The following is a 64,496-nucleotide window of genomic DNA, read 5'->3' on the forward strand; positions in this document are numbered from 1 at the left end:
ATAAACAAAGAGTTTTTGTCTATTGAAATTGACAGATTTACCGGGTTTGAGATACACGAGTTTTGAATCTCTTTTTTCTCTCTTTTTTCCTTCTCCTTTATTCATTCTAATTACTTAACTATAAAGTACCTTTGGCTACTTCGGGTGGAGGCGTAAATTTATTTATGTCACCGGATGGAAGTTATTTTATTACTATTTAAATATATTTATTTTATTATAATAAATATACATAAACATATTTAATAATAAATTTTATTTATTTATTAATATTTATTTTTATTTAGTTTTTTAACAAATTTTCATACTTTTCTTTAATATCTTTCAACCTTTTCAACTATATTAAGTGCAATCCTCTTCATTTTCTGTCTAATTCTACTTGTTTTACGCAGAGAGGCTCTAGTTGTATCCACTCCTATAATGATCCCTCCATCGTATTTTTGGGATTCTCCGTGATCTAATATGGTATCACTAATTTAGGTACGAATATAAACATTTACTTCTTTATTTCAAATAATTACGCTATTATTAAACACAACAAAAGTTTACATAAGTTTCTTATAATATATTACAAAATTAAATATCTAGGCGTACACTGCCATGGACATAATTTTGCTAGCTTTTATCTAAAAGTTAATGAATTAATAAAACAGAAAAACAATATTAATGAACTATCTAGATAATAAAAAAAACAACTAACGATCTACGTTAAATTAAGAAATGTAAAAAAGTAAAAAAAAGTTGATAATTTACTAAAATGTTAAACAACGTACCCAAAATAAAGGTACGGTGGTGACCGACTATCTCTTATATTGGTATACCTCATGGACTTTGAACACTAAACACAGAATGGTATAATTATATAAAAAAAAATTATTAATCACGCAAATGATTCAAGACATAAACAAATCGTTTCCAAGCTTTTGCTATTTGTCGCTGCCACATTATCGACTTGTAACAGTTACGTACCATACCGTTTATTGACAAATTAGCTTCTAAATTTGAATATTGATAAAGATGTTGCTTTTATAATTATTAGCAACAAATTAAATTTACATTATTAGCCACATACTACTTTAAAAATTTAAATATCATGCAGTTTCAAAGAATCTTAAGATTGTTGAAATAAGTTTATGATAGTTAAATTTATAGATATAAAACATTTCTATTATTACATACGACTATGGTTTTTAACATCCTAACCATGTACTAAAATAAGAATCAAATAAACAAATAAAACCGAATAATTTCTGGAATATGTGCATTGTATCATTGTAATTATAAGTTGAAGCCATTTATATACACATAAACAATAAACGCATCTTTATGCATTAATTGTATTGAAGCACGTGAGCATTTCGTGTGTACTTTTTTGCGTGTATGTATATATATATATATATATATATCATCTCCCCGACGCTAAGGCTTAAGAAATTCCGCGAGACAATTATTTATTCAAGTAATAAGTCACTTAGAAACATTCACATTGATAACTTTTAGATATCGGTTGCGATTGTTGCCTGTGTGTATGATATCGCTAATCCATGTCCGGGTCTTTCTTGCAAAATACCAGAAAGTCGTATATAAAATGTGTAAATAATAAGTCTATATCTTCACCGTGGTAGTCACATGCTCGGAGGTAAAACGATGATAGTTGGTCTAAGAGAAACTAAACCCGACTATAAAACTGTTAACACCAATCTTCGGACGACGGTTACAGTACCAGATAACTTCGTAGCTTTAAGCATGAAGCGGTTACAGGAGCCCAGAGGCACTTAATGGCGTTATTATCCACTACTTAACAATTTCCCAAGAAAACCCCTATGGAAGCACAACAGAAGAACGCCAGAAGAGCCCATTTGGATACAAACTAGAATCAGGTCAACTTAAAGGTATCGTTTTGTAATAGGAGACATTTACGAAGAAGAAAAATATAAATAAAATTAAAACAGATTATTTATAAATGATTAGTATTATCGTTGTTATTTTTTGATGATCTTATGAAGCACCGTGAAAAAAGTTGTCATTGGTTCGAGAAGAATTGTTTAAAATTAATGTGTATTGATGATCGTTGATAAAAGTGGTCATGTTTATTTGTAATAATACTTATTATCACGTTTTCCGTCTTTTATTTATCTCCGTAATATTGTACGAGCTAAAATAAAATATTGCTCCACAAAGCCGTATTGTTTGAATTTGTCTCGAGGCATTATGCTCGGAACTCTGTAATCATCCCGCCTGCTATCTAAACCGATGACGGATCACTTATTGTCCGCGGGCTACCGGTCTTACGTGTCCTTTATTTTTCTAAATGCAACAACTGAATCATGAACACAAACGAAAATAAGCCTTGTCACATTATAGTACAGATTAAATTGAAATACCATTGCTACAGCTACATTTAATGCCAGTATGAATAATCTAATTCAGCTTCCAGTTTTACGCGTGAATAAGTTATTAAAACATATTACTTAACATGTTAGACTTACGGACTATGTTTGTTTGAATTGAAAATAGTTTAATTCACTTTGTTTTGGATTATCGAAGAATTGAATCGAGATTTAACCGAGAATTTAATGGGTTTGTATCCAGCTCAACATCAACATAAGGCATTGTTCATACAAATGGCAACATTAATCGAGTTGGTCACGTATATGTAATATTCTTAACCCGCGTGACGCAGTGAAATGTAACTTAATAAAAACTTTATAAACTAGATTCTCAGCCGTAAAATATTTAGATTTTCTTTTCATAGCTCAAATATAGGTTTATGAAGATTTATGTTTTTTATATATTAAGTTTGTAGGTAGCTTTTTCTACCTCGGAACAACATCCTATAAACTTGTTAATTGTTGTCATAGGTCCGGCCCAAATTTGCACAGAATGTGGTCATAAAATCCAAAAGTCCTAAAGTGCTACGCCAGGTTTATTTTAGATTTATTTAAATTATATTTAGATTACCAAGTCAATGGAAGCGTCTAGCTTTGTTCTCTGATAAAATTTGGGTGTATTTTTTAATTTCAACAACCAAACGAAATGTCCTTGTTAGGTATCAATGTTCTTTCAGTAGGATTTGTAGTATAATAAATCAAAATAGTAAAGGCTAAAATACGCACCCAAGGTATTTCAGAACAACAAATAAAAAAATAATTAAAAATAATACAAAGTTATTAACAACCAAATGCACTCCCTCCTCCCAAAAAAATGTTCCTTAAAGTTCCATCCTTTAATAGAAGATTAAATGACACATTCCATGTTAAATTTTCTCGGACAAATTATTGCGCAATTAATTTTCCTTCGTGCTTATATATATTATATACTTAATATTTCAATTTATAAAAGATGTTGGTATATTTTCAAGTAATTAGATAAAAAAAGCGGAAAGTACGTGAATTGTTTTTTCTACTCAAATCAAAGAAATAGTGGTAAAGCTTTGGTTCACGAAGTGCGATCTTTCTTTCGATCGATCTTTTTGAAATTATTATATTGAAATAATATGAATTTATTAATGAATCCTAATAGTATAAGGCTGTTTGATGTAATAATAAATAAATAAAATTAAATCAGGCAATCACAACATACGCTAGGTTAACAGAAAATTATTTGAAAATAAAAATCTGATCAACTATATAAAAGTTTCAAGCGAAACATTGTCAAAACATCACGAATACCATATTCAAATCGATTTAATATCTCCAGGCCCAATCGTTCGATCCCCAAATGCTTTTGATTTGCTGGAAAATTATTATAATGTGACGTGCGAGACAATGGGGGGCGGGCGCGAGGCGGGAAGGCACGTCCACAAGCGCCGTCGCACGCTGCGAGCAATGACAACGTCGCTGCAACCTGAAGCTGTGTCGAATAGAACACCCGCGTCTCTGCACGACTTCCTTCATCACCTCGTCTGCTATTTTATCTGTTTTACTTCATCTGTCTCTTGCAAAAAAGATCTTGTTTACAAAATCAGCAAAACGTAAACAGCCCAGAGAATTTCTTTATTTACAAAATATAATACAACTCACAAAGTGTTTAATAACAGATGTGTCATACCATTTACATGGGTCATAATCGACAATCTTTCAGATTTTTTTACATAAGTATGTAGTTAACAACTCTTATGGTAACACTTAAAAATTATTAATATTATCAAAATCCTACCTCTTACCTATAAATAATGTAATTTGATATCATATGTCATCTTGTTCTTTAATCATAACACTTATTTTTTCCTGTACTAATAGTGTTTATACTTATATATATACATATATATATATATGTATAGGTGTGTATTGGTATGTTTGTATATACATACCAACCTAAATTGCCTTCTTTTTCATGTCCCTCCATCCAAAGGTTATCTGGTGGAGATCGCCTCGAGCGATGAGATCGCCTTTTGTACCATATGAATTATTTTTTTTTTCTTTTATTTATTGTCTATGTCGTACATAAAAGTGTTAATAAATAAATAATTAAAATTATTTTTGAATAGATTATACCACACATTAAGTAAATGCAACTAAGACATATATTTACCCCTTTAAAGTTGTTACACCTAGTACTCTGAAAATTTGCAGTCTTTATAATAACTTATTAAAACTAAATTAACTTATACTAACTAATTACAGAGCGATTTGTTCAAATGTTAGAAATAAGTTACACCATACGTTACATTTCCGTTCAAAGTGGAACTTAACTGCGATGTTTGTTTTTTATTTACTTATCTCAATATCCGGTTACAAGACATTTGTGTGTTAAGTGCATATTTCACTAAACCTTTGAATAAACATCCTTTATATACGTGTTTTACCATATTTGGCGAGTGCAAATCAGTGATTTTGTTTATTTATTTCTATCATTTACTTAACGTTGTACATATACGTGGTACAAATTTACGTAATTAAATACTGAAACATATGTTAAAATAAATGTAGTCATCGTCATTTCAATCACAGGATGTCCACTGGTGGGAATAGGCCTACTCTATAGATTTCAGAGAAAAAAAAATGTAAAAGAATTCTTCAACTTATTTAGAATCTAAACACTATTTTTCAGATAAATCAATCCGTTTCAGCGGCACTAAAAGCACAAATCTATATATCACAGCTTTCAACATATCATGCTGTAAGCCGCTACTGACTGCTGCCTTATTTTGTCACAGTTTTCTTTTAAGATTTTTTAATCAAATTTTACTTTTGTTTTAAAATAATTCCATATATTAGAGGTGGCCAAGCTCCTTGGTAGATCGAGCCATTGTTCGAAATTAAAATTTTTCGCGAGCCGCAATTTAATACACATTTAAAACACTCAAACAAACATTTTTATATAAAAATTATATTTATTGAAATTATATAACAAAAGTACAAAATATGTGTATTGAAGTTATACATAATGGTATACGTATATGGCAGCACTCCTAATAACAGTTGAGATGCCGGTTAGTTAATTACGATCAGTGTTTGGTTTCGCTAATATTATTGTGGAGTATAATATAATTATTGTTCACAACAGTAATTTCTTTTGATTTTCCAAGATTTGACATAGGTTATATAACTTCAAATACTGAAATAATTCGACAATCAATCAGAGCCAAAAATAATAATTCAAAGAGCCGCATGTAGCTCGCGAGCGGCATTGGCCACCTTTACCATATAGCTTCTTGAACCGTTAATTTAGACTGAATATAGCAAACGATTCAGCTGAAATTCGGCTGTCTCAAGCGTTGAATCAGAATGCTAATTTCACCGTGGAAAAGCTAGTAGCTTTAAGAAGTGTCCTTAGAGCTATCTTGCATAGTTGCTGTAAAGAGACATTAATTATACACCTGTGGTCTTTAGTCAAACTCGATAATTTTTACAGGAAGACTTTAAAATGTCTAATGTATCAACCCTAGCTGGAGGCCCTAGAGGGAGCCATTTAGTTTACTAAGAGGTTTAATCTCAGTACCCTCAAATTACCGGAAACTGTTGAGCCGATATAGGAAATAGTAAACCTACCTTAAGAAAAAAATGATCTTTGCACAAAAATTAACAGCTTTATATGCGATTAGTGGATGGAGTTACCAAAGAAGACGTTCTTCTTTGGTAACTCCTTCTTTTCTTTTGAGGTGGGGTAAATGTGGTGACAGAATTGGAATCGAAATGTTGTAAACATTTAGGTGTATATATTTAGAGAGACAATTTACAATTTACAAACGACTGCGATCACATTACTAATGACGTCCGAATTCAAATCGGGGTTCGATTTTGAATTCGAACGTGAGCAATATGAAATTTGAATGCTACAGGTTTGCGGAAAGTGATTTTTTTACAAGATTTAATTGTTATTTTGGAACCTAATTACACCAACGCCGCGTAATCATTATTTCCTATTTATATTTTGAGAGCTGGCAATGCAGGGTTTGTGTGTAAAACAGTTCAATTAGATCTAAACAAATGCAAAAAAACAGAAAATCAGAAATAAACTTTATTTTAACCGTGTGCTATAAAAACCATTAGAATGAAAAGAACAAAAGATTAGAAATACGGTTTGAGTTAAAAAAAATCTTCACAGTCGTAGACTGAAAATGAAATAGCATTCGACATTTAACGTGCAAGACTACATATTTAAAGGTCTGCTCTTATGGGACCGTTTGTGACCTTATGTTGCCTGTCGCCGCAGCCGCCACGGCCCTGGCGAAAGATTGCGCTTCAATTTAATAGTGATGCGCAATAGATTATCCATCGTTTTTATCGATAAACCTTGATTTTCTAAATTATATTAATCTTTATCTAAAACACACATAATTTTTTAAGATAATTTCAGACGTAATAAGTAGGTCGTAGAAAAAATAAAATGCCGTATACCGTATTATATATTAAGAGTCCATACTCTTTCTTCAAAAGTCAAAAGAAATGCGATAATCCAGCATTAAACAGGCAGCGTAAAACCAAATTGACATTATAAGTTTGTCTAGTCTAAATCACGATTACACAGTAGTAAATAATTATGACATCCAGAAACCCATAGATACTCGTAAATTTTAATTTTTATTAATGCTTATCCTATGACAACCATTTTAGACCTCTTTACCTGATTAAGAAAATGTCAAAATGCTTATGCCAGCATGCTTAGACTATACCTGAAAATCCAGAAATAGAAAATCATTATAATAATTGGATTTTATAATTTATTTCATACATATAAATAGTATATATAAATATTTCAACACATGTATTACAATACATTTATTTATCATTATAGTTAGTAGTAAGCATTAGTGTATTTAGGTCTCTTTTAATCTTCGTTGTCATTTTTCTTTACATATTGACTTTTGTTTTCGTTTTTTTCTTATTATATGTAGTTATTTCACTTGCCTTTATTAATTTATCTCTGCACAGCCCAAAAGATTAACGGGTAGAAAATTCCATCGGCATTATATACGATTTGTTTTTAAACGAATTGGTGTATATATAAATAAATAAATAAAATCTTGTCACGGTGTAAAGCATTGTAAATGAAAATACAGCTCATATTTGAATTGTTCTAGCTGTACTGGATAATAATCGTTCATAAATTGATCAGAAGAAAATAAATTTCTTTCTGACTATGATATGAACTCTTCGTAGAGAATTTTTTCCCTAGGAATCCTCATAACCATATACTTTAAGTTGAATTTCGTCTTTACTAGGGAGCTGAATTTAATTCTAATTTCTATCAAAGTGGGCTCTCTTGGCAATATTCTCGCGACGTATCATTTGTAACATAAAAAAGGTTCATCTTCGAATAAATAAATAAAAATGGGCGACTACTTTGACTTCAGTATATAAAATTTGTTCTAAGGTACTGGCTTTTCTTTAAAATTTATTCGATTCGAATTTCATTCTTTAGAAACCCTAATCAATATTGTAAATTAAAATAGAATGTTCTAGAATGTTACCGATGTCTCTATGGTTACACCGACCACCGCATCACTAAGCCGTCGCCGCCCACGCGGGTCGCGAAGCCCGCCGCCCCACCTTCGTTACAGCATCACGGGATCGTTCAATATCTTTCGAAAGTCTCCTCTCATGTTCGCAACCTTTCAACTGCATACGTCAACAAATAAATAACTTCGAAATAAAAATTATCAACAGAAAAATAAACATATCCAAATTGCCTTTTACAGCCGATATCTCATCATTACACCCACAACTAATATAGAAAATTTATTATTTATACTACATGTTGGCTTCATTCAAGATCCAATTAAATGTATTCATTGACTGGTTGACTACGGGACCAGCCAGTCACAATATTGTAATATAATATCAGATCATTAAGGCGTTTATACACGGAAATGTGTGGGTGCGAAACCACCGTATCTAAACTATAATTTGAAATCTGTCCGACGGTCCGTTATGTACGTCTCGTAATAGCCGTGACCACATATAATTGTTCTCGAGAGCGGTGATTTGTTGCACTAAAAGTTTTTAATTGTTAACACGTGCGTTAAATTTTGTATACTGTTTTGTAATTTAGATAGTGGATTGTTTTGTTAAGAGTATCCGCCATTTTGGTATTTAATATGTTACCCAAGAAACGTTAAGTGTAACAGTATCCGGACGTTGCACGTTCTCATTTTATAAACGAAACAAAAAACGATTTAATTATCGTATAATATTTTATCACTCGCCCACTCAATTCTTTTATATTACGACCACGTTTGTATTAGTAACCTAAATCATTAATAATGCCATCAAAATCAGAAATCAAGCGATGATGTAAAGGCCCGGAAACATATAAATAAATCAAGAACAAAACGATGCGACTAATCGTAAAACATAATTAAGGTCGATAAATTCCATTTCCATTCAGTTTTCAACTTCTGCTAAAGCCTTTTACAAGTTGCGTAACGACTGGAATACGACATGCTCACGACTTGCATCTAAACCGCCCAAGTGAAGCGCTCACATTTATTCAATGGAGGTACCTTACCATATCCATCGATATTTACTTTATATGTTTGTGAGTAGGGTTGTCGCAATGTTGACGAAAGATTTAGATAGTTTTGAAAACACCGATAATAAAAAAGATCATAGGAACTAGCGCCACTAAAAACCAGGTTTAAAACTAATCGGGTCATTTCGTCAAGCTCGAAGGCCTCCTGTGTATTATGAAGCCGTTAGTGCCGAGGCTTCCCGTTGAGTTCTTGGCCTTCACTGTCTATCTACTAAAAGAGGTTTTAGAGTAAGCGCCCTCTTCGCCTTGCCTGTGAAACCCGCGGAATATACAAAAACCACTTGGGCATCAATGAAGAATAGGTCAAAAAAAATAATTTTAATAAAGAATAGATAGATACATACATAAGAGCAGAGCTCTTCGCAGGTTGGTTCTATAGCGTCATAGCGTCGCTATCTTTTAGATCCACTTACCTCACTTTGATTAATTCTTAATCAAGTGACCGAACGGTAGACGACTGAGACTTGCAATTATAGGTCGCGAGCTCAATGTATATAGTATATCCCCCATAGATATCTGAGGGAGATCTGGCTTGCAGTAAGGGTCTATCTGATGAAAGAAGAGAGAAATAATGGCGAAAGGTTTCCTGAGGTGAGGCCTTAGTATGGACTATCACTTGATACGCGTTCACAAAGCTAAATTTTTGGTTTTTTACAAATGTTCATGTGGCATATGGCCTAAAAGTAACACATAACAAAACAGCTAATTCTTGAAATTTCAAGTACATAATTTTTTTTCCCCACTTGCTACTAATGTATTTCGATAAAAAAAAAATTAAAATAGGTCTTAATTGCTTGTAACATGATATCTTTGAAAATAATATACAAATTTAATAAATGACTCTTTTAAAAAAGGCAATTCTAAAAGTTACTGAAATTTTTCCAGTTTTAAGTGCATTTTTTAGAAATCTTTAAAATTTCCAGTGGGACATTAGATGGCCCTAAGAAAAGCTCTAGCGATACGAGTATCGACAGCCCTTCAAAAAACAAGGCGAATTCCTTTATCCGTGGTGAATGGGGTCCACTAAAGAGCGCTGAACGCCGCATCGTGTCCTACACCGTGTACACCAACACCGGCCGTGCATCAAACGTGTGGAGCGGTGTGTCCCGCAGTTATTTATGCGAGACGTGTCGCGGCCCGTGGCGTCGTCCGAGATGCTTGCTCCAATTTATTTCGATACCACGGCGACGTGCGGTGCTTTTGTTTTCACTATTGTTTATAATACTCGCAGACCCTTGTCAATTATACATATACAGGGTGGTTAGTTACAAGTGTGAAAGCTTTTATGAAAGCTTTAAAGGGGCAAATAAAACTCAAATTTCAGCAAAAAACTTAAAAACTTTTGCGACTATTTCCAACCAACCTTTATCTCTATAAGATATGCTACATTAATTTCACACTTTATCACTATAAAATTATTATCAATCTGATAATAAAAAAAATAATATAACAATCTGTTTTTTTCTATGGAAATTCGACTAGTCAATAACTCCTGGCAGTACGAAAGTTATATAAATAAATTAACGGCAAACGATACATTCACCCTTTTAAAGCTGTTACACCATTTACCAATCACTTTATAAAGAACTTACTCTTACTCGCTTTATAAAGAAAAACATAAGGATATGCAACTGTCCATTTTTTATCATTTTAATACATGATTAAAATTTGCATTTAAAATTTGTTATAAAAGAGACGACCAAAGCTAAACGTAATTTATAATAGTCTTTAATTTCTAAAATATATATGTAAGACATGAAAAAAGGACTTTAAAAATAGTATTCTTGTATTTACCCGTGAGTATATTTTCTTTTTGTTTAAAAGAAAATGAAAATAAAGTGTCAGTTCTTGTATTAATATTTCAGTTAAATAAAACAGAAAGAATATTTAATATCATTGTGTAACCTTTTAGAACATCATATTATATTTAATTTGAAATTTATTGTATTTATCTTTTCATCTGATAGATGCCCACTGCAGGGTACATATAGACCCCCCTCAAAGTTCTATAGGGTGGATATTCCATATTCGCCAAGGTTGGCAAACGAGTTGGCGATTACAGTGTGGTATTATGGTATACAGGGAACGCTGCTGCCTATCTCCTGAAAACTTCTTTGTGAGCAGTGGTAATCTTATATAGTTAATGCACAAAGTGTGAATAAAACAAGATTATATCCCGGGAATCGAACCCAGAATCCTGTACCGCTGACTACACTACTAAACGTATTTATATTTTGTGGTAATTCATTAGCATTCAAGTAGTTATACCATAATTTTGTTAAGAAACCAATGATGTTATTATGTTGCCGATATTATTTATAAATCATTTAATAATAATAAGAACAATCAAGTGTGTCTATTCTACAATATCACATTTTATACATATTACATTTGAGGTTAGGACTCAATAACTATATACAAATTTTTCTATACTATTTATATCAGAAACCGAAGAAACTATCAGAGCATTTGCTTGACAGCAAAAAGCGCATTATCATAAATAGCTGTACTAAATACGCCTCGCAATTTTCTGAAATATAATAATGTTTATGCGCCACTAGTTTGCAGCAGAAAGCGATTCCCCTGTCGATTCCATCCAAAGGATCTGTAAAAAAAACATTATCAATAAATATTATTGTCTCAACTTAAGGTTCACACATTTGTATGTACAAGTCACAATCTTACTTAATCTAAGTGAACTCCCAGCGACATATATGTGAACAGACATCATTCTTCAAAAACTATAAAATTTATTGTACAGATTTATTTCACCTTCTATATTCCATGTACTAAGATATTTCTTACCGATTCAAAGCGAAATAAACTATTTAAAAAACATATCTATCTTAGTTACTTCTTAACTTCTCTTGTTGTATCTTGCCGTAGTGGTACCAATACAGGAAGTTTCTCACCCTCTCCTTCTGTGGTCTCCGTACGATCCGGCTAAGGAAAAAATCACAATTGATACAGTAAATATATTTGCCTGCTATGGGAATGATTTCTATCGAGAACACAGGTTCCGAGTATATTTGAAACACAAAATTGTGCTCGTCAACCGATATCCTCGACAGCTCCAGTATTCTTAACGGGGGTAATAGCCATAGTAACAGCTTAACAGTAGGTGCTAAGAATTTTGATAAATGTGGACAGCTTCCAGCTGTTCTGTTGAAAATAGAGGAGGCCAAGATCTAGTGGACGTCCCATGGCAGAAATGACAAAATTTAATTCAACTCCAATTACATGCCTGCTTGAAAAATAAGATATTAAGTATATTCTCTGAACACTGTTCTGTATTAGTAAGGAAATGAAACATGCTAGAAGCAATTCAAAAATAAATTCTTATCGAAAAACAATTTTTGTTATATTTTTTTGTTTTATGCGTCTAAAAAGTTTTAATATGATTATTCAATTTTCTTCATATATGTATTTAATTATCTCTCTTGTTATGACATCATGTTTGAGCACAAATTATTTAATCTATTATTTATGTCAATTGATGTCGTAAAAATCGAATACATACAAAGCAATACACGGACGGTTCATTTCATAAAACCTATGTGGTTCTCCGAAAGTCAATTTCATGCGTTTAGGCGGCCCCGCGACCGCAACTCGTGACAAACGATCGACCGCATCACTCAACACTGCATCACTTCGACTTTATTAACTGCTTTGTTATGCGCTTAAGTGGTACGCAATCTTGTGGGCTGTGGGTTCTCACTCTATATTGCTTTGATTAATTTTCTTTTTCATACTTAGTCAACGTTATTCATAAGATAGACGATGCTACGGAAAAACTTCATGTCCTTGTAAATTGAACGGCACAAGGTTCTGGAACTTACCGCTTAGCTTTGCGATCGACAGATCCAGTGAGACCCTCACAGCGGTAGGGTCCAAGTGTCTCAAGATAAATCCAGCTAACCTGATCTAATTTGATTACCAGTGACAATAATTTCTAAATCTAATCTTCTTTGCATTATGTTTAAGTTAAGTTGGTTAGATAAGTTAGAAATAAGCTATGCCAAGAGCAATATCGAAACGTGAAAACTATGTCATGCTCCATGAAAGAGAGATGGCTGAGGAGAAGAATTAAAAACTCGATACTTGTCTCAGAATCATTACTTAAGCCAAGAGATCTCAAGTTGATAAAAATTTAGATCAAATTAAGCTCTTCTCTGAAAATATACCTTAACGTAATTACGAGGATTACAAAGGTGTCCTGATCTCAGAAGATTCTATAACGAACTTAAGAGATTTTGATCACTTTTAATACTGTAGTTAAAAGATTTAGTTAGTATCCTCAGAAATATATTTACAATAGTCGTTATTTCACTACTTTTTCTGTGAGATAGAAAGAGTAGATAAAAAAGATCTAAAAATTTATTAAATAGCAACTCTGCGTAATAACAGTGGAATTTATTACAAGCGGGTTTTGTCTTTCCAAGTTCAAATCCATGATAAATCCATTCCAGACAAGTAAAATTGATAACCAACGATTTATTTCAATTCGACAGTATAATTCATCCGAGAAGTATAATTGAGTTTTATTGTAGTAGCGTATTTACATTTTCAATAAAAAAAACTCGTGTTCATTGAGCTTAGGGTCTAATAACCATGAATGAGGCTTCGACGCGACCTGTCCACGCACTATAATGATTCCTTTGCACGCAACCCACAAATCTTGCTATGTTTTACATCTGTGTTCTCTTGTAGTATTTGATTTGAAAGAATTAAAGCGGCTCTATTACAATGTTCACATTGAAAAACCTAATTCAGAAACTATTAAAAAAAGTAGTAAATCTCTTCGTGTGAAATATTTAAGAGTACTTTCTAATAAATGAAAGATGGTCTCTCATTTTGGGCCTTATTAGCAACCTCGATCGTCACTCAAGCCATATTTCAGCGAATAGGTACATTTAAGCAACAGTAGGTAGGCCAAACAATGCGCAAACAAATAGCTTCTGGTCATCAAGGTTCGTGAGTGGAGACCACGAACTGGCAAGGCTGGGCTTAGGGCGTAAACGATAGAGGCCGTATGCAGACCGCTTGTGACCAGACCTATTGAAAATCTACGAGAAGGTTTTATATCCAGCAGTTGATGTTCTACGACTGAAATTATGATAATGAAGTCACGTAACTATAACACATAACCTGAGGAATTTGCACTAAAAGTATGCTTCTTCGCCTATTAGTTTTACACTAGCAATGTATTTAAAGTCTTTAGTACAAGTACGAAATATTTTAATTTTTATCACCCATATGTACACATACAGAAATATTCTTAAAGATGTTTTATTATCAAGTACCAGTGCTATATGACGTATATTATTGCGGTCTGAGTTTTTAAAACATTTAAACCAACACACAGTAAATATTTAATTCAATTACACGAAATCGATAGTGTTAATTCTGTCAATCCAACTGGGCCATTCAAGTTCCATTTGATAGAAATCCATTTTTATTTAAATCTTACCGTGAAACTATTATGTGTAATTATCATAAAAGTTTGGTTAAAGGATCCGTTTATATAAAATCGATGGAACCAAATAATCGATTATAAAGTTATCGTACAAAAACTAAAACATCAAAGGAAGCATTCGTCTTAGTAAATATTTCCTTTACGAAATAAGCGGCTGTTGATTCTTTACGGTAAGATCTACGGTTTAAAAGCTAATGGATGTTGGTATCAATGTCTATTTAAAAATATAACCATACTGTTATTCTCTTGCAATAAATAAACTTAAATGTTAATTCATAGTGACAATGTACTTAAAATTATGTTTTTCATTCTTAGTATTAGGTTAGAAAAAGCTGTCTAATTTGAAACTTTTAGGTATTTCGCATGATTTTTCATGCAGAATCTGCCAAAAATGATCAATGTTATCAAATATATACAACTATTCGAGAAACATAGATCAGACTAATTTTATCATAATCATCAAAATTTCATTTGTAGGATGTTCTCTGCTCGACATTGGTCTCCTCCTTAGATTTACAATATATGCGTTAAGTCTAGGACGTGCTACGCTTGCCTGTCCGTAATTTTTACTCCAGAACCTTAAAGGCACGCTACACAGCCTGCCTGCTGTCATTTTAACTTGCCGATCCGGTGGGGTATGTATTAATTTCAATCACCTGCGTGTTCATTTCTGATTCGTAAAAAAATCCCCAACAAGGCTCTGTGCTCGACTGTGAGCTTGCCAATGAAGTCCGAAGTGAGTGATCTCGTTTCACTACCGTAAATCATGACTAGTAACGCACAAATTATTAGTCGTAGACTTTTGTCTGAAGGCTCTGAGACATTAGAAGAAATAATGTTTGAAAAGAAATATAACATTTTTTTTAGTGCAAAGAATTATGAAAGTGGCAGTTTAATTTTTCGACTGTTTGTTATTTTTTTTTGTGATACTAAACTTTAATTGTCAATATATCATCATCACCATCATTTCGGCCGTAGCAGAAGCCGTAATGGAAAAATAATTTCTTTTCAAATACGTATATTTAAAAATGCAATAGTAATGCGTATAACATTTATGAATAACTGTCCCTAAATCAAAAACGAGGCCCTTTTCGATCCTTATTGGATGTGTGAACAAGCATCATTATACAATACACGAACACCTACGCCCGCCCATGCTATTGACCACTTAAAACAGACGCGTGTTCGAGTTATTACCTAGCTGATTAGAACAACTTTATGTCCCAATTATACGGCGCCGTGTTACAAGTACATACAAGTGTACTTTCACTACTTTGTAAACATTGACATACAATTAAATTTACGAGCATAAGTCTTATGTAACTATGTTAATCAATGTATAGATCGACGGTGCAATGGTTTAATGGTTAATTTTACATTATAATAATAAATGTGTCGTTTGCCGAAACATTGGTTACACTCGCTTATAAAGTGCTACCAAAATATATTGATACAGGGGGCGGTCAGATTTCTAGCTTTTACGTCTTCAATGCTCGCTGATCCGGTATCCGCAAGCTAATAAATTTGAAGAAACAAACCTACATGAGACGTGGCGTCTTGTCTATACAAGACGCCAGATACATATCTGTATATGTACTTTGTTGATGGAGGGAAGCGTGAACAGATTTTTGTGAACAGATTGTGTCGTAGGGGTGGGGAGAATATCAACCGCTCCGTTCCATCACTTCATAAACACACGATAATACAAAAATAAAATATATCTATCTCTGATAAATACATTGTATTTAATGGACGTTTTCATTTCATAATCATTTGTTAGATAAAAATAGGTTTTTGGAACCATCGACCGTTAATAATTTGTAGTAATGTTTAATTCATATAAATAGCTAAAGGAAATTAAATCAACATAAAATCTGGATGTGAACAACACAATGTGTGACTGACTTCCGCGTATTGTAATACTGAATCGGCGCCCTGAGCGAATTAGCACCACACAAGCAAATCGTGGCTAGATTTGTTTGTTTTATTGTTGCTTCGTCTTGGGAAGTCCGGTATGTGTTACGTTCCAACTCGATATTTACAATTACTATATCATACAAACTGGATAGAACTTTAAATGTAACTTTACATTTAACTGAACTGGGCTTGGTGAACGTGGTCTTAAAGACCACGAAAACTACGTTGATGTACATATCACGCTAAGATAATTAAATTCGCCAAATTTTTTTCAACAGAAATTACTTAAGTAATGATTTAACTTTTATATACTGGTTGATTAGTTATAGGTATAAAAGTTTTAAAAGGATGAACGTATAACTCATTTGCCATCAAAAGACTTTTAAGCTTTTACATCTATTTCCAGTCACAATATGTAAAATGATCACTCAGAAAGTATCTGTAATACGATAGGCCAATCACACACTTGACAACACAAAATCCGCAGGGAAAGGTAGTAAACAATAACTAAGTTTTTTTTTTTAAACGAATTTCGAAAACGCTTTTTACTTACTAGCAAGCTTTTCTTTTCTGTAGACATTTATTTTTGGATAGGGTGTATCATATATTTAGTAACAGCAAGACATTCAACTGTGTTAAAACTTTTACACCTATAGCCAATCACACTGTGTTTATTGTATACAATAAGAAATGAAAAAAAAACTCTTTTTTTCCGGAGTTCTAAAGAATATCGTTATATTTCCAAATTTATGGTCAGTTTTGCAGTTAAATTGATAGCCGTGTTTTATTACTCCAAAATCCCATCAGGTTTATACAGTGAATAAACAACCTATAATTTAAAATTTTTTACCGCGCACGGTAAAACAACTCAGATCTTTACGGTTCATTATAACCAGATATATTGAACCAACCATGTAAACATTTACATAAAATTACGAAGATGTAACACCTCCAAACTACTTTTTGTTTGCTCCAAACAGGACCGAATCACGATCTAACAGCATCAAATTGTAGCACCTTATTAAAGTTTTTGTATAAAAAAACATTTTCCGTAAAAAAAACACTCGTTTGCGATAAAAACATTAAAAAGACACAATGCCAGGAACCGCAATAGCAGACGTTAAGGTTCCGGGTTCTATTTTCTTGTTATAACTATTCATGTTTTATTCATATTATGTTAATATCCGAGAGACGTGTCCAAATAATTAAAAGGCAAAATAACAAAAACATTGAATCAGCTGATAAAGGTGAACATTTTGTGAAAAAGACAGGGTTTTGTGGGAATTGGTGGCATAGATGTTGGAAAGTGAGGCTTCAAATAGACTTAATATAATATTCATAAGTTTCCCCATATGATATCTATCAGGTTATGTATTCATTTTGTTACGTCACTGTTATCTATTATATTATATTATATTATATTATATTATATTATATTATATTATATTATATTATATTATATTATATTATATTATATTATATTATATTATATTATATTATATATATTAATATTATACCGAAAAGTCCGATGGGTCCGTATGGTAAATAGTAGCTGCACAACCTCTTTAGGTAGAGGCTGATGTCCTTACGTGATCATCATCAATTTTTTAGCGGTAGAATGGTTAGAAACAGCCTGCATACAGCGTCTTTTGTCGGCCTTAATACGATCGTCTGTCCGCTTTGTACGTGGACATTATATGTTTGTATTTTCCACCCCAGGACCTTAAGACCAATGCAATCTATTCTGCACCAGGTCTTCCCACAATCACTTTAGTTCTTCGGTTATCGATGTCCTAATGTAGTCTTTAAATTCTGACATAATATTTCGTAACATTTTCAAATCATTTCAATGTACAAGCGATGATACATTGCAGAAACAGCCGTGACTAATGAATGACTGGCAACATTCATGCTTTTACTCATTGAAATATTAGAGCAACGGCGTGGGAACATCGTTCAGATGTGAGTTACAGCATAAAAATTTAGCTTTCTCGCCGGAGGAGGCTTCCGTTGGGGGAATCGGGCTGTAGATACGATCGGAGATGAACGATAGGCTCCGCGAAACGAGCGCTTGACTCACGGCACATCCGAAGCTGGGTACCTCTATGTCGTAATTGTTACAACGTTTAATGTACGTCATCGTAAAACAACTTAACGACTCCTTTAAGCCGCTATGGACAAAGGGTTCCTTCAGAGAAACCGTTACGCAAACACGAATCTGATTAAGGTACTCCGACACCGGTGCGAAAGTGCTATTGTCATTCTAAACGATCATAAGTGTTAAATTAGACAATAGCTTACAACGCATATATAAAAAAATCTTTTGTAACAAAGACATATATCAAATTATGTATGTATATGATGATCATTAAAATGCTGACAAATTAAAATTGTCAATGTGTTTCATTTACCTATTTTATACTTCAAACACGTTTTAATACTATTCTCTAATTTCTGAAAATTTCATTTATTCTCATAAAGGGTAATAAATAGAAAACTTTCGAATAAACAGACGACTTATTTAAGTTGTGAATCTAGTCAAGTAATTGTTATTGCCTTTACACTGGTGTTACATAAAAAATAACGAATTCAAAAGTTGCAGAAATATCCTATGACATTTAAATCACGGATCATGTTTTATTGTTATGATTGCGAAATAACTTTCGTAAATAAGTTATTCCTCGATATAAAATTACGATGACGTTTCGTTTTATTGTTTGTTCATTAAATTATTTTTATTTAAAGTTAATATATAATAATTAATGAAGGTTATATCTACGGTAAGTGTACCTAACTAACTTAAATCAACTAAAGGAAAAAGCTTACACACATTGTTTAAGATTGAAATAAGATATCGATTAGTTTTGTATTGTAGTTAAATGCATTATCAAAGATTGTCGATGAACAGCAATCTTCTTGATGAAGTAGATTGGCAACCAGAAATCAAATGAAAACTATATTTTTTCCAACAGCTATTTAATACAATTATTAGTAATAATTATGTCACTATCCAAAGTTAATAACATTTTCATAGATCACGAGCAGTTCGCAGAGATGAGTAACACTCCAGCGTCCGAGAGCCACCGTGTTACGCCTGGACCGGTTTCGGTGGGCAAAAACGACCGTCGATACACTTGTTCGGAATTTATTAACGCGTTTTAATTTATTGTTATCCACACTTAAGATATTTATCGTGTTCCATTCTTAGCATTTCGCTTTTGTTTCACTTATTTTATCTTCCGCCGTTCTGTTTAATCCGAAACCATGTTTTAACACTATCAGCCTACATAATTTCGACAAATGTTTATTTTAAAATTAGTTTATTAATTATCTTCTGTAAATATAACTTTTTAGAAATGTTATTATTAAATATTAGTAGTTGATTTTATGGTTAAATAATTATGTGATAATCTTTTAATAAAAACTTGTTAATAAGTTAGTTAAAATAAAATAAATAATGTCTAAGAATCAATCAGTTTTTTGCTAGCTTCTTCTCAGTAAAATCAGCATTGTGACAAAAACTTATAGAAAAAGTTGATACCAATAATACTTTGTATAACTATATATTTAAATGTTCATTATGTCATTGATCTCAAAAGAATAAACATTTGTTTAAAAAAATATTTTAAATAGGTGGGGAAATAAAACCAATAACTATTTATTCAATATTTATTATACTTCGTCTAGAATGTAAACGGATACATACGTACATAATCGTAACAATGAAAATTTTTATTAAATTCTATACATCTAAAACATTATTATAAAAATATGGCTAAATGACAGATTACTGTCCATTTATTGGCACTTGGAATGTTGTATTTCTTACGATCGCTAAATTTTAAAACGAATATACTTACTAAAGCATATATTATGAAGCAATTTACGTATATAGGAGTCTTATATAACATTTCATATATAAATATTTATATATCGTGTATAAAGACGTGGAAGTTTGACTTTGCCCATATTATTTCGCTATTGTGTCGAAATACGGTAAAGTCCTTAAAGAATTTTACAAAAATTTATGATACATTTTCACATGATTTATTAAGCCAGTTAATCAAAAAGAATACTATAATATTAACTGAAAATATTAATAACTTATATGTTATTTTTGATTGATACAAATTTGAAGACACGTATAAAATAACTATAAGCAGTGGTGGAAAGTTAATGTGAGAAATAATTCTTTTATCCATCGTTTTACATTTTAAAACTTCGTAATATACAGTAAAAATACTTTTACTTCAAAATGGACATCACATCGAAAAAGAAAAAAATTCGATCCAAAACCTACGTATAAAAGTAAATCTAAAAAGAAATTTCAAGTAATGTAATCATTAAATATCGAAATTTTACAAAAAATATACTTCATGAACGTTGATGTAATTGCATAAATTTCACAATTTTAAAGAAAAGTCTACATAACAGTTTAATAAAAATTGCAATTGAAGTATGAAAGAAACAGTTTAGTTATAAACGTAACATAGCATTTAACATTATTTGAAAATCAAACCGAAATTTAAAATGTTCATTTCTCTACATTTATTGTCAAAATCAAAAATCAAGATATAAAATATTGTTTGTACGTTGCACGTATCAAGCTTATATAATAATAACAATATTTTAAATATCATATAAATATTATGTTACATTAGAATATAGCTAAGCGGTTAAAATGTTTAAATGCTACCATCGCTTATCCTAATAAATACTATTTACAAAATCACCAGAATGCGTTGTTTTCAATAAAAAAATTATGTTTTTATTTGCTGCTATTTTATATTTATCTGTATACTGAATACATATCTTGTGAATTGGTGTTTTGGAATGATTTTATTTCAAGCAATAGCAATTTGAATATGGAATGTAAATTGCATTTCTCCCATTCTGGCGGTGTTAATGAAGAGGCACGAATACTGTAATGTAAAAATGTTGAATCCTTCCGTAGTGTTGGGCGTCATAATGTTTTCGGATGACGTCATCACTACTTAAAACAGGGGGTCTCCTTGATGTGTATCTCTCTGTAAGAAACAGATTTAATAATTAACATTTTAAATTAAGAACACATCGTTATTATATTTAATAATGCTTGCTGGTGTTTGTGCACGATCGATATTTAAATTGCAATTTTTTTATTCACATATGCGGCCCTCTTTAATAATGATTATGTATTAAAAGTAATTGAACTGAATTAAAAGAATAGCTTCCTCTCATTCAATGCAATTGATATACGATCGATGTTTTCTTGTAGACAATGTGTTAAAGTTATTCTTACTGTTTGATGTTAGAGAGACCGCTGTGGTTGGATCGTGCTTACTCCATCATCTTCACCGCCACAAGCATTGACTACATCTAAAAAAATTGAGAAAAATTTGTTAATTGATTTACATACAAATACAAATAATATTTTTGGAACTATTATCACTTTTACTAATTTTAATTAATAGAACACATTTCACATTTAATTAGCTGAGCCTGTATAATTTTGTAATAATTCTTCTTAGCAAAGCTTTACTTGGCAAACTATACCATATGTAACCATAAATATCCAAACGAGTCAAAACATAGAACGGAATCTATTGTACGTAAAAGTTAATTGATTGTAGGTGTAAATTCTATAAAGGGTTGGTACATTCACCCCTTTGAAGCTTTTACATCTACTATCATTCACCTTTTATAAAGTGATCACTATAAGATACGTAAAGTTAATTTTTTCTTCTACGGCAACGCGACAGACAATAACTTCCGGCAGTACATCTGCAGGGACAGTTAGTGAAAAATAATTAATCTAATATGTAGTAATCCGAATTTAGATATCGCTTGCTATATTTTTAAGTTATTTATATTTTCTGAATTTTAGATTAAGTGTATCTTACATTAATTGACGACCCTTTTAAAGCTCTGACGCTTATAACCAATCATCCTGTATATATAGATAGACTATAACTGTAACTAGCTATAATATGGGAGTTCAGACAATTCTACAAGTATTATTATGAACATTTTCTTTTATCACAAATCAACTGTTGGATACGAACCTTTAAAAGTTTTTGTGTTACAAACTTTCTAAAGACAAAAGTGTCAAAACCCGCTTAAACTTAATCCCAAGCAAAAATAAACAAAGGAAATACAAAAACATGACTAAAACAACATTAACAAAACATATGGTACTATCGTGGACGATTCCGTAAATGAACACAATGCTATTAATTTTCTTAGAGATTACAGTTAAAACGTCCGTTAGAATCCCACCAACGAGATTAAATCCCACAAAGCAGCCTCTAAACAGTTTGCTTGCAGAACTTCCACAGTGTTTCCCTTTCAAAGATTAAATTATTTAAAAGGATTAAAAAGGCTTCGCTACGACAAATACCTCTATTATATAACTACCACTGTCGTACACCAACAACAAAACTGATGTTTTTAAACATAAAACAACTTTAGATGTATTATTATTAAAAAATAAACTTTGAATCTATTCAGTCCAAAATATGTAACTACAAAACTATTTACCATCTAATGACCTGTCTTTGTAATGTAATTTATCTCATTGGTAGTTAATATAAGTTTCATGAGAGTGAATTCTTTAAACTCAAATTCTACTTAAATCTGGCATAAAACAACCAACAAAAAAAGTGATAACCATATGTTTCCGAATCTTTATATATTTTTTAAATCATCGATTCTCAGTGTGTCAATTTAAATATTAATTCATTGTTCTAATTTTAAAATTAAAATTTATTCAATTTTCAAAATTATTTATGCATAATCGTGATGAAGATATTAATTGACACATGATTCTAACCTTTTTTTATTGGCACAGATAACATATGATGATTGGTAGTGTTAATACGTTAATGATTCCGTATTAAAACATTAATTACGAAGATCTACGATATACAGAGAATATAATACAACAGGGAAAGGTGGCTTTTAAATGGCAAAGATGTACAAGAAATGGCATTTAGAAATAACTATGCTGAATAATAATGTTGCTTACAATACAAACGATTACGGTGCACTCGCATACGTTATTGGTACATTTTATTTGTATTTAATATTAAGTACATTTTTAATAATTTATTGATAATGCTATAGAGCTTATAAAAATATATTCATCTTCTAATTTTATTTTATTTTTCGGTTAAAAAAACAATTATATACTTTTATTTAATTTAATATCTATCTCTATTAAAATCTATCTAATTTGTTATTTATTATTATGAATACATATTACAGAGTACAGGTAATAAAACAAAATGAAATTATAGCCATGTAGAAACAAAGTAATGTTGTTTTTGTCGTTTTTACAATCGAACAATAAATAGATTTCGATAGCAATTCGATCTCATTCGTGCGCAAGACGATTTTGCCACGGCAATGCAGTTTAAAGGCCGTAGGTGACAGCGGCGGCATTTATCCACTTCCGTGCGATACAAGACTGGGTTAGTTCGTGAGCACACACCCCGTATGTGCGACTGTGGGAACAGAGCTCTTTGTTTTTCTATACAGGATGTTCCGTTTATATTACAAAAAGTAACCAGTTTAACAACACGCACTGAAAATGCCTTTTACTTTATATTATTCTCTTCTGTACCTTACATACTTTTAAACATTACCGTTAAGAAAGTTTTATAATTTTCTTTTATATGTTATAATTCGTTAAAAAGAAGAAATCAAACAAAAAATAATCTAATTTATACTGTTTTATACTGTTTTAACAAAGAAATATGTTGAATATTTACAATAAAGAAAATTTAAATCCTTTAAAAGTACCAGAGATTTGCATGCATAGCCGGCGCTAAAATATAACGTCCTGTACATTGAACAAGATTTCTCAAGCCTAATTAAAGGCGTTCGCCACCTCGGTCGCGATGCGCGAACAATTGTGTAGAGTGTTCTAATGTGCAATTATATCTTCTTGCTTTAGTTTCTTTACAAAACACCTCGCAATTCCACGGACCGGTTAGCTAAATAGTTTTACTGTTAATCGATTATTGTCTGATTCGATTAAATTTAAAATAAAAAAGCCAAGTTGTAGATGTATTTCTATCATTTAAATTTTTGTATTTTTTAAAACATAGTATTTAATAAATGTGTTAACGGGCTTTATAAGAAAGCTCAAGTTAACCTAGATAGCAGTGAAGCGGGCACAACTTGGAGTTGAGAAATCAAAGAAGAAATGAGAAGATCTGCAGAAGAATCACTGGTCCATGACCAAGAATTGCACATCATCAAGTGTCAGTGGAACGAGGAACATTGGTGACCACAAGCTAGTAGACGCAGCCTGGGTGGGTTTCTTACTAGGTGGACCGATATAGTCAAAGTCGCGGGATAAAGCAAGATCGATCATCGTGGCAATCTTTGGTGAAGGCATATGCCTTGTGTGCGTCTATCAACTAACATGGTGATAAATAAATGTGACATTGGAAAGTAAGAAATAACTGTAGAAAATAATGTAATATTGATACAAGTTGAGAGCACTCGAAGAAACAATGGATAAAATCGATATCTCACCGACTCTATTCTCGCACGAGTCGTGAATCGAAAGGATCGACCTATCGGCGACACGGGCGATGTGCAAGCGATAAGGGCAAACCGCGGCCTGCGCCGTTGACCCACTGCGCTAACTTAATGGGACATCGCACTCTCGATTCTATTTTGATTCATTAACTCTGTTCCCGCTTTTGTTGTACGGATTTAGACAGTGGGAATACCGTAATCGATCGAGATAAGCTCGCTTTAAATGTTACCGAGAAAGGGTAATATCGATTTAATTCCCATTTTTCCCGCTGTTTCTCACACAAAGTGACTCTAAATGTTATTCTCAAAATCATATCAACACTAAACAAGAAATAAACTTCGTAATCATAAGCAAAATTATTGAAAAATTGTTATAAAGTATATCACATGTTTAATAACAATAAATATGTGTCAATAAATGGATTAACTAACACATACTCACAGCTGCACATAAACTTTCATATGCGATATTTCATAACTGTATAATTACATCACATTGCAAATGAAGATCTATCGCATATCGTGTGTAGGACTATCTCTAATAATTAGATATCTCTGTAACACTAGTATCTATGATATAAAACTATATTATATCCATAATATTTATAGTAATTACATCAAAAATGCCTAAAGTTGTGCTAAGCGCAAAAATCAAAATCGACAAGACCAATTCGCTCAATTTTATTTTCATTATCTGTCTAAAAATGGGAAAACTATCCGTGAGAAAAATGAAAATGTTGCAAGTGAAATGATATAACACTTTTCTTTTTCTGTCTAGTAAATTAAACTACCAACTCGATCTGTTAAATACTTCATGTAAATCAAAATCAAAATTGGTGACCATAATGCAAGACCAAAAATACATTATTATTGAGTTACACCTTATTACATATCACTGCAATACACCCAACAGAAAAACTTTTCTCTTTTTTCCACATAATCGTTGTTTATTATGTAGACATTCAATAAATAAGTATAGTAATCATTCTCAAGAATGTTTTTTTTTCTATTGGATTTCAACAGATCAATTTATTAATTTAAAAAAAGTATTAATTGATTACATTATTCTTAAAATGATTCGATAAACTTTGCGTAAAAATCACTTCCAAGAGCACTCTATAAAGTTGTCTTTTTTATATTCGATTGTTTACTTAGAGACAATCTCAATGGACAACATGCGCCATCAATCTACACTTAAACGAAAAGAAGATAAATTTTCGAATGTTTCATAAAATAAGGGGTAGTGCAGATCGGCGTGTGAACGCCGCGTCACCGATTGGAGGCAGCGTGAGCGCCCTCGGCATACAGTACCGCTACCGATCATTTTGCAAAATACACATGTGGCCTTTCCGCGTAAACGTACATCGCTCAAGTGGATAAGATTTCCATTATACTGCCGTCTTTCAACAACTATCGGTATATTCAAGGTATAATCATATTTATAAAGTATAAACACGGCAAAGTCCTAAACTTTAAAGATCAAACGTAATTTTAATGATTAACTACCCGATAAAGATACCGATGAATTCAAATTGAAAGTCATAAAGATAATTTTTGTATTAGCATCACGAACTAAAATCAAATCCCAAAAAGAATCACACGGCTATAAGATATCGTCTCGTTAAAATGATGGACCTTTATATCGCAAACTTGACATGATCGTTTGATGATCACTTTACTCTTATCAATGTTTTTTTGATTTTGTATATATTTCTTTGATTGTTTTATGATTAACAAATTTGCATACTTCAATTTGTATCAATAAATTAAAAAAAAATGTAAGAGACAATTAAAAAAAAAACAGAAACTTCCACCATTTTTTTGTTAAAAAAAATTATAGCAAATGATTTTAGTTGAAATTTATAATTAGTAATATTCTTTTGTTTTTTACAACCAATTCTATTTTAATTCACTTAGACTTATTTATTGTTAAGAGAATATTTTTTGTTTTTGTTTATTGGGTAAATATTTCTGTATATTTCATAAAAAAAAAAACTATAAGGATAGAGTCGCCTCTGTTTTCCTTCCTACAAATTGCAGCAATAATACAGGGAGAGTTTAAGTGTAGAGCACATTGTTTTTCCGCATACGGTAGGGTTGCCAACTTTCGCAAATTTAGGATGTGATATTAAAATTCTAAGATAATTTTTTTTTTGTTTCTTGTTTTAACATAAAGTTTAATGTATCACATGTTCATTTATTTTTTTTTTAAAGAAAATAAAATTACATATTCAATTAATATTGAAATAGCTAAGGCGAATACATCATTTCTAAGGTGCGGACTATCTCGCATGAAATTATTTACAGTATAAAAAGCGTTTTTAACATTTATTTTAATGTAGCAACAGAAGTTTCCTGAACATTATCTGGGATTTTATTGTATAAGCGTATACATTGTCTATAAAAAGATGTACTTACTCAAAGAAGAATTAGGTACACAAAATTAGTTTTTACTTTTGTTACATTGTACATATCTTCCTGATAAAATCGGTAATGTCTTTATGGATATACAATAGGTATAGAAAATACGTATTTTTAATTCGTATTGAAAAGTCAATATTTTCTTTCTTTAAAGAAATATTTTTTTCAATATTTTTTGCATAGAGATTTAATTTTTTTTATATCTTTTAGAAACTTGTGTTTCGAACAGTGGTATTATGTAATTAATGAAGTGTGAATTACTTAAGATTATATCCCGGAAATTGAACCCGTGACCTACGATCGCAAGTCTCTGTCCACTACCGCTGGGCTACCGTTGTTCGTGAGGAGCGGCATAACCAATTATAACTTACTTATTCAGTCGATTGATATTTTACTTGACTACGTTGATTGATATAACAACGAACTTGTGTATCAAAATTATCATAATATTAATTCAAAAAGTTCATCAAAACATTACTAGTAAAAAACTTACCAGAGCTTAAGCTTTCTTTCGCGATTACTGAATTCGGGACCTAAGTCAACGTGAATAATACTAATAAATCAATTATTCTATTAATATATAAGTTGTAGTATAAGTGCGATGTATAGAAGAGATCTAATTATAATAGATCTTGTGCAATGAGGTCAGTCAGCACGACCGTGCCGATTCCTGCCTTTGTTATAGAATTCTTTGGGCCTTGAGGCTCTGGAATTTGTGACCATGAACCGACATGCTTAGCGTAAGACTTCCACAATAAGGTAGCTAGATGAACTTATTAAAGTCGTCGGAAATAGTGTGAGTTTTTTGTGTGAATTTTTTTATCTTAGTACTTGTATAAATATTTTTTTATAAAGCCCCCGTTGTTAGAAGTCTTTCGTTCTGTCCTATCGTATTTATGAGAAAGGGTATTAGTTTTGTTAAATTTTTGACATAATCTTTTATTTCTTCGCTCATCTTTCCTTCGTCGTATGATCTTCCTTTCTTCGTTTTACGTTCTGCAATTTTTCTAGCATTCCCTATCATACTAACTTTCCTTTCATGCATCGCCTTACTTCCTTATTTTCTCACCTCGTTCCTCAATTATTACAGAAACAGGTATTTATTGCTTTTATTATTATTGGCTTACATTTTTGCTCTGCTGTTCAATATCCTTATGTATAAATATAATATAGTGTGTTTCGAGAGAAGCCAGCAACCCTGAGTGGTGCGGAGCATAAACTGCAAATTACCCCGTGGTAGTCACGTGTGGCTCGGTCTCGCGGGCTACCGTCCACGTTCGCACAGTTTCGGAAGCATTAGGGCCCATTAAGCACCGTTAACACACGGGCACGTCACGAGCGCACGACCCGCGCCGGCGTGAGCGATCTATCGACGATCTCGCGGTAGCCCGGATACGATGCACTCGCTTGGGGTTTCACACGGAACGTTTTGTTGGAACACGCCACGCGTGTATCCCCTGTCCTTTACAATTGTTTCCACATACAATTTACGACGTTTATTCATTAAGCAGAAATCTTATATTACTGGATATTGAAAATAATTAAACCAAACACGCAACCATGTTTAGTAAAACTAAATTTTTGGTGCCGGGCCAAACTCGTGACCCTACGATCGTTGTGTAGTCTCTTTAACATTTATTACCGCTCCGTTAACAGACAAAACGGGCAAAAAAGCATTGGAGATGTACAAATATGGCACGCTTCATGTTCACGAAGCGCCGAGATCCGCCATCCAGTCGCTCGGGACCAGAGATCACTTCGTACCATAGAAAGTTTATCAACATTTTTCCTCATAATCACATCAATACTGATATTTGCATGACAGGAATAAGTAGTGTCTTGTCACACACATTTCACTGGTCGCTACCGGTACATTGTATGTTAATGACGTTGATGAAGTAATGTCAAAGGCTTCCGAGAGGACAACGAGTTAAATAAGATCAACGAACCCGTTGAAACGATCGAGCAATTAAGCTTGCAAATTTTACGGTCGTTTTTACGTCGCCCGTAAACGGCGAAATGTGTTTGACAATAAATTGTGCATTCTAAAACCACAATATAGATAAGCGAGTAAATATTGCTCGTATCATTGCTCATATCTTATATATTTACAGCTCAATCTCCAATGTCACGGGGATTTGAATTTAGCATTTATGCTGAAGACATATTCATGCTATATATTCCTTTGTGATAATCTATGTCTGCCGAGTTTCCTAACTTTACGAAACCGAAAGAAAAGTGTACAGCTATTTCTAACTAGGTACACCGACACACATATTTGGTACTGTCAAACGTAAAACGGCCTTTTGTCCACTACAAAATGGAAATAAATCAACATAACAATAATGTCTTAATAACAAACAACAATTATAAAAATAAATCTTCTGTTTCGTATACTGTAAGATTGCAATAATTAGGTAATCATATTTTCATTGTAATAATTGGTACACGATATGCTTCTTTGATTACGTCCTAACATATCATTCTTTCGGTAATAAGAGGTCCACTACTGGCTTTGATTGACGTCAAATGTTTGAGCCTTTGTTGTTTAACTTTAAGTTCGTCAATTTTTCCCATTAGGACACTACTTATTTCTTATATCTTGTTATATTAAAAATTTTAATTAAATGCTATTTTATTGTTTGTTTTAAAATTGTTTTTCCCACCATTCGATGAATCCTGTGCACAAAATATATTTCGTATCTACCCTCGAAAACATACAGTTACGGTGTTGTCGAAACACGCTTACATATAATTAGAACGTTATAACGCGGCTTATTGCATAGTATTCACCGCCTTGCGGTCTGCAAGACTGTAACAGTAGTAGCTGATGATTAAGTGCCTCGGAGTGATACAGCCGACTGCTCCCGTGATTGCTGAGACCCTAATAGAATCTGTCGGCTAGCCGCGGCCTTGTCAGTACCGGCTGCATGCCTGACCACAATATAGGTCGATAGGCGTTGTTGTACCACGATTTAAATTTGCAATTTATCAACTAAGATTTTTTCTGCCTCTTTTGATGGCACAAATTAAAATTTAAAATATCCATAATCAAATAGGCATTTACACCCTCTTATTTATCGTCAATTTTTTTTTAACATTGCAGTAAGCTGCTACTGGCTCGAAATAAATTGCTAAGTAGAACCGACCGGAAACTCAAAAGTTATTATTTTTAAATAAAATTTAATATTGTGATAACTTGCGAAAAATTTTATAAGATTTAAATAGCTCTAGATTTTTGATTAATGTGTAGTCATTATTATGTTAAACATAAGTAATCTGTAATATATGTTTGTTTTCTTTTTATGTCCTGTAACACTAAATAAATTAATTAATTTGGAAGATATCACACATTAAAATTACGAAGCTCGAATCGCAACGAAGTGGCTAAAACAGGACATGGATTTCCTAAATAAACTAAAACTGTTTGGTAAAATGTCACTATCGAAATGGGCACTTTGTGAGCAGAGTTCGGTGATAGTCCTAAGTGTAGTATGACATTTCAAAATTAGAATTATTTACTTTTTTAACACTAATGCAGCCAATTAATAATCAATATTTAAATAAATAAAAGTGAACCATTTTCCGTCGCCAAAACGTCATATTTTGTCTGGACGCACTTCAGTGCACCTTGTTACGGTTGCATAGGGTCTGTTTTTGCGCATATTGTGTGCTACATTCTTAATCGATGAAGTTTTACAAGTACTACAACTGTCTATATATATGCATAGTATTTATAAATCAAATCTTCTTCTTGGGAACATCACTGCATACAACGCGGACTGTAGGCACAATAATACATATGTCTATAACGAAAATAAAGCTCTTTCAAAGCCGATAATGATGCTAGATAGTTTTTTAATCTGTGAATTTTCGTTGTTTGCTAACCGAAATGTTATCCAGTCTAGAAGCCTAAAAGTTTTGATACTAATCTTGCGAATTTCAATTGAATACTTTTTTGACATTAAACGACTTCTAATTATAAATTTTAGCCGGCAATTCGATGGACCAGTAAAGGTCAGAATAACGCTGTTAAATAAAAACAATGGTGAAAAAAGAGAGATGAATTTAATTTTTAAATTTCTACTGACAGAATGCATGAACGTCGATCTTTGAATTGAAGTTTGAATGATCTGTATTAAAAATCTAAAGCGCCTTTGTTCTAGACTCAGAATCAAAAACATAAACGTCTAATATTATTGACTAAATTTTTTTTGCCTATTTCATAGCTACTTTCATGATGTTCGCTTTTAATATTTTTGAGAACAAACATGATAAAACTCTTCGAAAAATCCGGCAACAGGATTTACCCAAAAAAAAGATTAAATAACTTATTGAAAACTATGTATTAACAATAAATTACAACCTACAGTTTTAAGGTCTTCATCGTTCGAATTTTAACTACATTAGAACACAATAAGTAATTAATAACAATACCATGATTTGTTAATTATTATTGCCTAAACATTTCATATGATCTCATCGCAATAACCGTCAACTAATTTATGTTACACCCTGTCCTAAAATCAATGATTTCAGAAATAATAAATAAAGTAATGATAATACTGTAAGAAAATGACATTTAAATATATGAATTACTGCATATTCAAATTAATTATTCTTTATTTTAATATATACTCTGAACACTTTGTACTGTCATATTTAAGTTCACGGACCCTTCCGCTACGTGAACTCATCTCAGATGAAGCTGTAAAAGCCTTCGGGCTAACAGCATGTACTTCTACAGAAAATAAGCAAGCTAACTATAGTAAGTCGTAATCCTGTCGTAAGCCTGCCGTTATCTATTAGAAAAAATAAATTAATGTAACATATTTCGGTAATCCAAAATAGATGGAAAAGCTTTATAGCTTTTTGCTGGCAAATGATCTTCATTCAACCCTTTAAATCTTTTACGTCTTTAATTAATAAACCTGTATATTGGTAATACTTTATAACATGTTTTTATATAATTATACAGTGCTAAAATTATAGATAATCGTAACGATACGTGAGGACTTACCTATGTTGACGCAAGTTATCCTGCCGTTTGAAACTTTTCCCACAGACCTCGCAGCTGAAGGTCAGCTCCGGGCTCTTGTGGGTGCGCTCGTGTATCATCAAGTTGTAAGACTTGGTGAATCTGCGCTGGCAGTACTTGCAGACGAATTCACACTTGGGGCGCAGTTTACGCCTAAAATCCCGTGTATGATCCTCGTCGATTTGCATCACGGCGAACATTTTGTCTGGTCTATGGTGCTTGCGCGACGTGCAGGGCTTGGAAGCCTGTAACGAAAGCGTGAAATTAGTTCACACGATTTTGCACCTTATTGACTAACACAAAATTTATAAACAAAACATTATTGCTAAGATTACATAAACACAACTATATTAAACACTGGATATTTAAATACCTACGTTGTTCAAAACATTTTAAAATCAAATAATATTGATTTACGATCGAGTTGATTGCTATAATGATAGCCAATAATATAAAGTTGCATCAAATGTTTATGTAAATGCGCGTCAATAATTTTATGAATATGGAAGCCGCCGCTAAGCGGAGTCGTTCATGCATAATTAACACGTACGGATTCATTTAATATCATTATTAAATACGCACCTTCGACGAGTCGATTACAACGGGTATAATCGACTCAAATGCCGTGTTCACCTACCTACAGCACTTTCACTCTATTACATTAACACTCGCATTTAAAATGCGTACTACGAAGAAATGTAGACACTTGGATGTAAAATTTTAAATAAAAATTGCGTAGAATTGGAGCGGCTAGATATGTCAAAGTACGTGCGACCAGGAGCGGGTGCGTTTGGCAACTGCGCTGGCAAGAGGGTGGTGAAACTACTGATAACATTACGCGGAAGGCGCGCGTAGCCCCCACCATGTGCGCCCGAGTGAATGAACAGGTAGCGCGACGGTAGGCTGATGCCTCGGACTGGGAAACTGCGAAACATGACGTTACCGATCTACACTCAAGGGACTGCTTTATACTTAAAAACGTCCACATTCCGACAATCGATTATGATCTTTATTCACCACAATACTAAATTTATAACTTTGTAACATAATTATCGTACTTTACAGTTAATTAAACTGTTATCACTAAGTAATTATAACCATTACATTTAATGTAATAAATTAATTAAACCACTATTACATTCTATAGAAATAAAAAATATTATACTATTTGAAAATATGTTAATTCGTTTTTTATTTAGTAATGAAATAGGAAAAAAGTATTTAATTATTAATATATATAGCGGATGTCTGATTTCAAAAAATCGTTAATATTTTTTATACAATTTAATATGAGTTATAAAATGAAAAAAACACGTGGTGTAGAAGACGGTGTGAAAGCGTTTGCTTGCTCGCGGCAACGGCAACCACCATTTCACTCACGAACCCCACATGACCCTTGCTTATTTTGGCACCGGCGCCGCAACCGGTAAATTGGAGATTGTTTTCAGCTTCTGTTACGAAATAGCTCGAGGGGATACTTAAGTATATCAGGAGTGCCTTTCTGGCACGAAGTATTTGAGTTATTCTTTATGCTGAATTTTAACCAGATTTATTGAAATCACCTTCTTAAGGCAGCTTTTATTACCATCTACAATTACGAAATACAGCTTCTATTAAACTAAAATTATTTTATAACTATGTACTTGAAAATTTATGAATAGTGAAAAAATCAAATAAAATGTTTGAATACGAATTATATATCATATGACGAGGACATATCTAAGGGAAAATATATACTATAACAATGCTGTGTAACCAAACATTTTAAAACTTGATCATTATGTACGTCGTCACGTCTTCGTTGGCATAACTGGTTTGATGGGAGGGAAGTGCGAAGGAATCGCAGATAAGTGATATTCTTACTAACCAACCATCATCACTTCAGGCGAATGACGTCAACAGCTGGGCATAGGCCCCTTCCATAGATTTCCTAATATCTTTTGGAAGCGATCGGCATCCCCCGTTTGGATGGAAGTCTTACACCATGTGAACTGCCTACTGCCACCTCATCTTTCCAACCTGCTAGGTTATTACGGTTACTTTCATTTGTCTACGAATCCCTTCATTCTCGGCTCGAGCATAGCCCTCTGTGGATCGCTGGACAGCTAGCTTTCCAAAGGAACCGAAGTGAAAGACTATTGCTATATCAATCTACATTTATACATAATTTAGAACACAGTACGGATAAGTACTTAGATATTCTTATACGGGACATGTATTCTAAAATTGCACCTATTAGGTCAATTAAAATTTTAATGTACATATACCGTAAGTTAACTAAGTGTAATTCCCGGAACAAGCGTAAAGAAGCACCAGGCATGCATTTATTAACGCAAACGCCATTGCAGTTATCTCCTGAATCGCTAAACCACACGTTTTAAGCTTCATAACGTTAAAATAAACGGTTTTATATACTGTTATTTAAGGTGACTGCCATTAAGAAAAGGAACGTATTTTTGTATTGTGTTTTAAAATCGATGTAATAATTTATATCAATACGAAATATCAACCGTATGTTAATATTACAAGGATTTATTGTCTGAATCTATCCGACGATAAGCGTTAGAATCCGATGTAGACAAAAACGACGAATGTCACGACAAAACCAGACAGCAAGTTTTTTTTTCTCGAGTATGTTGAAAATACTTAATCTTTCATAATCTGTATAATGTTCCGGGGTACCTTTAAGGTAACAAAGGCAGCGTACGAATTATTTCTGATGTACATCTGATACGGTTGAGCCGCTTTGTAACAACATGAACGCCTCATATGGAGTTAGTATGTAACATGGAGAGGTATTTGCAGAAACCGAAACAAGATTTAGAATTCTCGATAAATTTGTCCCCTCAACATAGACGTTATGTAAGCGAATACGAGATGTTTTGACCTACTGTATTATGCAACAACTTGGAAATGAATAACTAAACACTATAACGTCGAACAAGACCAATGTTCGAAACACCTGTTGTTTAAAGTTAAAAAAATTCTATTCTAACGAACATTATTGATGAATAATATGCGTTCTTTCCTGTAGAGATATCATCTTTGTTCTATAGCTTATTAAAATTAGTAAAAGCGGATCTTCAAATGAGTCACAATATTGTAGGATACTGATGAACACTCTTAGTTATGACTCATCAAACTAGCTTGAACTACTGACATTAACAATTCGACAGATAAACAATTGGGTAATATGCATATAGTTTCACTTTTTAAAACTAATCTAACGCAATCTAATATTTTACGAAGAATGTAACGTTTTAGTTACTAAATTGCTGTTGTACTTTTATAAACAACATATTTTGTTGCTTTATAACATATATTTTATAATAATAACGTCTGAACAAAAACAGAGGTAATCTCGTATTAATATTATTAAAATCTAAACTTACATAATTTATATACATATACGAGTGATTTTCACCTCTATACTGACATCGCGATATCTCTGAATGTTTGAGATTTAGAAACTTGTAAAGCAATAGGAATATTCCTTTAACTGACTGAAGGTCAGATAAAAAATAATTACAAACTTCTGTCCCAAGTGGCCTTATGTTGCATTTATTAAAATACTCGGCCAGAATACTTTTGTTTTTTATTATTTTTATATTGTAAATATGAAATACGGTTGAACAATAGGCTTTGTAGATCATATTGTGATATTTTTAATTAGTTCATGAATTATCATATAATTAATTTAGGAGTCAAGTCATTGAAACCCAGATGAAAATTATTGTAAATAATGTTTATCTAAATTTCATTTTCATTAGTCTTAGTTGAAGACCGAACCATATCCGGATCATATTTATCTTTACGCAATAACTTTATTATTACAAGCGAAGAGTTTACGAGATGTCCACGAAATATTTATCGTATAATAAAACTCAACAGTTATGATGCGTCATTTGAGGCGAGAAACTTGCGGTTTTAAAGTTTGTTTTAAAACTTCTGACTCAAAAGACAATTGTTAATTAAACGGGCCGAGTGAAGGGAATGCCGGTGACATCGTAAATAAAAATTAAGGCGAAAACTGATATTTATAATGGCAGTACGTAATATACTAATGACGATTTATATGAAATTTGTCATACTAAAAGTTGAATTAATTGTTTAAATCACTTTTTCATATCGTAAATATGTTTATTGCAAATCACTTTCACACTCCAAGTTCTCTCTTTCTGGTTTGGGCTTAAAGTTAAAATCAAAATGAAGGTTTAAGAAAGATATGATATCTGGTCAACTTATATGACAACAATGTTCTTTGTTATAATGGTTAGAAAAATATGTTAATTATCGCGAGATCGAATTAGAAATGAGGAGATCCGAAGAAGAATCAAAGTCACCTATGTAGCTCGGAGAATCGCTTATATGAAATAGCAGTGGGCAAGTCAGATTGCTCGTGCAGCCGACGCGGCATACTTAATAGGGGGCCGATGACATAATGAAGGTCGAGGGTAAGTTAAAAAAGGCCGGGTTGTTGTGGCGATAACTAGGAAAGACAAGGGGCCTAGCAAAGGGTATCTATTGTCTGTAGAATTAAATGCATCCTTTTATACTTTTAAATATGGTATTCATAAAAATGGCCATATATAATTGAGTAAACAAACTTATTGCGAATGTACATGCGCATCACACAGAGCTCCGATGTAATGTGCTCATTTCGCCTCATTAAGAACATTGTAGGGGATCTCGCACATCCATAATCCCCGAGAACACAGCGCGCAGAAAGCTCTTAATGATCACAGCAAAAACTGCCACTTCGAACTTAATTACGCAAAATTCCACAAACGAATAAGCAAATGGTACTACTAAAACGAAATTGTTATTCGATTGTTTGCAACAATGTCCGCGGCGGCTGCGACTTTTTAGTTATCGATAAATCCGCACACCACTTCGCGCATTACACGGGCTCGTTTCAAAGAGTATTGTTTAGAGTCGGTAATGGACAGCGAATAAATGAGTATCTACGTCAAGTCTCATCGATTGTAAAACAGAGCAATATATCACGGTTGCGAAGTTTTTTATGTTCAACTATTGAACTGAACATCGAATGGCTGCAGTAAAGATTGGCTTTTATGCCTAATATAAACGATTACAATTTACGATGACGTAATAAAAACAATTTTAACATTCGCTGAGGTTATGGAACGAGTTAAAATTATTAAGAGACTCAGAAATATTTTGTTAAAATTATTAAAAAAATTCTGTGTTCCTACAATGTGTGCAGAGAGGTTGATAGAGAAACTTTAAATGAGTGCATGTATTGCACATTCGCTCTCATTTAAAGCATAGAACACGCTTTCCAAAAATTAAATGGTTTCAAATGTAACAACGGTTTGAAAATAAAGGTAGAAAGAGCGTTTGTAAAGTCCGGATTACAACATATTAAATTTAATTATTGTTCGTTCCCTGTAGGCTTTGTGCTGTCAGAAGATTTTGATCGGACGCATTCTAACAAAGTTTTAGTGTAATCACTTTATACAGAATGAATGGATGTAGGTGTAAAAGCTGTAAAGCTTTTTACTGACAAATGAACTTTACATTCATACATTATAATCTTGTACACTTATAACCAATCACCCTATATAAACGATATTGAAGAAGTTTAGATGAAAAAAAAATGGAATATCGATATAAAAGTCATCGAATGAATGTGGTTAAACAGAAATATTTATTAAGCGATTCAGTCTGTAGCATTATGTCCGACTTTAATACGGTCTATTATTGAGCTTTTCGGTTATTGTTCGGCTTTCATGAAGGCTTTGCCAGTCAGCGTGAGTCCGTCTGGCGTCCAACGGAGACTTTCGGCTTGCTCGGAATGTCGATACATCGGTTCAAGATTACACTTCTATATATGTTTTCTAAATAGTTTTGAGTTCAAACTTCTTAGTTTAACTATATCCAAAATTTTATAATTGAAAACAATTTTAAGTTATCTCATTTATTAGTTTATTTTTGAATATCTAACTAGACATTAAAAAATAAACTAAAAAAATTATCCTAAAATGTTACAAGGTTTTCAGTAATAATACAGCTTTTTAATTGCTCTGCAGTATTATGGATGCTGGTGGCTTCCTACCTGACCTCTTGGAAATCCATGGTGGGATTTATATGCAACAGTGGACGCTATACGACTGAAATGATGAGTAAAAATGATCACAAAAATACGAATAAATATTTTGTGGGTTTTTCTCAGATTTGAAACCACCGTAGCCACGTTTGAGTTAAAAGATGCAGTACAACCAAAATTTAATTCTAGTTACTGTCAAATTGAGCGCTTCTTTCATTATGTATATTTATTCAATGTGTATAGTAAATGAACGATATATTTATTTGTTTAATTAAAGATATTAGTAATGTATGTTAAACTCTTTTATATTATCCGAATAATTCGTCGCTGCCTGTCATTAATGTGAAACGTTAAGGTACATGAGTGAAACGATTATTTGTTTTTTGTTTCGTCATCAAATTGTATTATAAGAGACGCGTGCGCTTCGCTTGTGCGTTTCAAAATGAAATTTTATGTTTATCATTCTATTTGACATTTTTTCGAACAATGCATGTTATCCTCTATCTTTCTCTTATTGATAGCTATCAGTATTGTTATGAGAAGGACGGAATGTAATTGTTAACTAGTTATTTAAAATTTTATCGGAGAATACGAAAGTAATGAGTTAAATCACGCATTATAATGTGTTATTTTAATATAATTCTTTATTTAAAAAATACATCAGTTAATAAAGATATTCACATCTCTGCTCATCGATCAGATCTTAAATGATTACCCATCTGAGAACAGAGAAAATGCACGCTTTAAGCCTTAACAAGTGTATATGACACCGGCTTCCTATTTAACCCCGTACTTACAATTCCTTGATTCAAACCGTAAAAGAAATTTACGATCGTCAAATAATGTTTTACTACTTCGTACATCTCACAAATCTGACTTCGTTATTTCTTCTTTTCTTGTCCAAAGCATTCCGCTTTGGAATAAACTTGAAAGTCAGCAAACGAATATGTTCAAAAAGAAGTTTCGAGACCTATTCGCGGAAGAATCGTCATAATTATGTATAATAACGAATAATGTAAATAGCATGAGTTAATATGTATTATTGTTTTTTGTATATCGTCTTATTTATGTATGTTTTTATAACTAATTATAGTATTTACCCTATATATATATATATATATATATATATATATAGGGTAAATACTATAATTATATATATATATATATATATATATATATATATATATAGAATATGTTCACATAATTAATATTCTCTCGTATAAAATTTAGACCACTTGACCACTATTTTGCCCACTAATTATCTCTGCACCACCTTGGGTTGTCTGATAGAGTGTCTAAAGGCATTAAGTTCTCCATTACACTTATTGTAAAAAGGTTAAAATAAATGAATAAATATAATACTAAACATCTAAAGTATTATGTCTTATTTTGTAATTTGTTTTATATTTATGTATAACAGCAATTATTTTTACATTTCATAAAAGTAAATTTCAAAATAAGAACGTATAAGTATAACGCAAAATTTAAAAAAGTGGCCTAGAAATTGATCCATAACAATATTATAATAATTTATATTGAAGTTCGCCGGACTAAGCCGGGACCAAATTATAATATACAAATGAGCGGGTGAGCAGAAATAACGAAACAGTTTATGTCCCGCGCGTTCCCACAGGAACGGTATGCGCCGAGATCGGACTACAGGAATCTGTAAAGACGACACGTTACTTAAAATATTTAAGTTATATACATTTTTAATGTTTATTTTTATCTTTCTATTGTAATTAACTTATTATTTTAAATACTTTAAATATAAATCTTAAAAACAGGCGATTCGCTTTTTCATGAAAAACCTTTAATTGCGAAATAATCATATTTTTAAAATATAATCTAAGAAACGATGTAAATAAAAAAGAACTAATATTTTAAAAACATTAAAATAACCTTAGCGTAAAATAAGTTATTTATACAATATTTGTAGTTCAAAAATTTAGTCAGTCAAAGTGATTATACAAGAAGAAATACATAAATTTTAGTCGTACATGCAATTTCTTTTATATGTGACATTTTTCTGGAAATTTATCAAGATAAATTTTGTGGAAAAGAAAAGGTATAAAAATGAGTTACAGAAAACCAAGGTAGCGCGCAATATAATTTTATGAACAGCCGCGAGATGACGCCAATCCATTTCACATAACGTAATGTCGGTTAACAAGCGTCTATAGCATGAAAAAGGTAAATAAAGAAGAAGTACGAACCTTCTGTACACTTATCTTCACTTATAGAATATTGTGACGATAGACACCCCCTGCAAGGCTAAAGTCTCTTTATTGTAATATAATTGTTATTTAATTGTAAACCACGTTTACCGTTACTACGCTGCCCGCATCCAGCGACTTTCTGCGACTTCAACTATGTCGTCGGTCCACTAAGTTGGGGGTTTATTTGTTCGTGTTCGCCACTCGAGAACGGCCCCAACGGGCATTGGTCGCACGAGCGACGTGGCCCGCAGACTGCCACTTCAGACAATTAATTCTTATACCTTATTCGTAGGCCTAGGTTCTAATGCGAATCTTCTCATTCCTGATTCGTTTTTATAGCTATACTCCGAGCATAGCTCACTACTATGTGTAAATTATAATAATATAATATGTGTAAGCTACATTAATAATTATTTCAGAATTCAAGTTACTATATCATATCTACTGCCATTAAAGTTATACATGTACGAACGAGTGCGCCTTGATATAGGATTACATATAATATTGTGCTTAGAATGTATTCAACCAAAAAAAGTAAATTAGCTTCATATGTACTTCAAATCAATGGTAATACAACATGTCAAATGTTAAACATCATATGCGAATACTGTAAGACTTATTTTAATATACATTTTTTTAATTTCATTAGTTTAGGAAGTCTCTATTCCATTCGCTGCGCGGAGGCGCGGAGTATCTGAGTGTCGGCTGATATATTGGAGTTGGGGCGCATAGCCTCCGGCGCAGGCACCGCCGGCTCGCGCCCACTGCTCTTTCAATATACACAACTTTTATACACTTATATAAACTACATTTCTTTATACATTAGTATATTTATTTTCTTACTCATATTGTTATTGGAATAGAATCTTTTTTTACCTGGCTTACACTGCTGACTAAGTGACATTTGCAGCCGCGGGTACAAAGAGGCAAAGCGCAGAGGACGCTTAGCCTAAAACTCCTTTTAAGATAGCAAAACAAGAGAACTCCCTGGGAAACCTCGGCGCGGGTCGCCATGTACTTTAATTTCACTGGATTGTGAGGCCACTAAGCTCTTAGATCGCTTCAACTGGCGGTCCATGGAGAAATATTTTACAGTGAACACATGTGTAGGTCGTGAAATGAATGAAGAGACCAATTTGAAAGAAACTAGAATCTGATTTAGCTACGCTGTAATTGAATGCTTCAACTTACAGCTACGAGTGTTTCAAACACGCTGTGATTGAAAAAAGCTCGATAGGGGTTTTATGTAACAATTTTTAGAATATCATTAATAAGGGTATAGGGAAATTAACTGTCTAGCTTTATTATTACTTGAAAATCCAACACACTCTAAGAGGATTTTACGAGTTGTGGTTTAATGAACTTCTTAAACTTATTACATGAAAAGACATTACATTGAAGTGTTAGGACAATTAACACTGTACAAAAACCACAAAAGAGTTACTAATTTTATTAACCCCGAAGAAAGGTGTAACAAGTTTGTCTTTATTTTTATTGGTAACATATGCACGCATATTTATGATATATTTGGGGCTTATTTATGATATATGGGGCATATTTATGATAGATTATAGCCCTAACCCTATGATCGCAAGTCCTCTATCGCTGCACTTTCATCTTTATACCGAAATAATATTTTCTTCAAGAAACTTTTCTCTAACTGTCATATTATAGACTAACGAACACGATATAGACATAAATATAATTCAACTATTTTTGTACCGTCTTTTATTAAATAATAAAACATTCACACTTTTTCACGAATAGTTTATTTCAAGTATGATTGTTTATTTATATTGTTAAAATTTATAGTTAGTTCAGAAAATCTGTGACAGAATGGCTACTTTTTCAAAATTATTATGTTGAATACAATATATTTTTAATTGAACATAATTTTTTTATCATTTTCCATAGCATATAAATATTTTCAATTATACATTTCATTTCTGTATCACCAAAACGTCACGTAATCTGTAAATATCACAATCATATTGATTCCTTACAACTTCATGAATACGTAGTATTGAATCAATTTAAAAAACAAATGATAAAATATTTTAAGTTAAATGTGTCTTATATTTTTTTTTGAAAAGATAACAGCAAACATTTTAAACAAACTCTATAAATACAGATTCTATGTACAGTGTATTGGTAGAATATAATCCCTAAAACCGGAATCTTTTTTTCATTATAAAGCACCTCTTTCTCATCCCGATTCCTCTTTGCATTCCTCCCTAATCCCTTTGGAATGGGCGGGCCATACGGTAGCTCGGTAAATACGCACACACTCACAACTGACATCTATTTATTCTGGTATATGTGTGGGAGTCAGCTACCGGTTTACGCGCGACCAATCAAAGAGTGTAGGTAACTTGTAATGCACGCAACTCTTATGTAGCAAGAACAATTCTTCAAAAGATCACGAAGCCATTTTTTGATATGTTAAAAAAAGGTTTTAACAAAATATCATGTGATAGAATTATAATTCTATTGAGTTACGACATTGTTAACGCCTGGTAACAATAGAAATTATTTTACCAAAAATGGTAACTCTGGTACAACTTGATGTAGAACAAACTGAACTCTATGTTTATTTAATACTTTAAAGTTTTTTATTTAAATAAAATAAATTAACGCAAAAATAAATGCACCGGAATCTGGGATTTTAAAACAAAGATTATTAATTTGCAACATGGAATTCGAATTTGTTATGTTTTTTAAAGCTCTAAATAATAGTAAAAAGCAATACTGCGAAAAAAAGAAAACACAAAAATGTAATCGGATTCAATCAAAAGTTGAACTCATCATTTTTACATAATTCAAAATTATATAGCGCCTCCTTCGACAATACAGTGTGGAACATAACTAGCATATGCACACGCATTAAAAAAATTAGGCTTCCGTGCACCAATCAGGACACGGAGGCGTGGCGCGTAACCCGGAGGCGACTGTTGAATCTCTTTTTAAAAAACGAATATTGTGTTTTTTTACTTTTTTAATTTACGATAAGCGTGAGAACGTGGGTGGGACTTTCTATTGCCCGCGGTTATTCTCTCGTGGGACGGCGGCAATGTATCAAATTGGTCCAGACTGTAATGGGCAGTTCTATGCAACACATCGCAGCGGTGTGGGCAAATTCATAAATGCGCAATTATGCGTAGTCACTTCTGTGACGGATGACTTGTTCTAATGGTAAGCGTAAAACAAGATTACACTTTAACGGTGTTTTAAAATTGCATTCATTTGTAACGGCTCGTTCAACGATTATTAATAAGGTTATGGGCAAAACTTATGTTTTAACATCGTGTATATACTGCTAGTCTTAACATTTTATCTTTAACAATAAACATTAATAATATTTGAATTAAAGATTCCGTAGCCACGTTTCCACATATAGACATGAATAATTATAAATATATTCAAAATATTATTTCGTGTCAGAACTTGTGAATATGAATATATACTATAAGAATTGTTTGATTGGTTATAGGTGTAAAAACTTTTGAAGGGGTGAATGTATAGGCCTTTTTCTGGTAATTAAGGTCCACATTGTCCGAAAATTGTCGGAAAATAATGTAGTAAAAAAAATTGTTTTCAAAATTCAGATTACTTCATGTTAAATTTTTATGTATCATCAGTCCCTACAGAGGTTATACTGCCAAAAGTAAGTGGCCAGTCGCATTCCAATAGAAAAAATAAATAATTATTAAAGTCATTGGAATAAGTGAAAAACCTTTTTGCTGACAAAGACTGCATTCGCACCTTGTATATTATAAATAAGCAAGTTTATCTAACAAAAACAAAAGCGGAAACAACTTAAATTTTAAACACTCGAAATTTTCGACCGCAAACATGTAACAGGTCTAAATAGATCTAACGCCTAAAGCAAATACGAAGAAAAAAATGATGCAGGTAAAGGCATCACCTGTGGCGCTTGGTCATAAACATTTGGGGATGCGCGGGCTATGGTCAAGCAAACAAGACGGTGCGAAATAGCCTCATCAAACATCTGACTCAATTGTAGTGTAAAACGGATGAATGGACGCGCTCTGAGGCCGGAGTTAATGAAATGCGCAAGCACAACACACCCATTAATTTTCTTCCGAATGACGTTCATATTGATCACTAGAAAGTCTACTAATCGAAGAGCCAATCGTAAAACTGCTAATGCTATACGTTAGTCTCAAAAGGTTCTAGAGATATATGTTTTTATAAATATCGTTGCTAAATCTACAGGATGATTAGTTATAGTTGTAAAAGCTTTAAATAAGCGAATGCATATTTTTCAATTCATGTATACAGTCAATTCAAAAATCGATATTTTCAAAGATATCAAAGTTTTAATATAAAAAGACTCGTTTATCAGAAAGAAAACTAAAAATACTTGCCTTTTCTTAAAAGTTTAGTTCTATTCACAAAAGTCTGTAGAAACTAGAAGATTTAGAATAACTAAAAAATTGTATTTAATTGTTTACATAATTTTAAAAAAAATATTGCAATTAATTGTACAGATGACATATAAATGAATACCTCATTTTAATAGCTTTTTAAATAATTTATATAAAAAGTCTCTAAAAGTTAGCATTACGTGTTTTAAAAAGTGTTTTTGTTTTGTGGTATCTGTATTTAAAATGTTTTCATAAATAACCCTTAAATGTTAGTTAATTTAGCATATTTTTAACGACTGCCACGTTTCTTTTTCCTTTCGCCTTTGATGATGCCGGTCGAAAGAAACTTTTATGCGCAAAAAGTTAAAAAAAGATTAAGACAAAACAATATAACATTATTTGGAACGCAGCATTCTTTAAATTGCGTATGGAAATACAATACAAAAGCGTACTTCCCTTAAAAGGTTATTCGCAGTAAAGTTTATCGTGGAATAATGTTATCAGGCGAAAGAAGTACCTGTCGGGAAATCTACAAAGGAAACCACGCACAAAGCAATCGTCCGTGCCCGACTCTTCAACAAACACAATTGCGATAATGTTTCATAACTAAAAAAAATAACAATAACATGGATTATCTAAACATTATACATTTTTAAAAACAGAATAATAAAGTTCTATTGTAACATTTTATTGCAGGCCAGTACTTTGTTCAAGTATAGCAATTAAAAAAGAAAATGAAGAAAATTAATTAGGTTAAATAAGTAACTCAAAGTATGTTTATAAACAAACTAAATTAATGAATGTTAATCAATATAAACTGACAATATCGAAATAAATAATACGTATAGTTTGAAGGTTTCGAACGAAACCTTTTTTTTTGTTTGTTTAAAAAGCCGGCACGATGTTTGTACAGTTCGTTAGAAGGGCCGCATGGCGCTCGGAGTTGGTGCTCTATTTGTTGATATTTAACACATCCCAAGAAAGGAATTCGTTTATCTAGGTGTCGTAGTCAACGTTACCAGATAAGCTTAGCCGAAACTCGACCAACCTTTGTCTTTTATCTCGTACAAACAAAAGTTTCCCGTCTTATTACCTTCGCTTGTGTGTCGTTTGGAACAAATTGTTTGTTAAGATATCGTTATATACTCGTACCGAATAAAGTACTTATTGACTCTTTGCTTGTTCTGATGTTTGTTACAATGTAACTTGCTTATAGTACAATGTACAAGCAAAGGATTATAGGAAATGTGAACATATAACGCTAAAACTCATATACAATACGTCTGTTACTTTAATATTTGTTTACTAACAGTCGAGTAACAAAAAGTAAGTCCATCAATCAATGTAACTAAAAAATCGCTATTCTAAATTTGTTATTTATGTTTTGTTTCTACTGATAAATATTTTTCTCGTTTAATTCACATTATAAAGATAAGAAAATTTTTGATTGTAGATACCACAAGAAACTAACTGGGTTTCTATCTTTGCTATCAAGTTAATATTGTATAAAAAAACTCACTAGTAATTTATAATAAATGTTAAATAATAGGGAGAAGACAGGGCTCTGTTTTGAGTGGCACTAGGAGTCGCGAGTATAGATATTCAAATTCGGCATTAGTTAGATTTTTTAGAAATAAGTGATATGCTTTATTACTTATAACTGCAAAAATTTATCTTCGAAAGATTTACCAGTAATAGACTATTGGACATATAAACGCTAGTCATAAATAAGTAAGAGTTGCCTTGTGACTGATAACAAAGGATCGTTTGATAATTTCATAAACTAAGTTTTTAAATTGTATTTTAAAAAGCGTGCGTCGGAGCTACATAAATTGATCCTTAATCTCCTTTCTTTCATAAAACATGAAGAGGCTCGGATTTATAGAATCCATACACGATTGAAATTCTTTTAATTATTAAAATTATTTTAAAGCGCTTAGCGTTTATCTACTACTTTTATAGTGCGAACAGTCCAGGATAGAAACAACCTACCGGCGTCGTTGTTTTCAGCTAGCTATAACATGAAATTAGGTCAAGTGTGAACAGGAATCTTCTAGACAAGAATATACCTTTGTAGACCTTATTATCTCTTAACATAAGGCGAGACAGAGGTCAAATTCTTTGTCTATAACCAATAAAAAATTCTAGATATTATTACGGCTACTAAACTTGAGAGTTCACTTCTCCAATTCTCTTAGATTGCCTAGATCAAACTTTAGAAACTTGGACTGCCACATGATACGCGTTTAGTTTAATATTCCTACGTATGAACACTCAGTTTATATACACGAATTATTTACCTCTTTTCATTATAATAAAGAATTAGGATTTTTTTAATCCATTAAGCCACAGGTGCTTAATAAATTGGGTTAATATGTGTACATTTTTCCAATTTCATCAAAATTATTTTTTAATTTACTACCACAATAGTAAAATAAGGAACAAAATATTATTTAATACCACATATCTTTGTAATTTTCATTGCAAGATAAATTAAGCTTCGTGAAATATTTAACAAAAACTATTGAGGCGCCCTAGAAAGTTCGACTTGCCGGCGTCTAAACAAAAGCTCATATGTCAATAAATAATCATTTTCTTTAACATTATTCCATCCTTTGCCTCGTAAACTTCGGACAATGTTTTAATATGCCATTGCCGTATGTGACAAAAGAGTTTTTATTTTAACATAAAGATCCGATCGGCAAAGTTGAAAGAAAGCGACAAACAGAGTTTACACCCCGCAGCGCCTCCTTGACATCTTTAAACGGTTGAACGAATATCATATTTGATTAATGCAATTTTTTTTCTTTATTTATGAATTACCGATCCGAAAATTTAAACGAACGTTATTTTTTTACTGCATTCTACAAAAATTATTGATTTTATTGTTGAACGATTAGCAAACGGATTTATTATTATTAATACACAAAAAAGATACATTTTGAAAGAGAATAAAATTTAAAAACTGGTGTTTTGTTCAAATAAAAAAATCCGGTTGGAGATTATAGGTCGAAAAATGTACAATTTTAAATTTGAATCTTGAATCTACCGAATACTTTACATGTATTTGTGTATTCTAGTTTAAATCGAAATAAAAATACACATATTTTCAAGTAATTTAACAATAAAAAAAACGAATTTAATTTTATGGATTAAAGATTGTAACGCGGATAATATATAATAAAAACATTCTCGAATCAATCGAATATTTTATTGGTATTTTTATACTTTAATTACATTTTAGTATTTAATCATATGTTAGTTAATATATTACGCTACTTCTTAGAAAGATTAACAACGTGCAACACTACTGGCTATATTTTAAAAACTTGCTGCCACTTCTAAAATTTTCTGCCGTGAATAATAGTAAGCAATTAAATTAAAAAAAAGCATTCAAACGGTAGGTTATAAACTTATCAAATTATTAAAATAAAAAACAAATTAACAGTATAATATTTATACACCTTGTATTAAAACTTAACAACATGCTTTCATTCAAGAGAAGAAAAATAAAAGTGAATCTCCTCGTCTGAATAAAATTTGCATTATTTGCGAGCCCAAGCCTCAATTGGAAACGAAGAACGCACGTGCTAATAAATGACTACCGTGTTACGTACCATAGCTGAAGAGCTAAACATTTTTAAATTTAATTTTACTTGAGATTTTTTTATGTATCTAAAGAAATTTAGAATGTTATAATGATTTTTGTTTTTCAATTTTAAAATTCAATTCTTGCCGACACTTAGGAATTATTAAACAAAATTTTTTATAAATTTAAATTAATGAAACGTACATAAAATATTATACATATTCTACAATATTGCATTTGTGTGCGATTGAATGGATATTATATTTAATGAAAAAAAGTACAACATAAGTGGAACTATAATTATAAAATGTTTGACTCTCGGACTATAAAATTCATTTTGCTGGTAATTACAGATGTAGATTCGTTTAAACCTTGAGGCTTTACAATGTTGTCTCAAGCTGGCCCTGCTTTGTATGTTCGAGGTTTTTGTTGCACAAATTTGTTAAACACACAACTATATTTAAGAACGTTGATTTTAACAAATTTATCTAATAAAAGTATGATCTGAGATTCTCTCTTCTTATATTGCAATTTCTCTTTTTGTGTTAAATCTTATATTACAATTGATTTTTACTTTCGCGCCTTTTAATCAAGGTACTTAACTTGAGTTGAGAAGTTATAATTTTTATAATAAATATAATTCATACTTTTTATACTTTAGAAAGTGACAAACTGGATGGAGCCATGATCTCTTATAAGAAAATATTCTGCACATCACCACATCTCTATCATCTTTAATCATCACCCCGAAAAATTCAGTTATGGGTCAAAATGTAATATCTAATAGACGCAGTGCGTCTTTGTATCGAAACAAATTTTATACGACCAATCTCTAGTTTCAATTCTTTTTTCATTACTTTCATAATAACTTAGCATTGGAAATTTAAATGGACAGTTTTATTATAATTAATAACAGGAATTTCCATTACCTTGAATATTAAAAACTTACAGTAGAACATTTAAAAGTTTCACGAGAAATCCATGAAATTAATTTTAAGTACTCCTTTACCAAGTTTATTTCTTTATTTTTTTGTTAAAAATACAAGTTTTATTCCTCATCTATAATTTTTTAGTTAATTATAAACACTTTAATCACTATTATTAACAATAAATGGTTACGTACTCACTCACGACTAAGACATGGAAATTGTTTTCAATTAATAAAATTGTTGTTTAATTATTTGAAATTGCGTCTTTTGTTTGTGATTTGAATACCTTGTATAAACATTTCGATTTTCGACGTTGATATTTTCAACTATCAATTTTTATTATTTTAAGAAACATTAAATTTTATAATTTATAATGTGAAAATAATATGTAATTTGTAAATATATGTTTTTTAATTTTTATTAATAATCATTTCCAACTTTCAATGCTAAGATCTTATGGTAATAATGAAAAGCCAAGGCTAATGTAATAATTCACGAAATCCATATCTTTTTATATTTAACAGTATAAATTGACATATTGGCCGCTTGTCAATGCTAAATATTTCCAATAATTATTAATATTTATTGAATGGATATTGTCCGTTTATTGTTAAATATACTATAAATCGTTATAAAATAGACTATTGAATTATGAACGGTGTATTGTAGCTGGGGGAACGGTTTTAACAAAAAATCTATTTCGGAATTACTTTTTGAATAAAATCTGTTTTTCCTTTTCTAGTGCCAAAAGTAGCCATTAATGCAACTTAAAAATAATGTTGAAGGTTATTAAAATACTGACAGATTTACAGAATTTAAAATAAATGTTTTTCAATAGAAATTTAAACATAAAAATTACGTAAAAGAGTTATATTTCGATTCCAATGATTTGTTGTATTATTCATTTTAATAAAATATTAAATATTTGTCACAAATAACTTCAATAAATATAATTAGAAAAAAAAACATTTATTACGTGAAAAGCGTGCAATAAAATGAAGAATTTGTAAAAATATAAACAAGGCAAATATAAGCAAATAGCAAATCCAATCGTTAGCTCTCTTAATCTTTATTCAGATCTCATAATCTGTTATACAAGATAAGGAAAACAGCATCGCCGTCTGCAATAGGGAACATAACACGATCCGTACAAATTAAGAAAGCTTCGATTGAATATGAAGTGTAAAGAGTTTGCAATACTCACTGTGTCGAGGGCGCTAACAACTGCCTTTATTACTGATTAATGTTTATTTTTACGTATAAATTAGTCGGCTGCGCGGCGTAGACTGTTCGAGTGCAGTAAAAAACAGTAATTTATTGGTGTCGACTTCTCGTGTTGGCGCGGGATTAACGAGTGTGTGGCGTGCGATGCGGTGGACAGAAAAAACTGGCTCGCCTGGTACGTAGCTCGAACAGCAGTGGCCTGAGGAAGAATAACCCCAGGAGTCGATGGGAGCTGCCACCGCTTCCGAACGCACCCCTCACCCCGCGCCCGGCCCCTGCCGCCCGATACAGATCACGCATTCTACAAATACCTTCAAGCACGGCGCTGTCGGCCGCCTGCCATCCTTTTCTCTCCCATGCTGGCAAGAAGACCAGCGTAGCGCAGGCCGAAGGGGGCCTAATGGACGTTTTACAGCAAACGACGCTTCCTAAGTTCACCAAGTAAAGGTCACACGGGCTAAGCGAGCCGGTCGTCGCGGCGTGAGCGTGGAACTCGACCGCGGCGAAGTAGCTGCGCGTGCGCAACACCGGCAGCGCCCACATCACCGACCGTTTTAATGTATGACGCGCGCATCGAAATCGATCTGTCTCGCTTACCCGCACCGTTCGCGACTACGTTTTCGCTCGCACGCGGCGACGTGGAAAAATGTATCTAGTTCTGTTGAGGCAACGCGGAGTGCAGTAGCAGTTAAGCGTTTTTTTTTTTCGTTTTAATAAATTTGTGGTCGTACGTTTCGCTTAGGCGCACGCCCGGGGCGTCGTCGAGCGAGACGGTTGATTGCCACTGAGTTACGCCTTCCGCGCGTTCTCGTTATTATGTAGGCTGCCCGCGTATTAGAGCCTCTGTGTATTGTACCGGCGATGTATAAAATATAATATTGTAGTAAATACGGAGCATGTTTACGCTGCGGTCAGTTATTTATGTTTGACCGTGGCTACCGCGCTACGCGTTGCCTTCTACGTCATACTTTTCTCATGAAATATTTGGCCAAAATTAAATTAAAATTTATGTTTAACTTATTGCATTTCTATTACACTGTGTGATATTTAGGTAATATATTTAAAAGAGTGTTTCTAGTTTTTATCGAACTCCACGCTTAATATAAAATAAGTCCTCTAAAAGATTTCTAAATGTCATCTGATATACTATTAAAAATAATATTATTTTTGGAAAAAATATTATTTTACAGAAACGAAAAACCTTATGTAAAATATTTTAATGTTTCATAGAAAGCAAAAAAGGCTTCATTGCGAGTAACATACAGAGTGTATATGAGTAAATGAAAAAGAAAATGGTAGAAAATAAAAGTGAACTCATAAAATAACGGGACGTTCGAAATACTTCTAATACACGCCGTAACATACTTCTTACGTTTATAAAGCAAAGCTGAATATGTTAAAAATGGAACGAAATACCATAAACGGCACAAACATCTAGAAACTAATCATAGTAATCTTGAGCTAACGGAACCTGACACGAGACGTCTGAAACATTATCTACAATTCTTTAGTCTGGTCGATGAATAAGCCATACAAATCTAAAATTCCATTCAAACCCGATACGCCTATTAAATACCAATCACAGAGACAACGCACAGAAAGGTGACAATGGTCAAAAACATCCAAACATATTAGGGAAATTATTGTTTACGAAATTAGACGGCTTTATGTCGAACTACGGGAAGCTTATTGAGACATTGTTCCACGTTATGGAGTAAAAAGTGTCACATAATATCACGACAGGGGCTCTGAACCAAGTGTTTGCTGACATTGTTGCAAACATTAAAGTTTATAGCCAAACAAAGGAAAAGTCATCCGATAGAAAATGCAGACCTTTGTCAACGGAACAAACGATTTCACAGACCACACTCGATACGGATATGCGTTAATTTTCTAATTATCGAGCCATTAGAAACTTACAGAAATTCAATTTTTAATTTCGGGACTGTGCAAAAAAATACCTTCTTAGAAATTACGCGTAAAAACGTGTCAAATGAAAACTTTTAACATATGGTGCCTATTTCTTCACTTTTTTGGTATTCGTAAATTACAATTTTCTAGTTATTTACTCACACAATATAATATTTACTTAAAAAAACTCTAATTAATTTCTAAAAAATTACCTTTTAATATAACTTTGTTTTCGTTAATTTAAATAAAATTTTACAACGTTAAAATCGAATAAAGGAAAATTTCAACGTGTTTGGAATATAAATTGGCGAACGGCATTTCAATTATTTTGAATTGAAATATATTACTTATCTGTGTCATCTGGACCGAAGGCCAAATCGAAGGCGAACCAGCAGAGTTTTTTATAACATGCGTTAAAAATTAAAAGATTTTAATCGATAATAATGAGATGTCGTTGTAGGTAATTAGTTAAAGATCGACACAAAATGATATCTCAATATCCACGAAACCTCAAAGAAGGTACGAATTTAAAAAAAGGGGTATAGAACCTCTTTAGAACGCTACCGGTACCATAAAAGTAAAATATATCTTAACGTGGATCAACCGAAGTCCTTATACAGCATCACGGACTATACATCTAAAAATAATGTTTTGGCTCATTATTAGTTTCACAATACGAGGCAATCGGTCCGTGCTTTGTCTTTTTAGACGGTGACGCAATTCATACCGAAACGGAACAATAAAAATTCAACAACTATCAGACGATTCTAAATTTTACTTATCAGAACTTTGGGTCGAATTTCTCATCGTGGTCACACGCATTGATCTTCGAAAGAACTGTTCGTTGACAACAGAGACATCGATGCTATTCTTTTTTTGAATATCGATTGTAAAAAGCATTCTCATGATGCTGTGAGAACTTTCAAGAGCGTCCAGTACGGACGGAGCTTAAATTCTTTAGCCTATTGAACGTATTCTTTGTGTCAGCGATTGTAACATGTAAGCTCCTCACCGATCGTGCTGGCTGACCGCAATTGTGCCCGGCTACGTAGATCGGTAGAAGCGAGATCAGATATCTGTCGACTGAACTCTGTGACAGTACAAATAGAGCCAATGCCACGGAGAAGATAATCGATTAACCGTTACGCTCTCGTAAAATTTGAAAGAAAATCATTTGAACCGGACAAGTCAGCAGCCGGCGGCGGTTTTCGCCTACACATAGTATTCATCATTAACTAAAAAACACACAACACCAGTTTGTATTTCGTTAGTCGATCGTAATCGTTTTATCGAAAACAAAAACAGTAAAGCTTTTCTAGAGAAGTCCGCCCGGTATTTAAATCAATGAAAAAAAATATGTATAAATGGAATCTCAATGCAAATAACTCTAATGATTAATGTAACTAATCTGCAATCTGCCACCGGATTCCATCTTGCATTTTTCGTACAGCCTTTACGAGTTCCCATTAAATTATAAAGTTTGCTCGCTCTGTCAATTATTTTTTTTAACTTGTTCCAATTCAATTGTTATTAAATTAATTTTGAATTAATCAAACTGCTATTAAAATCCTTACGAATTTTTAAAAACATATAAAAATTACAAAAAAGTATGCTTACCCATTTCTTTAAGCACCATATTCACCAAAAAAAAAATTAAAACGCGTTAAATAAAAGGAAAATGAAATAAAGTTTTATTAAAATCGGAGCGAACTTAAGAAATGCTCCGATACGACCGTTTGACAAGGAAATAGTGACAATATTAAAGCTGATTTTTTCGCCACAAATGTGTGACTTTACAGGACCGCACCGAATCAAACTGATACCAAAAAGACATCGACATTTGCCACTCGGCCGCCGAATAATTGCGCTTTACAAACGATCCGAATAATAAATAATTCAATTTTGCGGTCCACCGGTTATTCTACAGACTTTATCCATTCCGTGTGATGCAGGGGACAATAAAAATGCAAATGGCGGACAACTATGTTATAATTTACGGTTCTTTGATTTTAAAACAATCGAGCGACTCGTCGATAGCCGGGTCACCGTTTTATTGGGATTCCGCTTTTTGCTACTTAAATCATTATTAATAGATAGCACACCTTCAAAAGCGATTAGCTCGATAGCTGATTATGCGTGTATTCATTAATGTTCCGCCTCATTAGCGGTTTTAAGTGTGCCGCGCCTTCATTTGTAGATATTGTCATTTGATAAGTGTATAAAAAGAGGAAAAATCCACTGACATCGTTTACTTTTATCCTTTAGAACTGCACCTTCAGTAAACATTAATTTTAAACACAATTTAAAATGAGTAATAAACCTATGCTAACATACCTAATTTATCTACTACTTAATATTTGCTTTTGGCATACATTGCTTCAATAGTAAAACATTAAAGAGAAAAAGCATAATGCAGGAAGTTGTTAGAGAAGATAACTTTGTGATATTGATGTACAAATACATTCAATAAACATTGTCTTGTCGGAAACGAATAGAGAAAAACACATTCAGAATTAAACACTTACAGAATGCCACACCTTATATTTAGGCGAAGCAGAAATTAAAACTTATGTTATATTGTTTTTTAATAATTTAATTATAACCTTGTCGACTTAGCATGTTATAGTTTCAATGACTTTCGATTGCTAATACCGTTACTTCCTGCGTCTCTAGTCTGACCGTTCGCAATTAAAAAGTCTATTTCTCGTTCTAATGAGTAAATAACACTTTAATTTGAACTTAAATTTTATTTTTGTAATGATTTTAAGTACTTTATTTAGTTAATTATTGATATGCTCTAAGACATTTTGTTTCGAATACAGTTATTATCTTATCAGACAGATATGATTTGGTAATCTTGTAGTCATCTTAAGTATATACAGGACTAAACGTAGCGTACAAGCAAAGTCAATTAATGTAAAGTACGACCGTCATCAAGTACGATCGTCATCATACTCTATAGAAGAACATCGAAGTATGAAGCATTAAGTAATATTGGTATTATAGCATTTGCTCTTTGATGATTTTTACAATGAGCTAGTAAAAAATGTTACGCATACCATGAAAAACAAGACGCACCAAAAACTCCACTCTCGACAGGGTTTAAGATTAAAACTAGGCTCTCCACGATATGTATATCCTCTATCAAGAACTCCTGAATTATTTTAGTCACATCGCCAATTGTCTGTTGCCAACTGCTGGTTGTAAATAAAGGTGTAATCAAGTCTACAATGACTCTCCATCACTGCCCTCCTGGGAGAAGTAGGCAATAGGATCGTATAGAAAGGTCTAGTAATTGTTTCTGTCAAGGCATTTAAATAAGGATATGGCCTTTAAAGGACGAGAATAAAAATAATGAAACTATAATAGCTGTAGATCAAGCTGAGGTTCTGCACCCTCGAATCACATACACAGTATCCGCCTTCTTCTTGTTCTTTTCAGCCGATAGATGCCTTTTGCAAGGTATGGGTCTCGCTATGACCGGACTTGAACTGCCCGTATCCAACGACTTCTTGCGACACTAACTATGTCGTCGGCACACCTTGTGGGGGCTTACCCAGTATCCGCCTAAATAACCTAAAAGCTTGGCAGCCCCAAACGAAGAGAATTAAAAATGTTATAACTTGAGCCGTGACTTAACATTCAAATTTAGTGTCTATAAAAATATCAAAGATAAGCGCCTTCAAATAAATACTAACATTTGTACGTGATGAAAAAAAAACAAGGAGTGTACAAAGTATCTTTTATGAAAAAAAAACAAGGAGTGTACAAAGTATCTTTTAAAAATATAAAATGATGTAAGGAATACTTTTTTTAAATTAATGTTAGTGCACTTAAAGATATCGAAATAAAAATCATTATCATCGTTATTTTAGCCGCAGCCCAGCCATATCGAACATGTAGGTCTAGAACGTAAATATCTAACCGTATCCGTAGGAAGCTGCCTGCATTCAGCGTCTTCCAAGCTTTAACAAAAGCATCTGTCCACTTTAAAGAACAGGCAAGAGCAGGCTTATGCTACTTATGCTTGTCGCTCCGTAGTCTCTTTTCCAGAACCTTAAGGCCCCAGCGGATTTCTGTTCTAAGTGCCATGTGGCCTGCCTACTTCCACTTCAACTTATCAATCCGATGGGCTAAGTCAATTCTTTAGTCCACGAATATTTTCTTCACTGATCTCGTCGAGAAATCCCGTGCATAACTGTCTTGATGGCTCATGAAGCCCCTGTGAGTTTGCCAATGAGGCCAGAAATGAGAGATAACATTTCAATGTTTAAAAAATAACCTAATAAAAGTATTATAAAACCCGGATGCGAACTGATATTTATTATAATAAATTGATGAGTCGATACATCTATATTGCATATTTAATTAAAGATATAATTTGTGTAGGTGACTAAAGTAAATATTTTATTAATATATTTTTGTTTTATTAACGTTGATTTAAAAACGACTTCACGCTCATTTTATAGCATTTTTAATGTCGTTTCCTTCCTTATCAGTTGAAACACAGATGTTTCTATTTTGCACGTCAGTAACTTGCTGGTGTGCCAAAAAATCAATTTACATGCTATTTAATAAAGGTATTATGCAGATTTAATCGGTTTTATTCTTCGTATATCTATAAATCTATTGAGGCGAGACAAATAAGTCATAACATTGGAAGTCCCGGTAAGGACAAGGCCAGATTTTTTTTTCTTTGCTATCGATACAAGAATCGACATGTTACTAAGTAAAAAAAATGTATGTCTTGGACCGTCTTCGCAAACCCGTTTGCTGTTGCGTTCTCAAAGTCAATTTGATCTAATAATGGAGAATATAATAATTATGAATTCAATTTCATTATTTTTAATATATTTAAACTAACATTTAAACAATTCTTGTTAAATAAATAAAAATATTCAGAATAATACGATTCTAAAGACAGTAGCGAATATCATTATATTGGTTGCGAATGGAATTTGAGTTCAATACATATTTTATTTACACTTTTGTATTTTTAGTTCGTATTTTAATTAAAGCTGTCATAATTGCAACACGGTGAAGTTAAATCATCTTCATTATCGGTCCTATTTATGCCATCAATGTCTACCCTTACGCAAAATGCCGTTTCTATTTTGATTGTTTGTGTTTACCCTCCACCATGGAGAATTACAAGTCGAATGTCTTATATATTCGTAAATAAAAAATGTTGCAAATATCATAGAACCAAAAATTAATACTTAAAAACAATGACTGAAAATTTAATAATTAATGCAGGGAACTCTGAATTAAAGATACCATAAAAGTAGCCATGTGTAAATAAATCTTCAATTTCTATACAATTTTTGATGCTCACTGCATCTCATCTGTCCTTTTCAATTTCTTACAAAAGTAGCATTTGGTAAAACACTATGTTAACTCCGGTAAAAGTAATCTAATGGTGATTTTTCAGATTATGTTTAATAAAATAATAAGTTCTTGCTCACCTCTTAAAAAGTTGTCACGTGTAAACTCCTCTTTAAATTTCTTCATAATTGTTGACACCCACTACAATCGTCTGTCCCTTTCACTTCCATACTTGTTCCATTAATTCAGTTTCCTTGCGGAATCACATACTCGTATATTATATTATATTTATATTTATTATGTTTATCTCGTCAAAGCTTTAATTTAGTAGTAACGTGAAATAAACCTGGGAATTTTCCAGAAATTTCGTCGTGAAGTAACCGTTTTATACATCGTCTTGTAAGACTAGCCGTTTAGTTAAAATCAATGAATGGTAAAACAGTAAATAAAGAAATATTTATTTTTTCGAATAGGCATTGCTAAGCACCATGGAAAATTCAAGACATTAATATAATAAATGTTTATATTTAAAGAAAGTTTATATTTAGTAAATGTGTATAAACATATGTATATACACATTTACTACTGCGAAACTGTATTTAAAGTAGAAAATATTAATCATTAACATAATAATACCTTTCAAGTGTTATATCTTAGCGTAGTATCTTATGAAAATGTAAAAAGAATTATTTATTTAACAAACTATTATTAATATCACGTATAAATAAAAAAATGTTTATATCAATCTAAGTACTCAGAGATATTATTATAATTACATGGATAAATCTTTTGTCTCCTAAAATATGTTGACACTTTAGCAAGGTCGACACGAAACATTTCAAGCCACTATCTTTTATCTTCAGAACACATAATTCAAATGGATTTTCATATTCAACGTCAATAAATTTTGCTTTAACACATCTTTTTAACACCATTAGAAACAAATGTATGCTGTATTATATTACATTCGACATTTACCCGGTAATCATTGAATCATTATTGACACCTATAACAATTTATTTATAGTTAATTTTTAAGATTTCAACGGATTTTATTTAAAGTTAAACGACCATTAAATATATTAGTGGACAAATTTTTGTCACGTTCTTTCATCGTTAGTACGATTATTTCTTATGCTATAATCCAGTGTAGCCGAATCCTAACTATACAGAGTAATTTATTATAGGCCTAAAAATTTTAAAAGAGGTGAATGTATAGCCCATTTGTTGTCAATAGATACACAGTGCACCTCATCTAAAAATCAATAGTTTTAGAAATAATAACCAAATATAAACGATAAGAATTTATATACTTTAGAACGTATTAACAATATTAAAACTCATAATTCGTTAAACTGCAAAACTTACTATTAAGAAATTATGTGTTTAATCAATAGTTTTTGAAATAATAATCAAATATAAACGATAAGAATTTATATACTTTAGAACGTATTAACAATATTAAGACACTTAATTCGTTAAACTACAAATTTTACTATTAAGAAATTGTGTTTCTGCCATTTCTGTCTATAAAGGGTGATTATTTATAAGTGTTAAAGGTTAAAGGAGTGAATGTATAGATTTTTTACCGTCGAATAATGTACCGTACACTCTATCCTAAAATTAATAGTTACAGAAATATTAAATAACGTAATAATGAGTAAAAATGTTTTCAAAGTTCAGATTACTACATATTAAAATTAATTATTGTTTACTAAGCTGCAGACTTACTACTGCCAGAAGGTATAGCCTATCTATATGTATATTCTATCTATATTCCATTAGAAAAAATCAATATTTCAGAGTGATCACTTTTAACAGATTTATTGAAAAAAGCTATAAATTCATAACCAATATTTCAGTATAATGATTCAACATATATAATTTTAAGAAAATGAATATTATTTAGCTCGGAAAAATTTTGCACAAAAAAGTTAGAACAGAAACAAGAGTTTGTTTTATAATGCAATCGATGAAATGTAAAATAAATAAATTTAACACAAAATCCGATACCGGTGCGCGCAAATAAAACTGCAGGCGATCGGATGTAGGTATCTAATAAAATGATCCATAAATGCAAGTTACGATGCAAGGTGTGAACTAGTCGTAAAAACTAATTAATCTCTCAATCTTTAAAGCTGTTAGATAATAATTAGACCGATTCGTGCAAGTTTTTTTTTACTATTATTTGTGTCGATTAACATTTTATGAAATCAACTAATAAAGAGATTTATCTGACACGAAGAAGGATATGTGTATCTACATTTTTATCCTTACCTTTATAATATAAAAAAATCACCCAATTCGTATAAAATATTGTATACACAAGATACGTTTTATATTTCTTATTGACATCGGGATGAATCTATCACCTGTACAGATAATAAACACCTTAGACCTGAGAAGAACAGACGAAAAAAAATCAACGGGAGTGTTTTAAAAGACAGTCCTAAGGTGTGCTAGTCTCTATGAAGTCATTTACAACGAAGTAAATCTTGGCACACACATAAGTTTTATGAATGTATGACAATGACAAAGTCGAATGAATTTTCTTTTCATGTAGAACTACCTAAACTATTGGTGAAAATTATTTTAATTATTTGCACATTGAAACTACGAACTTACAAAAAACGCGTCTAGATTTACCTCATTTTTATGCTAAACTAGATTTCTTACATCATCCATGTCAACCGCAAGACGTCCACTGCTGGACATAGATCTTCCCCACAGATATAAGGGAAGCCTGGAAATTTGAAAACAGGAAATTTTCCCAAAAGGACCGATTGGAAGGGTCCTGCATCCAGGACCTTTCGACTTCTTTAACGAGATTCACCATCCACCTTGTTGGCGAAGGTCCTACGCTGCGTTTCCCAGTCCGTGGACTCCACTCCAGAGCCTTAAGGCTCCAGCGGTCATTTGTTGCTTTATTTAAATTATTATCCACATAGAATCATTTAAAGTCTCACAAGAAGTGGTCAGTTGTGTGAGAAGAATGTCAGAACAACCTTATTTTGTTAGAAAGTAGAATAGTATTATGTAATAAATATATAATGTAAGTGACTTCAACTTGCCAGTCCGCTAAACTATGGCAGTTACTTTCTTTCGTGTTGAGATCTCCTCATACCTTATTTAAACTCACAAAGAAATCCCCGGCATAGCCCTCTTCATTGCTTATTGAACGGCTCGCCAATGATGCTCAAAGTGAAAAACCACTTTTCTGTGTCATAAGATATTTGTAGATAAATACAGAAGTACAAAAAATAAGTGTCAATATTTAATTGTACAGATTTATAAAAATAAGAGATTCGTATACGTCTATTTTATGTACTGTATTTGATTATAAAGCATATATAAGCTTTCTATACGTCTAAGAGGTGTCATTAGACATAGACAAGGCATTGGCAAGACGATCTATAAGTTTCCCATTCATTGACTAAGTTTTTCCATGTAAACGGATGTGTGAGAAACGTTTTGTTTGCTCATATCACCACACAGGAAGTCTTTATTTGAGGCCGGTTATGTTTCAAGCCGTTTGCACACAGATACCAAACGAGATGTCACCGAAATATGAACAGAATCAATACTCGTTCTCGGAACACCGCGGAAAACCGATAGGGCGCCTTTATGGCCATAAAGTAAAGAGTAAAACCAAATTTAAATTGCAAAGACGTGTTGTTCGTGAATAATGAACCTTATGTGTGAGAGTTAGAGTTGTTTGAATTTAGCTAACCGATAGTAGGTGCAGAGCGGTTGGGTTCGGTCGTTATTGTGGTTCATCGTTGGTGGTGACGCGTCTAATGTAATGTTGCGGGGACTTTTGGACCTCCGGCCAGTGTCGGTGCTTTGACTTCGCAACTCATTTGCAAGCCGCTATGGGCGGGCTATTTCATTATATTCTATCGTTCTTAAGTCAATAATCTCTCAAAGAAACGGACAAATCGTAAATGTCATAAATTAACCAACAACGAAATATTAAAAATTTATGCAAATTTTTTTGTTATAATTAATGGTTCATTTATATGCTGACATTTAGTATTTCAGTGACTAGGAAATTAATATAGAGCCTAAACGTGAAAATTTGAATAAAATATATCGCGAGTTAGGTCGTAAATCTGTTCTTTATTACGCATGTAAAACACGTGGTACCTTAGACAACGGCGTTATAAAGACATCGCCTTTGATTGTATTATTATAATATTAAACATAATAAAACTTAAACGGATATATTAATTAGAAACAAAAACTCTGCATGGTATTGATAAGTTTAATTTGTTATAAATTATATATTATATGATACTGTGGAGGAATAAGAGACAGGTGTACGAAACTTTGGTCATTGATTGTTTTATTTATAGCCGAAAAGAATTTTTATTTTTATATCATAGTTATATAAACCGATGGACAAAGCGATCACTTTAGACACTTAAAATATTATAATAATGATTTTATGCATTAATGGTACCATTTCTCGATTTATGCCATAAAAATAATATCAATTTAAGTTATGCAACTTTAATTATTGAATGGTAATTTCAACTATGATGTTAGTCTAAATGTGCTTTTTTAGTGATTTAAGAAATCAGTCAGTACAATGTATATTAGACCCTATATCTTATTTTACAAACAATAACTTTCGTCAGACAAAGATAATAAAGAGCTCTTTTTTATTTTATGAGGAATCAAAATAGATTAACTATAGTAGTAGACGTCAATAATTGTTAAGAAATTTAAAGATGTGTTTACACGTAACTACTTTCAAAGTTTCTTAAATTCGATTTACATGTACATTGTTTGATACTTGTGCCATTCATTTTAGTTGCACGATATCCATATGTTTTAAGCGCGGGTTTAATATTTAATTAATATTGAGTTAAAGAATGCTACCGCACCGTGTTAGTTTGTCCAAGTAAAAATGCATCCTAAGATCATTATTTCTACCCAGTGAGATGAATTGTAATTTTTTTTTTGTATTAAGCCTGGCGAATACAGTTTATATTTACCTAAAGTACTTCCGGGACTTTTTTACCGCCATAGAAAAGCGCGACAATCTAATCAGTCGTCATTCAAATGAAAAAATAAATTGATGTAATATATTTCAAACCACTTTATAAGGGTGATTGGAAATACATATAAAAACTTCAGAGCTTTTTGCTGATAAATGAGTTACACAACTAAGAGGTGAATCCTCTAAAGGATTCAACATCTAAAACTTACCAGTCTGTATCCATCAACATCAGAGTTGATTAGAAGATACCGTTCACACCTTCTGCAAAAATAAAAAGCTCTTTAGCTTTTTGTTTTTCTTTATTTGAATTAAAAAGGATCAGATTATGGATGGCTATATAGCATATTAACAATAATTAATTAATAGCTAATGTATTAATACTTTAAACCAATTTCTGAAATAATTTATAAATTTTCATTATATCTTATAAATAACATTTGGAAATATATATGCCGCCATCTAGTGACGGCTCACTACATTACAAATTGTACTTCTCAAAATAATATACTTTAACAAAGAAATAAATTTTCAAAATATGATGCTTATAAGAAATTTGTTGTTTGACTTTGTAAGCAGTATAAAATGGAGTTGATGATAGTTATATATGTAATAAATAAACTATAAAAGTTACGAATAAATTCTGACATACATTCCGTTTAATCCAAGAAAATAGTATTACAAAAGTATTCTAAATAATGAGCATGACAGAGTACATGGTGGATGTTGACATAAGACTTAAGAATTCTAAATTTAAATGTTATATTACAATTTTTTTATTTTGTAATTGTTTTTGTGGCCAGCTATAAACAAATGGTTCATCTTTTTACTTTTTTTCCGTCCACCAGTCGATTATTCGGTAAATATAAGGAATATGTGTCATTCTTGTTAACGTATGCTCATGAATAAATTAAGAAGGGCCGCGAGCCGCGCTTGTAATATAGGGCCATAACGGCCTCCATTGACGTGGCCATCTCTTGCCGTCCTCCGCCGATACATGACGTGCACGCGCTTATTTATTTCCCCCTTAGTTGTTATACACACTAGCGATTCCTGTCGACTCCAGAAATATATTCCTAACAAGACTTTAATCATATTTATTTCAACGTCAAATTATAAAGGCAACTTTTCGATATATATATATGTAAAACGTGCTCAAAAATGTAGCAATAATCATATTTTGAAATAATAATATTATGAATAAAATTCACCTCAAAAGTATACATTATAAATAAGCAAAAGTTATAAATTATAAATTAGAAGTGTTCGACTAGTATTGTATTTTAGTGTTCACATATATATTTTCTTCTGAACTCACCCTATCTTCACGAATCATGAAGTCTTTTAATGTAGTTAATATTCCAAGAATAATATTTTAGAATTCAGTGATTTGTAACAAATAATTATAAAAAATTCTTAGATGTGCAAATGTATGATTATGTCAATATGGATTAAACCACTTTAAGGTCACCCTTGAGGGTATCTT

The 64,496-nt window shown here is 32.0% G+C and overlaps 1 protein-coding gene across 4 annotated transcripts; it reads right to left on the reverse strand.

Annotated features, from left to right (window-relative positions):
* Positions 1–20,036: 20,036 nt before the first annotated feature.
* drm (drumstick) lies at positions 20,037–54,604 on the reverse strand. Of its 4 annotated transcripts, none has more exons than XM_068761631.1 (4): positions 54,302–54,604; positions 32,337–32,599; positions 21,648–21,724; positions 20,037–21,393 (listed from the first exon to the last, which is right to left on the reverse strand). In XM_068761631.1, exons 2-3 carry the CDS (start codon positions 32,552–32,554, stop codon positions 21,700–21,702), a joined length of 243 nt encoding a protein of 80 aa, XP_068617732.1. In that variant the 5' UTR covers positions 32,555–32,599; positions 54,302–54,604; the 3' UTR covers positions 20,037–21,393; positions 21,648–21,699. The 4 variants fall into 4 exon arrangements, with proteins under 4 accessions (XP_068617732.1, XP_068617735.1, XP_068617731.1 ...); XM_068761634.1 differs by lacking the exon at positions 54,302–54,604 and adding an exon at positions 51,085–51,259; XM_068761630.1 differs by lacking the exon at positions 54,302–54,604 and adding an exon at positions 50,754–50,980.
* Positions 54,605–64,496: the final 9,892 nt, after the last annotated feature.

This window comes from Battus philenor, unplaced genomic scaffold (assembly GCF_028537555.1).
Source record: "Battus philenor isolate CCGP_79_NKW_IND1 unplaced genomic scaffold, ilBatPhil1.0.hap1 SCAF_15, whole genome shotgun sequence".
Classification (NCBI taxonomy): Eukaryota; Metazoa; Arthropoda; class Insecta; order Lepidoptera; family Papilionidae; genus Battus; species Battus philenor.

What these genes read in the sequence shown, in the direction of transcription:
- drm (XM_068761631.1), bottom strand. Translation starts at nt 32,554, where the DNA reads ATGTTCGCCGTGATGCAAATCGACGAGGATCATACACGGGATTTTAGG. An exon ending in GATAACTTGCGTCAACATAG is followed by an intron (nt 21,725 to 32,336) that starts GTAAGTCCTCAC and finishes CAATTTTTTTAG; the next exon opens with ATGTAGTCAATGCTTGTGGC.